Below are 58,857 nucleotides of genomic sequence, written 5' to 3'. Positions count from 1 at the left end.
GCTCGTGGTTTCGGCCATTCTACATTCCTACAACACCCAGCATGCATTGCACCCCTCCCTCCGAAAGGAACGGCCCAGCGAGAGACGCTGGAGTGAAATACTAGGGTTATGCTGCAGGCTCAGAGCGGGACAGAATCTGAAATACGAGGATAATATACCGCTGGTCTAAAAAATCTTCAGGTCTGCAGGTTACATTTCAAACCTGACGATTTAGAACGATACATGACATCAGAGGCAGGCGTCCTAGATTGAGGAAGTGTAGTTTAGCGAGCTCCCTGATGCGTTTAACGTCGTCTGGCGGAGGTTTCCCAGGGCCCATTGGAGAAGCAGATAGCGTCCTCCAAAGACACAGCCAAAGTGCATTTTATTTCTACCATAATGGCATAATAGGACTGAGGTTGAAAATTGGCAAACTGGCCCTTTTGAGAGTTAATTGTTAAATTATTTATAAAATGCTAAGAAATTAGTTATTTAAACTTAAAATATTATGAAAAGTTGTTAATTTACTTTTATAAAATGTTTCGATTTGCCTTTAAAGTTCTAAATGTGCTGGTTTACAGAACAAAGAAACATATTAATAAGAATGAAGAACAACAGTAACACTTTATTTACAAAGTAATTTTAAGTATAAATAAAAAGTTAAGTGGAGCGACAAAACAAAGCAGAGCCTGAACAAATACAGGACGGCACAAATTAAACAGTACATTAAACACATCTCAGGCTGTTGCATAACTACGCGCGATCGTTTGGAGGAATAAGAAACAGAAAGAGAAACGGAGAGAGAGAGCGATCCATAAACTGATCGTCTCAACAGCTGACAGATTCTTTTAACCCTGACCTGCTCCTCGTCACTTCCAGAGCCTCGTCCTCGGGGTTTCCCACACTTCTTCCACCCTGACCCCAGTAACATGCACGTTCCCCGCAGCCAGCTGTCATGCTGCTCGTGTGAAACAGTTGTGTGTGAGAGACTGGAAAAAGGGTGTGACGGACAGGAGACAATCACTGTTGGAGGGTCGACGTCCAATTTTAGACTCCAGTGACCCGCTTTCAGATTCCAGAGGAGCTGGGAGTGTTTCGACCGCGGCTGCAGGAAGGGCAGGACAACTGGGCCGCAACACGAAACTCCATCACAGAGCCTGAAATAAAATTTTCATCCCCTCGTAATGAAGGTGTTTTATGGAAAGGTTATAGAGGAAAGATGCCCCTGACTTCCTGTAATTGTCCGGCTCCTGTTACCATGACTGAGCAGAAATACAGCAACACTGAGAGCGATACGAGTTACTACTGCTGAAAACACGTTAACTAATGCTTAGAGTCGTACAGTCGTAAGTATGACCTTCCTATCCATAAGATGTCTGCCATCATTACAAAACAAACGGCTGTAGGAAAAGCGTCAATAGTTTGGTTTGTATTGGGTCGACTATTAGATCAAGAACCTTCAATATCTGTGCTTCTGTGCATGCCATTACACTACAGTATGTTCGGGAAAGTATGCATGCAGTGGCATTTAAACTACGGTAAATATACCCTTGATTTTGCCGTTAGAAACTACATTGCAGCTGGAAACTTGGAAAGCAGGTAGTCAGTGTGTTAATAAGCTTAACGGAGTCCCTTCTTTTCGAGAAAGTACGATTGAAATTCACCGTACCACTTTGCGTGACGAGGCAGTAACAGCAAGAAGAGAAAGCTAACTGAATAAGTTAATGAATGTCAGGTTCCCCATCGAACCCAAATCCATCCGTCCATCCATTTTCTTCCACTTATCCGGGGCCGGGTCACGGTGGCAGCAGGCTAAGCAAGGTGACCCAGACGTCCCTCTCCCTTGCAACGTTTTCCAGCTCCTCCTGGGGGATCCAGAGGCGTTCCCAGGCCAGACGTGATATATAATCCCTTCAACGAGCTCCAGGTCTACCCCGCGGTCTCCTTCCAGTTGGACGTGCATGGAAGATCTCTCCAACCACCTCAGCTGGCTCTTTTCGATGCGAAGGAGTAGCAGCTCTACTCCGAGCTCCCTCCGGATGTCTGAGCTCCTTACCCTTATCTCTGAGGCAGAGCCCAGACACCCTGCAGAGGTTCGCCGCTTGTATCCTCGACCTCATTGCTTCAGTCACTACCCAAAGCTCATGACCACAGGTGAGGGTTGGAACGTAGATCGACAGCTCCCTCTTCACTACGACGGTCCGGTACAACGTACATTACTGCTGAAGCTGCACCAACCTGTCTGTCAATCTCACGATCCATTTTACCCTCAATGTGAACAAGACCCAGATATACTTTAACTCCTTGCTCGGGGCAGTACCTTTCTCCCCACCCCCCAAATATCCTCTGCATTTAAGAATCTCTAGAACCTCCGGATTCTGATGTAGATGATACCAAGGATGACATCTAATACATCTTTAATACATGCTCTTGGTTCTGCAGTGATATTAGTCAACTGCTTCTGTTCTTTACCATTATCTGGTTCCCACTGGAGACCATATTATGTCGAGCTGTTTGGACCAGCAGCATTGTGAGAAAGTCTGACATAAGGATCAAAAGGAACAAACTGAGAAACCTCCCGGGTGACGTGGACAAAGCCCGTCTTTGAATTAGTTCAGGACTCCCACGATCTCCTAAAACATCCCGAATCAGATGTGGGAGGTCGAAGCAGCTGAAGCGTCCAGAGGTCAGGCTGTCTCTGCAAGTTCAAAACTAGCGTGCAGCCTTTGTTTGACAACGTTTTCTGCCCAAATCCTCACACGAGGATCCCTGTGTCTTCTATCTCCTGCTTCCACCTGATCGCAGGAAAACCACTGAAGCGTTCCACAGAGTGAGCCGGTCATTTAATCCACTTCAGCGTAACAGAATAGCAACCACAGAACCAAAGAACACATGCATTTTGTAGCTGGGTAACAAAGGGCATCTGAGGTTTTCAGCTTCTGCCGATGTGGGTCCAACCAAACCAAGATAAGGACTTCGAAGTTTAGATATGCAATGAATGCTTAGTAAATGATGGATGCATTGAACACCAATAACTGTGTCAACAACCTCCGGTTCATCACAGTCAACAAAAACTTTAATAAACACAAACAAGTCTAAGAAACTGTGAACAAACCAAACTACATGTACATTTCTTCCAATTTTCCAAAAGCGGTTTTCCCCAGATTCTGCCAGCTTGCAGTTTTCCCTCTGACTGAGCCTGAGGTAGAGTCCCAGTGTCACCGAGGAACTATCACGTTTCAGATAAGTAGAAGCCACAGAAGGAGATAGGATTTCCCATCAAAATAAAAGGCCTGAGCCGTTACGCTAAAAGCTTGACCCTGCTTCCGCTGTCAGAGCTGCTGATCACATGTAGACACGCCTGAGGAGGTTTGTGGGACACATGACGGAGCCGACCAACAGCTGTGTGTCGCGACCGCTGAAACTGCAGGCGCTAATATGTTCCTCTGGCTCTTAAGTCCTAAGAAAAGGGAGCAGGAGTCTAAAGGCTGGCCCACGCGAAAGACAGATGTGAGAGAGCCCACACATGTCAATATGTAATCATAGATTGAACAGTTCTGTTCCTGTATTGTCTGGAGAGCAACGACATGACCCAAACAGGACACCACACACTAACACACTCATTCACCAACAACCAGAGTCCAACTCTCACAGCTGGAAATCTCACTAAATCTCTCGCGGTCAAACGAGACTTTAGAGTAAACAAACATGGCGGACGACGAGCAGGACGGTTTGCTTCCTGATTGGCTATCGCTTGGTTCTACGTGATGATCCACAGAACACGTGCTCGGCTGTCCTCAGGGTCCCCCCCCACAACAGGATATCAGATAAATATTGATATTAATGATTTGAAATCGGAGCGGCCATGACGTTCTTCAAAGCAGATTGGGGGAAATAAAATCACATCCCTCACACCACAGGAACATCTGGAGAGATCATCTTTAGAACCATCAAAACATCAGGACTTTGCTTACTGCTTACTTCTGCTTGATTATCTTGTACGCAGCATTAAAAGTCACGTTGTCATTTGTATCTATGTATCATGTTTACAAATTATAGCATTTAGTCAGCAAGTGAGCTAAAGTTGTTGAAGCTGTGCAGGAAGTCCCCAAAGCCGACACTGAGTCCGAATGTGAAACTGCTGCATTCAGTGTTTTTACAAGTGTCATTACTGTTTTGGAGAAGTTTCCCTGTAAAAGCCTTTATTTCAACTTTCAGATTTAGTTGTAGATGATACTTTGTTCTGCTTCTTCTCCATTGCACGCCATGTTCAGAATATTTTACTTTCTTTCTATCTAAATTCCCGTCTCTGCAACTTTCAGGATGATCCCCTGTGAGCGGTGGTGTTCTGCTGTCATCCAGCTCCTCATCAGATTTCCTCTTTTAGTTCCTTACAGAAATGAGTCAGTCCAAGCAGCACATGTCGAGCGGTAATGCTGAGCCCTGGAGATCTAACTCTGCTGGTAGAATAAAAGGAGGACATGAGATATTGTGCATCAGGTCCTGAGTTTATGTGGTTCTGAAGTTTGTGTCCCAGGTGACCCGCTGATCTCAGGGATGAGTGGAAAAGTACAACCAGCTCGTGTCAAACTGCTCCGCGGCAGTCTGTTGGTTATTTCCATAAGCATGCTGAAACATCTTCCCGACAACAAAGGAACAATGAAATATAGTTTCTGGAAATTGCAGCATTGGAAAGATTTCCATAGAAGCATCTGTCACAGAGAAACCATTCAAACAAGGTGAAACATTCATCATGGCCATGACAGCATTGTGCCTGGATTTGCTAAGTAAGACTTTCTGACTTTTGGTCCAAACCATGTTTTTAGACTTTGGACAAACGTTTGTTGTTCCTAAATAACAATGTTGATCCTTTATGCTCCCATGATGTTGACAGTTTTGATCAAGGTAAGAGAATTCCTCTGCAGCATTAAGAACCCAAAATATTCATGTTTGGCTTTGATTTAGTTGTAACAAAATGATGCTGAAATAACGACATCATGATGCAGACTTGTAAGAAGTCTGAGGCTTTGTCGGGTCAGTCTGCAGGACAAGACGAGCAAACAACTTTAAATGCTTGTTTTTTAAATGGAGTTTGGTTTGAACATTTCTGATACATCCTCAGGACAATCTAAGTGTCGTGGTCTCGTGTATTTGTGTGATTCACAGCTCGTGATTTCAGCCACGAACACATTTTCCCCGATTTGGATCTCGACACACGTTTGGTCTTGTTAGAAATCTCCTCTTCCCCTGCAACCAACATCCCAACAAAAGCTGTTTTAAGCAACTTTCCTCCTTTGATGTCTCCATGTTGCTCTTTCAAAATAAAAGCACTGCAACATGTTATCGACACAACACCAGGCTGATCATTTTGGGACATTTAACAGATTATGTAATCTGGGGCCTTACAGAGCAGTGTGTCTCCCTGATGCGAGTGTGTGTGTGTCTCTCTCTGTGTGTGAAATCCACTCGGGAGGGGGAGCCGAGCTGAAGAAACAAACAGCTCTATTGATGATGGAATAAGAGGAGCTCTTTCCTCTCCTGCTTATCTCAGGATGCATCAGGCCTCTCCTAATACCTGCCATCCTGATTAGATGTGGAAAAAAAAGCTCTGTGCCATCCTTCCTCCTCTAATTGCATCATCTGGATTGATCGCCCCGAGATAAAATTAGATAGTGTTTAAATAGATCCATGTTTAGGTCAGTGGAATTTTTTAAGACGACAGACAGAAATTGTTGACTTTTTGCAGATGACAGATTTGCAGAATTATTAAAGATTATCCGCACAGGTCCTTGTGAAGGCGGTGAATTCACCGAGCTGTGTGGGCCTCAGGTTGATGCTTGGTGTTCAGATGTGTCTGGCAAGGTGTTTATCTGCAGGTTACCGGTGATCCCACAGAGAAAGAGATGCTGCTGCAACAAAGGTCTCCAGCTAGAATTGAACTTGGGTTGTTACCATAGTTACGACTGTATGTGTTCCCTGCACTGTTTGTCCCTTTTCCCCTTCTGTTGTGCCTTTCCAGCTAGTCCCAGGTGATTATGCAACAAGGTTCACCTGGTGTTAGATGCTTCAAAACCCAGCCATGAGATCTGAAGAGAGGCTTCTGGAGTGGGGACCGCTATGGTGATTAACGGTAATTACAGGAGCACACTTCCCAGATATCCAGACAGTGCTGCATGTGTGACGTCCACGGTTGGCTCCGGTTGTAACTCTTGATTTTCCTGGCTGACGGTCGCTTTCCTTTTCAGACTGTTTGCTTCATCTGAGCGTCGAGTTTGTTTCTTCTTCTTTGGATTTTCACTTCTTGTTGAAGTTGTATCTGTAGTCATCCATCTTTTCTTTGTTTGTTCAGCCATAGTAGATTACTGTTTACTCGCAACACTTGCAGAGAGCGGAAAAGCAGCCGCTTAGCTCCGCCTACCCTCTCTGGCAGACCAACCACTGCTGGCTGATGGAAACGCGTCACTAACTGGGCGCTGCTTGGGATTTTTTTCCATGAAAGTCGCCACAGACACCCAGTCTGTAATACTGCCAATGCAAAGGCTTTCATCAGTGGGCCAAAGGCTCAGTCACCATTGTGTTACCTGGTTCGGTGACGGTGACTGAACAGACATTTATTTACATGAAAATCTTCGAGATTATTACTTTAATGATTTGACTGTTTGTGTGTCCTTTAAATAAAGTGTGTGAAGGTGTTTCACATGGTTATATCTTGGTCAGATTGTGGATAGTTGTTAGCACCATAAGGCCACCTTAGGGTGCTGCGTAACATCATTATATATTGTGGTTAATGCTAAACATTTAGCAGGATTTGAAACGAGCGAGGGATAACGACTCGGGGCTTCGGTGTGGCCTCCTGTTAGACATCCAGCAGAGGCTTCCTCAGTTTAGAGGCGACGTCTCTCTTTGAATCTTTTTTAAAGCTAAATTGTCTTTCCATTTTTCATCCACCATTTATTTTCTGGTTTGTGCAAATATTACAGCCTCAAGACACTTTAGTCCTGTTATAGCATTTTTGAGTTCAAGTACTCAGACTGACAGAGAATGAAAGGAGGTCATTAAGTCATTTTCTATATGAGCCTCCACTTACGTGTACCTAAGGTGTTTACTATCAGTCAAACCTCTGGGACACTGATGCACCTCCTACTCTAAAGGCCCCAAGGCCTTCAAAGGATTCCCTAGTTTCTCTTGGAGAAGACCTGCTCGTTACTTCAGGGACTGTCTGTGTGTGCTGGGAGTTTACATGACATCAAGTGTCCTCACTGATGTGGAGCGTTTACATCCAAACAAGAGGACTGTGCATACAAGCTGTTTCAGTTCATGAAAAACCGAATCAAACAAGCTTAAACAACAGTAACACTAGTTGATGTTGACATTCTGATATGATTTAATCAGCTCATATAACAGAGCATCAATTAAAGCAGAGATAATGTGGTTAAAATCTAACCGTCACACTGAAGAACTTCTAACCTGTGTTTACCTGACTGCTCACCCCCCTGGTTGTTATGGAGAGGCGAGAGCTGCAAAGTCTGTGACTAAGAACCGAGGCAGCAGCGACAGCAGGAGCATCAGGCCCGGTGACAGCGGCAAACAGACACAGATACACACTAACACACACACACGGCACCATTAGCACCCATAAAAAAGCCAGGGCCTGTCAGCATTAATCACCCCCGACCTGTTATTGTGAACTCTTTAGTGGAGGGGTACATAGACATCTAACAGCAGCTTTTTCCCATCATCCTGTGTGCACAAACCATGTGATCCAAAGGACAGCAGGGAGTCTGAAACCCAACCTGTGCTCCAACAGGGAGTTACCAAAGAATATGAAAAAGTCTGCGTTATTTAACAAATATCAGGTGGACGAACATTCATGCTAAAGGTGTACGAGGCCGACTCATTCATGACCTGTTCTGCAGCGCTTTATCTGACCTGCGTCAGTCAGGGTGTTTTTACTAGACTGCAAAGAACAGGTGGAGGGAGCCACTGTGACATCATCTATTGCTTTGTGGACGGCCATTTTGAAGCCATTCCATCCTTCTGTGAGCCAGAAGTGACCATATTTGGACAATAGGTTGATATTTGATTGGTGCGAAAGGCAAGCTAAATCATACAATATGCACAAGGCTAATAAAGTAGCTGGCTAATTAGATAGTGTGTGTGCATCCTGCAGAATGAGACTCTGTTTATGGAGGTAGCTGACCGGAGTTGAGATTAAAGAAGCTGTGAGAGTTTGTGGAAGGTAGCGGACTTGCTGCTTGCTTGAGGCAGGTGAAAGAAACGAACAAACTTCTTATGAAGCCAAATACAATCTTGACTCCCACAGGCTGCCACGAATATATCAGTGTATGAGAGACGAGACAATAAGCCAGATATGGTGAGCACAGAATCTGAAACCTGCTAACTAGAAGAAAAAGAAAGTTAGTACAAACATGCTACACACACACAGGCCCAAAATGCAGACCTGCACAAACAGGAACCAATGGACATGCAGTAATGGAGAAATGTCAGAGTGAGGGGGCTGCACGTGGACATGCGCCCTGATCAGTTTGGGGACTCTGTGTCCTTGTTCCCTTGCTCCTTGGCTCAGATAAGGAACTGGCACCTCTCCAGCTACCTGGTCCATACCTGGACTTGAACCGGCCATACTCCAGTTCCCAAGCCAGGTCCCTCCAGACTGAGCTTCTGTCTACCCCGTGCCAACATATCAATAAATAAAACTAGGATTTCGCTCACTGAAAAAGCTGGATTGTATTTTGGTTTCTCGGCGGGCACAGCGGTGTGACAGTGATGGACCTGCCAGCGTGCCCTGCTACCAGTTAAATAAACCGTTCAAAAAATCACTAATTATTAATTTTCCAATTTAATAAGTCAAGTTAATCATAGAGCTGAAATGATAAGCTAATTAACTAACAGGTATTAATACCTGTTAGTTAATTAGCTTATCAAAAGAACAAATAAACAGATGCTCAAACTTTAACCAATCAAATAAAGACCATAAAGTGATCACAATAATCAATAATATTCATGAGCTCTTGCACAGTTGCACAGTGTGAATCTGTTGGTTAGGCAGAATGGTGGTGACATAATGTGGTCTGGCAGGGAGCCAGTGCTGGCACAGCAGAGCAGCCAGCTCTACCAAACCCTGCAGGAGTTAAAGTTCACACAGCCCATTTGTTGACATGACTTTAAACTGTCATATATTAAAATCTCTGCACTAAAGTATTTTAATGTAGTAGTTGTTTTAGTGTGTGATTAAGAATCACGCTGCTCTTTGGCCTCTTGTAGGAGCTACATCTCTCCGGACAGCTGGACAGCCTCTCGACGTGAACCAGTCACAGCAGCAGGTATTATTGGCAGATCACTGATTTCATTCTGTTCCATTTTCACTGGTGTACCTGTATGCTACCTGTTCGTGCGGCTCTCTCAGGGGACTGTGCTCCCACAGCTGACGTGGTTGGTTGTTAGCGTCCTCCCACTCCAGGCTGTGTGCCCATAGCAACATCTGTGCAGATACAGAGCAGGCTGTGCTGCTGGGATCACAAGCTACTTTTATAACAACTTCAACAAACCTGAGACACGTTTTGGACTTTTGTTTTTAATCAGTGACAATGTTCTCAAAGATAAAGATTAAATACAGAAGAACACATTTTCTGCCTTAACCAACAAGTATGTAGACAGAGTTCGAGTTTTAGTTTCACAGTAGAGCTGAAGAGAATACTTTGACAGCATTATGACCCAGTTAATGCCGGTCACACAGGAGAGTTTGTGATAGAAGGATGCTGACATTGTGACCACGTTCGTGCTACAAGCAGGCATTGGTGGTGGCAAGCTAACCGCTAGCGTGCTTGTGCTTGCCAGCCAATATAGTTTGCTAGGCTAGAGGTCTTGCGCTCTGTTAGCATAGTCACTAAACAGACTGTAACAATAGATAAAAACCAAAATGATAACAGGAAATACAAATTACAAGCTGCCTTATTAGGACTTAAACACCAACATATAAAAGTACATTTTGCCTGGCCGAGGGGCCTTGACTGCAAAAGCGCGGTCACCTCTGAGTTTAAGATTTGAGGGAGGGACTGCCAGGAGGCCCGCGTCACATGATCAGTTATAAAAGAGGGGGCCAAGCCATTTAGGGCTTTAAAAACAGCGCACATTTTGGGGGGTAAAATGACAGTACCAGTACCAATTCCAGTTCCCAACAACTAACATATCAAGCAATGGATGCCAACAGAGTATTTCTTTTAATATCTTTGTTTTCTACTTCAAACAGCACCCATCATTTAAATAGAGCATTCAGCTGCGTGATTTTTGCACTCTTTTACATTTAAACGGCCTCCTCGGTCAAATTCAGGCGTGAGGGATGTCGCTGCTGCAGTCGGTGGCCAATGACACGTTGCATTAACTCACAGGACGCTATCAAAGAGGCTTGTTATTTAACGTATTTGGCATTTTCAATACTACAGGTAATATTCTTTTTTCCATCGAACACTGAATCCCAACCATTCCAACAAACAAAGCGTATATCTTTCTGCACTTGACCTTTCATTGTTTTTCCTTCAAAGGTCAGCGATGTCAACACTTCTTCAGTTGCACAAATGTGTGCGTTTAACAAAGTTATAACAGATGTGTCAGATGTTTTTCTAATTCCAAATTTTGTAATTTCAAGGTAACCGTGTGATTCATTCACTTTCCTGTCCACCAGATGGTGCGCCGCGGAGCGAGGATGGCTGGAAGCCATTTCATGAGAATTATGTGAATAAATGTGAGTTAAAAAAAATTAAGCTTCTTCATAAACTTGTTTGTTCGATTGAACTGAGTCACGGCCGATCGATTTCAGCAACGTCAGCTTTTTAAACTATGAAACAACAACTGCATGATCCCAAGCTGCTTCACGCAGTTATCAAACTGTCTTTTATTATGTTTTGATTGAAGCAGCAGAAATGACATACTTTGCATTTAAAATCAGCTCCTTTGACCTTTGACCTTTGACCTCCTGTGCTCCAGCTCCAGAGACTTGATACCCTCAAACTTTGGCGCATGAAACCAAATCCTTCTGCCTCGTTGCATACTACCAAAGTAAAGTATGAATACATCTTTTTATGATGTGGGTGAACTGCCCCTTTAAAGCGACACTTTGTTTGGCTGCTGACGGTCGTGTTTTGGGGTCAGGCGGCGTTGGACTCGTGTATCCAGGATGCGGCGGCTCTCGGAGAAGGTGAGAGATGTGAAGTGGTTGCCAGACTTCTGCCAGCTCGCGTCTCACTCTGTAAAACAATCCCATCCTGTCCTCAGCTGTTGTTTTCTCTCCTGCCTGCCCCAGTCCCCCGATATACCACACTGACCAGAGAATCACCCCCCTCCCTCCCCATCTCTCCCCCCTCACTGTGAATAGTTAATCCCTCTCTGTTTGTCAGTACATATCTGGCACACACAGCAAAGCAGCCTTATCCCCAGCTCCTGTGCTGTCCATTTAATCATTGACAGTGTCTTTGTACATCTCGCATCCTGTGCGATAAAATCAGCCTGCGAACAAAGCCGTGAGCCTCCTGACAGAACCGTAATGAATGGAACTGTACATGGAGATGTGCGCTCACTGTTTTCAGTGACACTGTGTGCTCACTGTAGGGCACAATGTACTCAAACATGTCATGCATGATTTTCTGTTACAGTGAAGCTCAACTGTAATGAAGCAGTTTGTCATGCGGTCCATACTTCATCATAATCAGTTGTATGATTTCACACGTTACTGAAACTTTAATGTGAAGCTCAGGCGTCCATCAGTCACTGAACTCAACCTGCCAATATTTGTGACAATCCTTTCCTTCATTTCCTTTCAGACAAGACTTGCAAGGCAAAGATGGATCAAAGTCTTTTATTTTTAAATGTATTTATTTATTTATTTTGGCCTTTTATGCCTTTAATCTGAGGGGGAGAGGACAGTGGATAGTGTCGGAAACGGGAGGAGAGAGTGGGGATGGCAGGCGGTGGAGGGCGAACCCGGGGCCGCCGCATCGAGGACTGTAGCGTCTGTAGATGTGCGATTTAACAGCTGGGCTTAACCACCGCTGCAATCCTTTACTTTAAACCATCATGAAAATTGTACATAAAGTAAAATATTGAACAACACATCAATTAGGAATCACTAATTCTGACCTTAATGCAGAAAGAGAGATGGAGAGAGACACATATCGAAATATGACCTCCTGATTTCCCTGCAGACCAGACATGTAGGCCCATTCAGCTGTCTGATAACAGTATATATGTATATGTTACAGAAAAATACGTTGGTTATTGGAGTTATATTAATCTTAATTTTATCTTGTAAGCCTCTTTGGTATCAGAGGGTAAATGTTTTTCTGCTGCTTCTCCTGATTTCTGGTCCTACTTTCTCTCTGCGCTGCCAATCAGCCATTGAGACGTGTGTCGACTGTCCAGCTATCTGATGTAAATAAATCCAACATGTGAAGATGCAGTCAACAGGACTTGACCTATCCATGTTACAATAAAGGATTTTTATTTTACACCAAAGTGCCTCGGATGCTTGTTGACTGCCTCTCCAAACCTTGGCTTTATTTACCTGCCCTATCCTTGAAGAGCACCTGGTCCTTTACCTTATTTTTCACTACAAGATCATCAACACCAGTTTTTTTTGACCCAGTGCAGCACTCCCTTAATTTTTTCTTTTTCAAAACTATAAAGTTATTTGCTGTAGTGGCCACCGAATAGACAAATAATTTATACCAGCTTCTACTTAAGACAGGCTTACATTTTTCAAAACGTGCAGTCATCTGTCGAGTGAAAAAGATTCAATGAAGTTCAGTCAGAAAACTCACGTTTGTGATAGTCTGAAATGTTTATCGCAGCCGTAGAGCAGCTTGTGTTTGCTGTCTCTGCTCCGCCCTCATCTCTCCTCACAGATTTATTTTACATGCAGAAATATGAGGAGTGATGAGATAACGTCTTAAACCCTCCTAGTTGGAGCCTGCAGGTGGATGCTGGTGTGGTGGTGTGGCTGAAAGTATGAGCACAGTACAGGCACGACAGAGCAGAGGGAGAGAGCAGAAAAAGCAGCTGAAAACACTTTTAACTTTACTACTACCTGTCAAAAGACTTGAACAACTTATAAACTACCAAAATCCAATACTGACTAATCCAGTGAAATCTATCCTGCACAATTCAGTCTTTCTCTGCCCCTTTTCCTGTTTTGGGCGCTGAAGTCTTCACATTCTGCCAGGCAACAGCAGTAATAGTTCTTCCTTTAATACTCAGTCTGTCAAACACGTCCTGACTTTGACTTCACAGGGATTTGTGATGATGATGGTTTGTTGTCAGAGAAGATGACTGCAGACATAAAAGCCTTTTCAGTGAGGAGCTGACGGCAACACAAGCTCTCTGAAAAGCTCTGGGATGAAGAGCCCAGGAGCTCATAACATATTTGTTCCTGTAATAGACCCTCCTGGTTCAGGCGTAAACCCATAAGAACAAGGTGAGCAGACCTCCTAACCCACATCTTCAACAAAACATTCATAGCTCCCAAAGGATCGAACAATCTTACTCACTGTGACGTTAACTGGACACCGAGAAGCATCTGTTCATGTCTCAGATAGATCCTCTGTGCAACCTCTCACCCGGCTGAAGAGGAAGAGTCACATATCAGCTGTAAACCTCGAGCAAACAGTCATTAGATTCTGAGGATATCAGAGTAATCCCACTTATTACTGGAGCCGGAATCGCTGACACCTCCCTGCTGAGAAGGGTCTGGTGTGAGAGTGTGAATCAGGATGATAAAGGTCAAACAACACGGTAACCTGTGCACGAGACGGCAGGCGGGCACGTGACCGGCAGACATGAGTCACATTGTGGAGTTTAAGCCTGTTAGGATCATCAACAGAATTAAATCTGTGAAAGCTGCCAAATAAAGCTCTGATGTCCATCCCACCAAAAAGACAGTGACTTGACTTGACAAAAAATAAATGACTTGAGACTCGACTTGGACTTGCAAGTTAATGACTTGCGACTTGACTTGACTTGAGGCATGATGACTCAAATCAAGTTTGAATGTTAGCTGTTAAATATAAAATGATAAAACTGTCAAGTTTCTGTGTAACTATCAAGTCTGTACGCAGCGTAAACTGGGAATCATTATGGGACGACTCAAAAAGCTCCCCGGTGTGTGATTGTCATTATTGGATGACTGTCTGTCAGTCAAACTCCTCGCTATGACAACACGCAACATCAAAGCCCCCAAAGAGAAGCCTCATCAGTCGTACTCGTTACTCCTCAACACGGTCTCAGAGCAGACCATCATCATGGCTGCGTCTGTGCCAAGATAACACAGATACAATTCACTGTCAGACTTTGTGAACAGGTTATATAAACTGGTCAATAATATCATTATTAGACGGGCTGCTAACACCTTGTGTTTTCTCTTTATAAAGACCGGATACTACAGGTCAGAGTGCTGGATCTTGGGTGGAAAAAAAGTGACTAGACTTGCCTTAACTAAGGACTCGACTTGACTTGCCCAAGAATAAATGACTCGAGACTTGCTTGGGACTTGAGCAAAGATGACTTGGTCACAACACTGGTAAACAAGCAATTTAACTGGATTAGTGTCCAATTTAAAGAGGTTAAAACAGACAATGGTTGTTAAGCTGAAGCAGGGTCTTGGTGTGTAATATGTGATAGATGTTTACAGGCATTCTGGGTTAGCTGTTTACTGTTTGCCTTCCTTTTCTCCTACAAATAAGTTTGGCTAACCGGTAAGCTAGCTTACAACCAGTTAGCTTCTCCTGCTCTTTTTTCATTTCATTTTTACAGATCTCAGTAATTGTTTAGAGCACATGGCCAACAACAAAACATCAGACTTATAACTCATTCTCAACTTTCACTGCAACAGGCGAACTTGTCTGCCAGCAGAACATCAGCAACGAGCAGCAGGTTGTTGTTTTCAGCTTCTGTGTTTGACGTCATCGGCCAAAATATGATCAGCGGCTACGTTCCAGCGGGTGCTACTGCTGCAGCAGTGCCAAGGCCGCTCCCAACTCCTCATTTCAGTCGATTTCCAGCCATCAAACATTATACAACATGATTTAGCCGGCGGGCAGCTGCCACGCAGGATACAAACTGTCAGTGCAGATTTAACAGGCGCAAAGAGCAAAGGCAATGAATGTGGTTTTACACGTCCCGGTACATCAGACCTTAAATATTCTTCATGTCGGAGTGTCATTGATACGTCTTTGTCATTGCAGAGGTTTTGGTAGGATTCAGGCCGACATTTAGCTTCACATTCACTCCTTCATTCTCTTCTCTCCTCCAGCAGACCTGTGAGAGGGACCGGCTCTGATCCGATTTGTTGCTGTTTGTGGTGTTTGTGTTTGTGTCCTGCTCTATAAAAAGAACAAGTGAGGCCAGATTAAATTGTCTAAATGATTCAGCCTCGTAATGATGATGATGATGATGATGGGAGCGCTTCCTAATTGGCTGTTACTGTGTTTGTGCATGTGCTTATCAGAGGATGAGGCAGCAGGGATCTCTGATGTACCATAACGTGTACTTTTCACCCTCTGTGAAACATTGTCACCCTGTTGTGGTCGGCCACTAAAGTCCAAATGACCCCGGTGTTACGCGGCTGCATCGCATCGCTCGCATTCTTTGGCTTTTTTGCCAACCTGACATTCTGGTGGGGGTTTGATAGGCGGATAATAGGAGGATCAGAGCTGGAATTTGTTGAACAAACTGTGGTGCTTTGACTCGGAAACCTTTATTGTTGCTCCACAGAGTCCATTAGCTGCATTCTTCACTCAGGTGAAGCAAAAAGCATGTTTTTTTAAACCATTTTTCTACTCATATGATGTGGTGTTGGATTGTTAAAGTAAAAGAAAGGACAGAAATCACTGTCTGAAAGCACCCTTTAGCACCCTTTAGCACCCTGTTAGCCGAGAGGTTAAAGGCACCAACGAGGAAACACACCTGTCCTTAGTCTCAGTCTGGTTTTGGAAGTTTGTTCCTTATCTTTCCCCGTCACTGTCAATTTCTTTCTTCTTTAATTTCTATCAGAAGGCATTAAATGGCCAAAAAACACAAAACAGAATTTTAAGCAAGAAGCAAGGAGGAAAATCTCTGGCTGCCCACGATCAGTCAGCAGTTTGGATCCAGAGGCAGTCCACTCACGTTGGTCTCTTCAGGTTTTCAGCAGCGTTGTTGTGCAGAGAGCACTGCACGAGCAACCGGATGGTTTCCAGAGGATTATATTGGGAGACAAATTATCTGCAGTGCCAGAAATTAACACCAGAAAAAACACGGTATAAGTAAGTTTTACTTTAAAATCAGTGTGTCTTTGACCCTCTGCAGGTTCACAGGATGTCAGGTGAGGGGGCTGCTAGCTGAGCTGCTGTTAGCTTGTTTGTAGTTAAGCATTTCAGAGTGATTTTGCGATCGCAAATGTGTTTTATGGCCAAACTATCCGCAGATATACACATAAAGACAAAGGCATAATATGTACAAATACATCAAGTGACCGCAGGAGTCTACCATCACCCCGGACTAGTTAAACTGGAAACTAATCATCAGCCAGGTCATCATGAGCATTTACAGTTTAGTGGCCTAACAAATAAAGATTGAATCAACCTGTTCAGCCATTGTTCGTAAAGAATGTCGAGACAGCAAAGTCATAATTTAGTTTCAGATGGTAAGAATGGATCTGGTGGTTTGCAGGAAGAATGGTGGACAATAAACATCAGGATTTAATGAGTTATTAAATTAATTGTTTTGTGTTAAAAGCTATATTCTACACACTCACTGAAACACTGTCAGTTTCCTATCTTGATTTCTACATGTGTTTGACCCGCTCATCACAGTCCTTCCTCCCTTGGCCATGTGTGTCTGACATGTTCAGTATCAGGTTTGGACACATGCATCACGTCTCCTCCCTGCTCCTTGTCTCTGTGTCTTATAGGACTCATCATAAATCGCGGCTGACTGGCAGCTTTGTATCCCGACATGTTTCTGACATTCACCTCGCCTGTCAGCGAGCATGCAGAGGATCATCTCTGAGCTAAATATGAGGAGAACCCCATCTGTCACACTGCAAAGCCCCCCTGCCAGGCTCAGGTTGCTTCACCTGACCCCCCCCTCAGTGTCCCGATAACCTCAGCTTCCCCCACCACCGGGAAGGTCAAGGTTAGCCTGCATGTGCCGGGTTAAAAGTGGGTCTAATCCTGTCTCTGTTTGCAAAACAGACACAACCTCAGGGGGAGCCTCTGGCCCAAATTACCACCAAACTATGCCGGGCATGCTTCAGGTTATATCTGACTTTAAGCAGAATGTAGTTCATTAGGTCCCCGGGGGCTTTATTTTAAAGACTAATAGTAAATAATTTAGCCCCTCCAGGATTTTGCAGCATTTTCTGAGGTTGCTGCGGCCAAAAATGTCTGATTTCACAGCAACTTGTTTGAAAAGTTGCAGTGCAGGTTGCAGTGTTTTGAGGCTTGTTTTTTCTGTGTAACATAAAAACACATCCACTGTTAGCGAGTGGGACAAACGCTTCTATAAAACCATCTATTGGCTGAATGAGCTGTTTGTCTTCTGACATCACTTCCTGTCGATTTCTGTAACAAGATGCCAAATAAAATGTGTAAAAACTGAAGGACACTAAAAGTAAAAAGCCATGAAGTGCTCATTTCTCACAGCACGTGCACATGGAGCGCTCTCCATATGCACAAGGGAGAGTCTACACCTCATCAATTGTTTTAAAGTGCCGCAGCCGCCGAGTACAGGGGGATAACTATCTCACTGTTTGACTAAAATCAGCGCTGACACAAACATCAGTTACAAGTAAGTGCTACAGTAAAAGATGCCCTCTGATGTTTAAACAACCTGCAGATATTTTTTAATACCAAAGACTTTGGTGTCTTAAATGAGTTCACGCACTCGGGGATATTGGACTGTTGGTCAAATTTGCGGGACAGTTGCAGCCATTGGCTAAAATTGCAAGGTCGAGAAAAACTTGGTAATTGGTTGAATTTGCGTGAACGCAACTTTGCAACTTCCTGAAGGGACTGGTGATCATGTGGATTAGTTGACTTTAGGAAGAATTTTCAAACAAGCAGTAGAAAATGAAAGTCAAAGTCGAGGATCGTTTCATTTCTGATAACCAGAACACTACGTCACTGCTGTGAGGACACTAAAGTCAGGGGCGAAGGAGGAAGTACACTGTATGAATCTCTGACTTTTTAAGGAAGTTCTTTACATTCTGAAACAGGACGTTTTGCTGATCTTTAACTTTCAAGGAAACGATCTTGTAGGTCTCATTTCTGAAATATTTCAGTAACCACTGAGACTTTAGACAAACTTTCATCAGACAGAGCTGCAAAACGAACCGCGTCAGACGACTGAGGAGCTCTTTTTGAACCAACTTCTCACTTTTATTTTACTATTAGCAATAACACATGCCACCATGTCGAGATATTACATTTCACGATAACTTTTTCATCATTATAAAAATGCAGGAGCTCAGGGGAGTGGTAGCAGTTCTGTACCCTAACCACCGTCCTAACCGATAAGTTTGGTAGAATCAGTTTGTAGACCAGCTCTGTGTCCAGTGTGAAGCAACCTACGCTAATATTTTGACTTTTTTTCTCAGCTCAACTCTTAAAGATACAAACAGACTAGCTGCTGATATCTTCTCTCAGAACATTGTTCCTGTTTTGCTTCTCTCTCTGAACTGTTTCCATGAATGACTACCTGTGTAATACTCGGCTGTCTGGTTGTGTTTGTGGCCTTGCTGCCAGCGAGCAGATGCAGGAAATGGAGACACCTCTTTGGGGATATGATTCATCTGGTCAGCAGCACAACAGATCTAATTGTGCCTTCAAAGAGGACAACACAGGAGGAAGACAAGCACCAGGAAGGCTGGTTAATTATTTAAGATGTGACATAACAGCAACATATTGTTTTACAAACTTCTGTTTAGCCTATTTAAAAGTAGAACTCTGCATCACATGCTGCACATGCTGCTGCTGCAAGACGTGCGCACGTCCTGAGCCTCTGCGAGTTTGTTAAATGATACTTTAAGACTTTTAGTGCAACAACTCTTGTTCCACACGCTGTGAGCTTCCTTTGACATTGCCTGTGACCTGTTTGTTGACAACACTAACCAGAGATGTAACAAAGCACCCTTCTGTCAACCCCACTGTTCCAGTTTCTGCCATATAATGCCACCAATGTGAGCGGACCTCTGCAGCATGTCAGCTACCCAAAACTCGCGCAGCAGGATCTGACAGAGGCTGACCAAAAATTTCATCAATGAGAGGAAAAATTTCAATGGATGCAAAAGAGGTTTGGGTTCAGCAGAAATCGATTATCTGATGACAGGGGTTTGGTCTGCAGCGGTGACAGTGTTTGGCTTCGCTTCAAAGACGGGTGGCCAGCAGCTGGCTGAGCTTCAAAGTGCAGCTCCGGCGAGAGGCAGTGAGGCGTTTGAAGTCCTCTGGATGATCAGGTCCTCGGAAAATTCCACCGTCTCTCTGCAGGCCTGTGTGGCTGAGGAACACATTATTATATTATCATGATTATTATTATTGTTGAAATGACTACAAGTGCTCCTGGCCCCGAGAATCACTGTCAGCCCTGCATCAGATATTTGTGGTGGTTTTAATATTAGTTATTGGCAAAGATGAGACATGTTCATATTTATTCAAGCGCACACACACGTCTGCTCGGCCAGTGAAGTCTCTAAATGACTCATTTTGGTGAAAGAAAATGTTCAGTTTAATCTGAATCTGCATCTAAATACCTGCTGGAAATCACAGGCCCAACCATTCATAAGGTAGTTGACAGAAAATGTATTTGTCATTGTTGGTTATTTGTTTCATTTGTTCAAAAGCACTTCTGTTTCTCGCTTTTAAAACTGACTTCATATTACATTGGAGGATGTAAAATATATTTTTTTCCACTGTTTTCAATAACCTGCACAGAAACATATTATAGCACATATCATGCTAAAGATGTAAAATAATTAAAAAGTAGAAGCAAACTGAACCACAAACAAGACTTCCTTTGGTCACTAATACAAAACATATCTGCGGCAGTTCTTCAATCATTATGAATTATTAGTTTGAGCGAACCAATGACTTCTTTTGTGATATGAAATTCAACATATTCTTGTGCAAAGAGTATTCACACGTACCTGTGACACGACATTTTGGATATGGACGCTCTAAGGCTGGTTAAGGAAGGAAGGAAGGAAGGAAGGAAGGAAGTTTCTTGTAGTCATATTCGCTCGCAGAATTTTCACAAGACTGGCCGGATGCTTAGACTAAATGTGTCGCTTCTCATCGTTGCTGATGTGACTGACCTCGTCTTTTCAGACCCTGCAGCACAATTTGCATAAAATGGAAAATTTGCCGTTGGAAGCTGTCGTGATTTGTTCATAAAACGCCTTCAAATGTTCATTCAACGGCTTCAGCAGCAGTGCTGTGACCAAGTCATCTTTGCTCAAGTCCCAAGTAAGTCTCGAGACATGCTTGAGATTTGAACCTAATGACTTGAGTCATTTCTACTTGGGCAAGTCAAGTCACGACAAGTCACAGGTTATGTCAAGTCGAGTCCTAAGTTAAGGCAAGTCAAGTCCCGAGTCAAGTCACTTTTTTTCCACCCAAGATCCAGCACTCTGACCTGTAGTATCCGGTCTTTATAAAGAGAAAACACAAGGTGTTAGCAGCTCGTCTAATAATGATATTATTGACCAGTTTATATAACCTGTTCAAAAAGTCTGACAGTGAATTGTATCTGTGTTATCTTGGCACAGACGCAGCCATGATGATGGTCTGCTCTGAGACCGTGTTGAGGAGTAACGAGTACGACTGATGAGGCTTCTCTTTGGGGGCTTTGATGTTGCATGTTGTCATAGCGAGGAGTTTGCCTGACAGACAGTCATCCAATCATGACAGCCACATACCGGGAGCTTTTTGAGTCGTCCAATCATGATTCCCAGTTTGTGCTGCGTACAGACTTGATAGTTACACAGAAACTTGACAACATTAAATTTTATCATTTTATATTTAACAGCTAACATTCAAACTTATGAACACACGCAAGTCACCCGAGTCATCATGCCTCAAGTCAAGTCAAGTCTCAAGTCATTTATTTTTTGACAAGTCAAGTCACAAGTCATCAAAACAGTGTACTGGTAGCTGCACTGTGCGAATTGCTAGCAGCATTCGCCATGACAGATGCATGCAGATGTAAAACCGTAAAGTAAAACACATCGCTCGGCAACGCTCTGTACCTCTCGGAACATGAGCGGCTGTTCACTGTCTCCAGAGCGAACTACGCTCACGCTCTCGTTCATGAGCTGCAAACCGATTCGTTCAGTTCACCATTCACCAAAAGTATGAGCATGTCAGGCACAACACTGTCATCAGACGGATGTGTCGTAATGAGGTGGTGCTCCGCTCGTAGTGAACAGTAGTTTTTCTCTGAACAGAGTGCTTCCAGAGAAGTGAGAGTGAAGCAAAGCAGGACATTTATAAACCAAACAATGAGCTGAAAGTGTCTGTAAAGCTCCCTGAAGCTGCAGTTGTGGTCACTGCTCGTTCATTGACTCCTTTAATGAATTGTTTTCAAACTGAGACTAGAAGCAATATTATTTCACAAACACTTCTTGCAGCCACTTTCAGTTTTTCTCCAGCAGCTGAATTAACACTCACATCACTCAGCAGTCTGGGGCTTGTTCGTATTATTGCCTGACACTGACAATAACTGAAGCCTGCGTGCATTCATTCATCACCAGGTGCTAATAGTGCTGCTTTGTTTCTTTGACCCCACATTATTCCAGATATTATCTGTGTTCCCGTTATTAACGTCCTTTTGTTGTGGAAAGTGTTTCAAACACAGGCGGAAAGTGATTTTTCAAACTGACGCATGAAGTCACTGAAAATGTCGTCATGAGCATTATGATATTACATTAGGAAGTCAGAATTTCCACTTGGTCCAGATGGGTAATAACTCATGTTAAAGTGGGCCAAGGCTTCATCGTTTGTTTGATTCCTGTATTCACGACTGTGTGGAAGCATCTGAGCAGCTCCGGTGGTTTTGTCTGGCTGAGCGGGGGTCCGTGTGAAGCAGGAAGACTCGGCTTCAGCCAAAGACAAAACACTCAGAGGATCACAGGTCTGGACCAGAGCTGGGTCTGTTTGAACGTCAGGTTCCCAGAAGCTCTCGATAAAAGCCAGCGGTTCCGGTTATAGTTCAGGAGCACAGATTGTGTTTGTGTTGCAGGTCCAAGCTTTTTTACTCCTGCATTGTTGTTTCCAGATTACAGTTGTAGCTCTGAGAGTCTGAGCTGGGCTCAATCAGCTGTGCAGCGTGATGTAGCAAACACAAATAAATAGTGATAAAAAGTAAACAGTTTGGATATGATATCTCAGGGGTTTACACTGGAATAATGGAAGTTGGCCTAACATTTACCTTTGGATGTTTACTCCGCTCATACACAGAGTTATTGTTTTCATAAACAGAGCTGCACAATAGAAACACACACGTTCACCTACAGCAGCAAAGCTGCCACGCTGTTACACGGCTTAACAATGTGCCACTATTCTTCCTCTCGGACAGGAAGTAACCTCAATGTGCCTTTTCCTGCTCGCAACTTTAAATTAATAATTCAATAAATAAATGCAATATTAAATGGTGTGACCGGAAAGTAACTCCGTACTTTCCCACAAGTGTCGCCCTTCAGGGACTAACCGGTGCCACCTTCTGTGTTCGGACAAACGCTTTTGTTTGCTCGAAAATAAATAAAGAGGTGGATTTGTGCTGTGCCACCCATATTGTTCCTGTATTTCTTAGATGCCTGTTTGTCTGCATTTGTCTGTTGTGATTTCAAATTATGTCTCATAGAGGAAATATGAAACACAGATCCTGATTATAATGAGCAACTGAAACAACTCTGACTCATTTTCTCTTTCTTCCACTTTCAAAATGATCGAGATTCATCAGATACCGTAACTGCTTTATGTGAGATGAATGGACACACACACACACACACACACACACACAGGGAGAAACACAGAGAAGCTTCATGTTCAAAGCTCAAACTCTGACTGGAGTTCTGACATCAGAAGTTGACATTAGTGTCACTCTTCCTTAATGGTAAACCGAGGAATTTTCCATTCTCTTGGTTTCATGTCCAGTTTTTTCTTTCTGTGCTGCTGAAGAGAAGAAATAGAGCTGTGGAAGTCAAAACGTTACCACTATGAGAAAAAATGTTTCCTCTTTCTCTGCTTTTCAGAACAGATACTTCACAACGAATGACATAAACTCCTTTTGTCTATCATTCATTTACTATCGGTTTATTCATCACAAGAAGCGTCCTGGTTGAAGTCTGTGTTTTGACACCACACTGATAATTAAAGGGATATTTCACATGTATTATAGCAGAGCTTGCCTCTTGGTAGGTGATCTCTTAAAAACAAGCACTGTCCTCTTCTAACCCCTCTTTACTTGTGGCATTTTTTAAGTCAAAGAATGAAATCAGATTGACTGAAATTGATCACTTCTGACCTAAGAGGTCAAACGATCCCGACTAAAGAAAGAGATAAGAGGTGGTGAACATTGAGTGAGCCTTTCTTTGCTTTTTTTGGCTTAAAACAACAAATAGCTTTGGATAGAGCGCTGAGACTGAACCAAAACAGTTCAACTTCAGCCGCGTTAGCAGCTCTGGGAGAGTACACTTAGACACAGCTTGTCTTTGAGCTAAATGCTATCATTAGCATGCTAACAAGGCCACAGTGACAATGTTAAAAAGCTAATGTTTAGCACTTTTGAAGTTAACCATGATCCCCTTATTAGTTTAGCATGTTAGCATGCTGCACAAGATTTTAGGGCAAACCATTTGACAGCCTTCAGTGGAAACCCTAAAAGTCAGCCTCATGGTGGCGCTAGAGGAAAAGTCAGAGGATCATCAAATTCATCAGGATTCATCCTCTGGGAACAATCAATGGCTCTACCAATTTACACAGCAGCCCGTTGTACAGCTGTTGAAATATCTCAACTCAGACTTGCAAGTGACTGACCAAGATTGCAGAGCTTTGGCTAGCAAAGCTAACTTCTCAATTACTATAAAAACCATTGATTAGTGGAGCTTGTTACCGTTGTAGTGCCATACAAATATGAATAATAAGTTGATTTCTTAGTTTATTTTATATGAGTGACTTTACAGTTACTGATTTTATATTTTACACGAGTTTGCTGGTAGAAACACGAGAAATTAACAGTCTATAAAAACATACTTTTCACCTGCAAGCTCATATATTCCTCACAATTAATACTTTAACTTTTATACAATATGCTTCTATTTAAATACAGCTTTGCTATGCTGAGTCAAGGCTTATCATTGTTAAACTAATAGAGCTGGAAGAGGTATTGAGATCAAAAATTTTGTTATCAATACCAAACTCAAAATACTTCATTACAGCTAAAAGGCTTGCATTCATAATTAAAAAGTAAAAGTACACATGAGGTGGAAGTAAAGCACCTGTTGGTGGTAGATAAGGAGGAGGTTTGGGTGCAGCTGAAGTGGATATTATTTCTCTTGTTAATTACATTTGCATATCAAATTTTAAGTAAACTTAATAGTAAAAACTGTATCAAATCAATTTTTAGTTTTATGTCAAAGAAAATTTCAGTTTTTTTAAAAACTTGCAAACATGGCTAAACTTCCTCAAAGCTGTCTTTCATGAGAGACCACACCGCAGGATTCTGATAGTCCACTGACATTTTATTGAAAAAGGAACAATATAATATCATGTACAATATTAATAATAATAATATTAATACAAAAATCTGTACATTCCATTGTTTTGCAGTACATCTGGAAGACTGATACGAAATAACTGCAACAGGGGAGGGAGGTATTTACACATGTAGAAACTGTGGAGCCAGGAGGCCTTTAGTCACTGCTGTTCTTTACAAAAAGATATACATTTGTATTGATGCAAACTCTTGTGCAGTACACCTTCATATGCCGGGGTTACAGTACATTTGGCATAGAACTACCTCTTTTCAAATCTTACATTCTCAAGTGAAACAAAAGCATTACCACAGAGAATGAAAACTCAAGTAGTGTTGATGATGAAGTAGAGTGATCTGTAGTCTGGATGCAGCTAAGAGGGAAAGTGGCATTCAGAGTGTTTAACTTGGAGATGTGATATTTTCAATGTCCAACCGTAACACGGCGTCAGATTCAACATCAGAATGGAGGTGTAGTTCTTTTTGCAAGAGTTCATTCAGGAAACAGACCACTTCAGGTTTGGCCTCCAAACTTTTTTGGCTCAATTTGACTCCGAAAAATTCTTCAAATCTCAACAGGAAACAAATCTTTGTTATAGTTCAGGAAACGCTACAGAACTCTTCTTTATTCTCTTATACAGTAAAGCCTTTGCCACTATGGATGATTTATACATCTTCACTTCACTTGACTTTCCAGATTAAGGCTTGATGAAGTGGCTCAAGATAAGGATGTAAAAAATTATAAACTGTACACACATTCTTGAAAAACAAACCTTATTAAACTCCCTAAAGTTTCTACTTCTCTGTACCAAATCTAGACAGGTGTGTTTTTTAGAAACGCATAACTATGATAATAATACTCTTTGGCATTTTTTATCAACCGTAAAACAAAAGAAGCAACATCATAGCAGCACTTTTAAGAACATTCAGATTCTCATGTGACCCCGGTCTCAGTTTAAATTAATGTTTTTTCTGTCAGTTTGATGCCGTTAATACTACCCTGCTCTATCTCTTGACATAAGCAGGCATGTTTCTATCAGTCTAACCAGCAATGACAAGTCTCTCAGATCAATAACTGCAAAGGATAAAGCAAAAGGTCAGAAATCAGTGCTGTCATGTCGGAGGAGATCGTAGAGGAAAAGTATCTTAACCTTTTGTTGCATACAGAAAGTTAAGTTTCTGTGATGTCTGCTATGAGACCAGCTCATGAACAAATACTCTACTTGTACCTTCTTTGTTCCAGACATCTAAACTTTAGTGTACTCTTTGGTTCTACAAGAAAGCACATTTTTTAACTGTTTTCTAGCAGCACTTGATAACATATTCTATCTACAAAAACAACTCCTTTCTGAAAGCATCATGTTCATGCCGGGAAGAGAAACTGAGACACGCCTGCAAGTCATCCAAACAACCTTCCTCTCTGTCGTCTTGCAGTCACCAGACACTGAGCACACATTCGTGGGGACTTCATTGAGAATTCTTCCTGCAATATGCACTTGGTTCATCATAGTGCTATGTTTTGTCATACTGTATGTAGTCAAAGTTCACACTGACTCCTACATACAAAGTCCTAAACCTTGCCGCTTCCAACAGCAGTACCATTCGGCTCGTCCTCTATCCAAGGCCCAGCTCGGCTCGCTGACTCTCTTGGATCAGAGAGGTGATTTTAGTGAATCCCTCACAAGAGGTCTGAGGTCTGAATAGTCATATTTCTGATTCTCGTCTCAGAGGCCGAGGCTCTAGCGGCACTGTGGCTTGGCTGTGTTCGTTCTCTGAGATATTGTCTGTCTGGGTGCCGTCTGGCCCAACGCTGCCCCCGTTACCCTCGTCAGTATCCTCTTTGTTCTCCAGTGCCATCTCATTTTCGTAACAGAAGGAGTTGGAGTTTGAGAGAATGTATTTTTTCTCTGCTAGGTCTCTGGCGCTGCACAGCGGGGTGCTTGGCACCTCGTATGTCTTATGGAAGCGGGAATAGTCCACCTTGTAGTAGTTCTTTTCCTCAAAGAGTACAGGCTCAAACCGATGACCCCAGAGGATCTCGCTTGCAACGTAGGAGCTGCGGCACTGCGTGGTCATGGCGGTCGCCTCCACCATGCCCTCTAGGATGACCACGATTTCAAAGTCAGAGGTTTCGAGGTCCTGTTTGCTCATGTCGTAGAAGGGACTATCCTCATCGATCTCGTGAACAATGGTGATTGGGGAGACCAAGAAGATGCGGTCGACTCCACTGTCAAAGCCAACATCTATGTCCATCTGGTCGAGGGGTATGTACTCCCCCTCCGCCGTCGTTCTGGATTTCAGAAGTTGTGCCCGCACATGCGCCTCGACAAGGTGGCTCTTCCTTAAGTTGCCCACACGCCACATCAGGCAGAGCTTGTTGTCCCTCATGGCCACTGTGGCGTTGTGGCTAAAAACCAACGTTTCATTCCTCTTTTTGGGCTTTGCCATCTTTGCCATGACAGCGCCAATGATGAAGGCGTCAATGATGCATCCCACAATGCTTTGGAAAACCACCATGAAGACAGCAATAGGGCACTCGTCTGTCACGTATCTGTAGCCATAGCCAATAGTAGTTTGAGTCTCAATGGAGAACAGGAAGGCAGCAGTGAAGCTGCTGACATTGGAGACGCACTTCTGGGTATTATTATTATTTTCTAAGTCCCCGTGGAAGATGGCAACCAGCCAGAAGACGCAGCCAAAGAACAGCCACGACAGGAGAAAGGCCAGGCAGAAGATGATGAACATCCACCTCCAGCGGATATCCACGCACGTAGTGAAGATGTCAGCCAGGTACCGCTGACCTTTCTCGCTCACATTGATGAACTGCACGTTGCAGTGACCGTCTTTCTTTACAAATCTGCTTTGCGGTTGGTGCCTCGTGTGCACCTTGCTCTTGCCGTTCCCGTAGCCATTGGGCACTGCCATAGTGGCAAGCTTCATGCCGTCCTCCTCTGATGACACAATGCTGTAGCGGCTGGCTCGCACGCTTCCCATCACCTCAGTCTGGGAGGGCTGTGCTGCTTCTGCTTTGGAAAACAGTCTGAGTTTCTGGAAAAAGCGTTGGAGAAACAGTTTTGAAACGCTAAGGGGGGACCGACTCGGAGAGGAAATGGTGACAAAGTGAGGCGGGCTGAAGGGACGCCTCTTCAGCCTCACTGGCCCCTAGATGGTGTGCAACAGGAGGAGGATGAAGTGGTCACTCCTCTTTCATCAGCTGACTGGACCTCATCAAGTTCATCTGCAAGAAAACAGAGACAGAAGATGTCTGTTAGTCAAACCAGTCCCAGGTAGATCAGATTCACTTCTTTATAAAAATCATGTTCAGGACATTCAGTGGCGACACTGTAAATGTAAAAGTTCAACCTCCAAGTAACTTCATGTTGAATTCACTCGTCTTTGACTTACATCACCGTACAGTCAGATTTGCATGCAGCCTGAGAAAAACCATCAAAACTTTATACCCCGGGTCAGCAGAGCTCGCCCGACTGTGCCAACAATATTTCATCCAGTTATGACGAACAAAAACAGTCATATTTAACCCCGATGTAACATTTCAACTTTCACTGAGAGAGGCCACCCTGTAATTGCGCTCAGGTCCCGTTATTGGTCATTTACAAAGTCGACTTGTTTTTCTTGGCTGCCCTGCACTGACTGATCGTTTCTTTGCTGGATTGTGGGTTACAGCATTTCTGCAGGATCCCATGGACTGATGGTTCCAGTTAAAAACTTAAACTGACACAACTTAGCTATGAAGATCATTTCTCTTGTCATCGTTTGAATTATTTCCTGCAAGAGACTAAAAAAGTACTGCAAGTTATATAAATTGAACCAAAGAAACCAGAAGTCTGGATTCACATTATGTCTGCAGTTTTGCTTCATGGTGCATTCTTAATAAATATTTTCACATGCCTTCTTAAAATCAAAAAAAGATGGAAGATGGTTTGCATGTAAAGCTTAACTTTGAAGCAGCTCTGTTGTCGTCAGAAAAGTCAGTATTTAAAGTTCGTATTGATCAGTGGTATTAATGACATCATGTCAGCCTCACATGTTTAGTGTAACAGGTCTGTTCTGTAAAGAAGCTCGAAGGGAAAGTGTAAGCTTTGTCTTTGTCTGTGCAGACGAGATGCACAGCTTGTTGACTCTCAGAGTGTCAGTTGGGATTTCTCCTCTCATGCTGCAATAATAGCCGTCCTGTGAGGATTCTCCTGGCACAACTAAAACACCACTCATTAGTTTTGGCTGTCCTAGCAACAGAGACTAAATCGACCTGCTGCTGCACTCTCTCTGTGTTCTCTCTTTTTGTTGGTTTGGACTTTTCTTAAAGGCATGAGGGTTAAAAATGGAGACGCTCAGTGAATAGTGAAAATGCTAAAGCATGAACACAGACTATGTGATACGACCACAGCTGCAGGTTACTGACTCATACTGTAGTTTCATATCTGCAAGCAAAACTGGCTGATGCAACTTGTCTTCGAGGTTTTTACATTCGGTCCACGTGTAATTGCACATTGCAGGTTCCACAACAACTACTCGAGCAAGTAGCATCTAATTCATGCACAACTGCTCTTAATGCTTGATGATGCTGTATTGCTGAGCAATGTGAAGTCTGTCTCAGATGATCTAAGCAGCTGGTTTCCTTCCTTTTTTCAAAGATTAATTTTATGCAGCTATAAATCGATACTCTGTTTTTAAAACGAGCAGTCCTCCGAGGGCTTGTAGTAAATTTGACAGAAGAAAACATTGAACAGTACGTGAGTGTGAGGAGACAGAGCTGCCCTCAGAATGCACCAAATGCCAGCGACAAATGTTAACAGGTGCGAGGGGGAAAAAAGGAGCAGACTTCTGATGCAATCATTCACACACACCCTTCAGACTGAGACACACAGGCACGTTTCAGTCCAAACTCACGCCACCAGAAATAAGAACGTGTGTCGAAATTGTAAAATAAGAGGAGAGACCGGATAAAGTGAAACTTTTGGCGGGCCATCTGACAGTAGTTGCAGCAGATGTCGTGCGTAAAAGGCAGGAAGTTGGCGCGTCATGGAGAATTGAGTAAAGCAACACTTAACTTAATAAGAGCGGTTTGCCAAACGAAAACAGTTCTGACATGCGCAAAGCACTTTAAGGGCATCAAACTCTTATCAAAGCTTAGGAGGATTAAAAGAAATGGCTCAAACGGTTTCCTCTACCTGTTGCTCATTTGTGGACCGGTTGGATGCAGCTTGCTGAAATATAATCCAGACGTAATCTCCGCGTCGTTTCCGCGCGCTTGTTATTTGTTTTGGCTGAAAAAGTTTAAGTGTGAAACTCCCCTCACATCTCTGGAGGACCGGTCTCAGTAATGTGCCTCGCGATGAGTTTCCCCAAAGCATTTTAAACGACACACACCGGCACGTCCCGCCCCCATGGCTGCGCGAGCGGCCAATGGAGAGAGGAGGGGAGCGCACACTGAGACAACAGGCGCAATTATTCTGTGTTTTTGTGTAATTCTGTGCGTTTGATCAATACGGCTGATGGGAACAGAACGCGCCATGGAAGTAATGCGAGGCAATGTGACACTCATTGAGCGATGATACGTTAAATCTCAACACGGGGTTTGATAGAGACAGCAGGAGGGAGGTCAAAGGGTTCAAAAACTCAAATATAAACCAAAATACATCTTACAAGAAGCATTAATAAAGTTAAATATAAGAAATACTAGTACTACTTAATAGATTTATAACAACATACTGGTTAAATTGTGTATAAAGGGGGTCCAGCTGTGCAAAAAAAAGTTAAAATTACTATAAAACTTTTCCAAAATAAACACAAGCTACAACTTTTAACATGAATGAGCAGACTAAATTAAAACAAAACAGGATTTTTCCCAGAGATCACTGCCAAAATCTTTTCTTCTAAAATTAAAAACGTTCACAAAAAGTTTGCTTCTGTGCTTTTCCCCACCTGCTGCTGAACGTGTGCAGACCACACCTCCCATCGGCCTCTTTTTACTGATATCCATTGTTTTTATAGATCTTATTTTTTTAATGTGGGTATGGAAAATGTGTTCTGTCGGAAAGAATGACTCACTCAATAAAGGCCTACATGCCTGTATTATGATATGACTGTCTTTCTCCACTGAGCTATCAAGTTGCTCTGATGTTTAGACTATGCATCTGTTGCCCTATAATTTTGGGTCAGGCTGAAGCTGTGTTGTCGTAAAGCCGTTGACTAAATCATTCTTCCTGCTCACTAATTCATCCTAAACATGAATCAACTGCTACACGTTTTCCTAAATGGACTTTTGAACTGCCGGTTTTCCCCCCATGCGAGCTTTATTTTTAGTTGTGGTTATTTATAGCAGCACGTATATTTAGCCCTAACCACCTGTGTCAGTGAACTGTGCGCGTTGTGTGTGTTTGCTTTCCATGCCCAATTTCCAGCAATAAAGAGAGCGATGCATGCAGGAGCCAGTGCTGCGTGTGGACCACAAGGTGGAGAGCTGGAGACTGGAATTAAACACTGATAACCACACACACACACACACACACACACACACACACACACACACACACACACACACGGCTCTGTGAGCAGGAAGCCGACAGAGGAGGAGGAGGGGGCACTCAATCTGAACTCATGCAGTTTATGTCACTGCAGAATCTGGAGGTTTAACATGAAATATGTAAACATGGAGGGACATTGATGTTCATACCAGATAAATTAGCATCATTTATTTGCAATAGGAGTTTTTTCCTACATTTGAGTGCAGATGAGCTTTTAATTAGGCTTTAAGATTAATTTCAAACCCATTTTTGCTCTTCAAAACTCGACACGCAGCATCCGTTTGCACGAGTCCTCCGAGTTAAACGACAATCATGTTCTTCTTTTTACGTTTTGATGAGCACGAGGACGGACCGACGTGTGCTAAAGGCTGTATTGAGAATAAATGTGACTGTACTGCCGGTGGTCAACTGTGTCTCGTTAACAAACTGTTCATGTGGGCAACAGTGATTGAACACGCACTGATTGGCTGTTTGAAGCAGATCTCAGGTGACCAGCAGGAGCTCGAGGACGTTATTGTTGCTTATACTTTGGCTTTTGCCTGCACCGAACAAACACGACATATTAGACAAAACACAAGTAAGGTACCACCAGTGCCGTATTTCTAGTAGATACAAGATTTAAAGTTTTTCAAACTTTATTGATCTCCAAGATGTAAAGCTGGTGTTTAAATGTTTAAACTGGCTCATACGCCTCTCTGTGAAAACATCAACAGATTACAGACTTTCAGCAGATCCACCAGCGCAGCTTCACGGTGCCATTCTGCAGAACATCTTTTGCTCAGACAGCTTTTTGTGGTGAAAGGAACAAAGTCTTGGAACTTGCGTCCTGATCATTTGAAATTGCTGCAAACTTTTAAGAGAGAGACAAACCTGCACTCACTTTAAATGTAATGATTTTAATTTGTGCTTAATTATATCTTGTTGTATTTAATGTATTTTGTCCCCATCAAATAAACCATAAATAAATAAATACTGTGTCAGTCAGAGAATTGTAGAGGAGCTGGTACATGGGTTTTGTTACTGTCGATAGGAGCCAGGCTGCACGGTGGTACAGTGGTTAGCGCTCTTGCCTCACAGCTAGAAGGTTCCAGGTTTGAATCCTGGTTCGGATGTAGTGGGCCTTTCTGTGTGTAGTTTGCATGTCCTCCCCGTGCATCTAAAGACATGCTTGTTAGATTCTAGGTGTGAATTTGAGGGTGAAAGGTTGTCGGTCTCTGTGTGTCAGCTTTTTCCATCAGATGTACCCTCTTGCCTCTCCAGTCACAGCCGTGCGTGCCGGGTCAGAAGCCGTCCACAGTTGATCCACAGTGTCACGGTCTTGAGCCTGTCAGGTGCCTGAATAACGTCATGAGCTTTGATTGATCTATTCTGGATGGATGAGACAAAGAGTACATGTTTGTGATTGGATTAAAAAGTGATGCAAACAGAAGCAGCACGTTACAAAGAAGCATCTGGTTACTTTAGTCTGTCTGGTTAGTTGACATCAAAGTGACCTTCCCGCTCTGAGCTTTTTGTTCTTGGACAGGAACCAGGATTCGTCAGGAGTCGAGAAATACAGGATTAAAAGAGGGAGTGAGGAAACAAACAAGGCGCTTACACGTCACTTTATTGAAATGAAGACACTGTTATTGACCATGAAAGCCACAATGTTTAATATTTTATAAAAAATCCTATGACATATAGACGATATCAGGTTTGATGACCCGGCTCTGAAAGGCTCGACTTTCTGCTAGTTACTGAACAAATGTGATTCCACCACCACAAACAAAGAAAACCTTTTTACATGTTTTTCATTCAAACTCTGCAGACTTTACTCACAACAGGGGACATTTGTGTTGTTTACTATAAGCTTTGTCCCGCCCTTCATCTTAGAAATATGTCTGAGTGAGACAAAGTCATGTAAAACAAAAGGTAGGGGTTTTGTGTTTAACTAGGTAACATTCTAAAGTTTTGGTTTCTTCTGGCATCCCCAGTTTCTTCACTAAATCTTTACACTTTTAAAAGAATATAAAAACAGTTGAAGAAACAACCTCTCCCTCGAGATTGAAATTGACCTTTTGACCTTTAGACAGCAGTTTACATTTCAAAGTATAAAAACAATTTTCCACCTACTTAAACATCTCGTCTTTCATTGTTTTCACTCAAGTCTACGATAACTTTAATCTGAGTATTACAATTTTATTTCAAATTAAACCCCACTGTACACTATTGGTTTAGTATTCTATTTATTCTATAGCTTTTAATCATCAAAGTGACACTTTCCCCGGGTGTGAATAGTTCATGTATACACTAATCCAGGGAATTACCGGCAGTTAACAAGCCGCCATTACTGTGGTGGCGTCTCCCTACAACAAGCTGTCCTCAGAAGTGAACAATTTCCTACATTCACCGTCACTTCTGGGCCTCTCTACATGTGTGTTGGTGAGTGTGTCCAGACCCTTGTGAGATGCTTCCCTCTGCATCTACTCTGTTGTTTTGCTCTGCACTGGGCCCCATTCAGACCGGCAAACATGGCGAAAGACCTGCTGTTGGACAGGTAGGTGCCTCAAACCGGGTAGGACAAGCTAACCGGCGGTTAGCATGCTAGCACAAAGGTAACCGTGATGCTGTCGGTGTTAGCTTGGCGAGCCCAGGAGGAGGGGCCCAGTTTGAATGTGCAGGAAAAATCCGACTTATTATACCTTTTAAAGGTAGCTGTAAAAAGTTCCGATTACATTAGTGAGAAGTGAAAAAACAAAGGAAAGCGTATCGAAACATGAATAGAATCTTCTAAATCTACGCCTGCTTTATAACTACACGTCTGCTCTGTCCGTTCATGCTTCGTTCCAAACACTCTTGTTGTCGTTTACAGTTTGGGTCCGCTCTGGTGTCCTAGAGGTTTAGGCGACTTCATTTGCAGTCATCGTCGGAGCAGCCCACACAGTGGAGTTGCACAGCTGTGCCCCCCATCAGTTTTTTTGGTCCGTTTTTATTTTACAAAACACCTAAAAATAAAAAAAAAAGACAAACAAGCGCCAACCCCTCCTCCACAATGATATCACATCCAGAGCAGTGTTTCATTCAGGTCATAGTCATATGCCCATTCGTCACACACCTCCTAAACTCAGTTCATAAGCAAATGTCAAAATGCTACCACACTGAACTTAAGCCGGAGATATACAGCTAATAAAGCAAGTATATCTCCGGCCTTAAATGGTGAGTAGGGTAAACGTTATGTGTGCTACACATCAGAATGTTGGTATTATCATGTAGAGTGTGCTAGCATCCTGACATCAACATAAAGCTGAAAGCACAGCTCTTCCCAAGTAGCCAGTGGCGCAGCGCTGCCGTCTTTAAATGAGAAGGTGGAGCCCTTTGATGTAGCCTCGGAATAGACTCAAGCTGCTTTTATATTTCTGAACTTGTAATGTCATTTGGCAAAGTCAAAGTGTTTTGATGCCCACCGTCTGCTTTAGATGTTGAAACTGTCGGTTCAGGGCGACTGTCATTCACAAGTTCCACAGTTACCTTTGGGGGTTTCAGAAGTTTTTCTTCGTGATTTTGCCGGTGTAACCTCGGAGAGGGACGTGGGGAAGATCTGGGTGAAATACGAGGGGAATGTCGAGGGGAATGACGAGGAGAGGGCCTCAGCTGCTTCTTATGTTCGTACTCCTCAGCGCTGACCTCAGGCACCAGAACCTTAGCCGTGTGATTGAACAAGGTGTAATCCACCCTGTAGTTCCTCCTGCTGACTCTGATCATCTCCTGGAAGAGCTGACCCCAGAGGATTTCAGCTGGAGTGTATGAGGTTCGGGTCTGATGCAGCATACCTGTGGAGTCGTCCGTGTAGGTAAAAGACACCACCAGCTCAAAGTCCGATTTCCGTAGATCTGCCAGACTCATCTTGAACAGAGGGCTGCCGGGTTCGATCCTGTGGGAGATGGTGGTAGGAGTTACCAGGGTGATGTCCCTCTGCTGGATGAGCAGATCTTCGTAGGTCACATCCAGTTTCCCTGTGGCATGCACCGTTGAGCGGACAATCTGAGCAAGAGCAGTCCCCTCCACGAGGTGATGCCTGCGGAAGTCCCCGACTCTCCAGGAAAGACACAAGTAACCATCCCGGAGATTGATGACAGCACTGTTACTGAAGCCCACCGTCTGTGCCCTCTTTCTGGCGGAGGCCATTTTTGCAACAACAATTCCAATGACAAACGTGTCGATGAAGCAGCTGATGACATCTTGTATAGTGACGACGATGATGGCAATCATGCAGTTCTCAGACATTCCTCTGAAACCGTAGCCTATGGTGGTTTGGGTTTCAAGGGAGAAGAGGAAAGCAGCTGTAAAGCTGCGCACCTGGTACATGCAGGGCTCATTTGTGTGGTTTTGGATATCACCGTGAGCGAGAGCGATGACCCAATACTGGATGCCGAAGAAGAGCCAGGAAAGGATGTAAGACAAGGCAAAGATCAGGAACATCACCCTCCATCTGATCTCCACCAAGGTGGTGAAGATGTCGGTCACAAAGAGCAGCCACTCCTCGGGAACGTGGCGGAAAACGACATTACAGCTGCCCTCTTTACGTATGTATCGACGTTTCTTTGGTTGAGGGCCATTCTCAGTCTTCACACTGACGTCCTCAGTAGGACTCACTGATGTATACTGTTTGTGCATCTTTAAGAGTCTGTGGAGGAAAAGAAACAACATTAAGCAGTTTTATCCAACATCATTCACTTAAATATCAGGCATCATAAACAGAGCGTGAGAGTGTTTATGCTCAACACTCGTATCTGCTGCAACGTTTTTTTACTACTGGTGGGCACCAAGTCAGAAATGCTTTTATGTTCGGTACATCAGACATGGTTCCAAAGTTCCTTGGTTGGAGTCTTAGCTTTGGTGCTATCACTTGCAATTATTTACCCTGCAACCCGTGTGTAACTCGAACCCCGATCAGCGTCCCAAATCTGTCCCAAATGTTTTGTCATTGTAAACTAGGAGACATGTAGTATCTTGTTCTGTTGTTCAGCCGACCCAAAACATTGAGAGGAGGTCGATCGAGTAATGCAGGTCATGACAACAGCAGCAGACAGACGGGGCCGAACAGAGAGCTGTCTGATCTCTGACCCACATGTGGAGCTCCACGTTTGCTTCACAAATCTGACACAGAAATGCACATTTTCTTCTTCTTTCTTTAGCTTCTGCACCAACATACATTTATTTATAGCTAATATCTCTTTTAGAGCAAATGGAGCCAAAGACCGTAGATGTGCTGTAGTGTTGCATACATGTAAAGAAATAAGTAGTTTCAGAACAGCTCAGTTATCGACTCTGCAGCCAGTTTGTGAGCTACAGCTCAATTTGATTAATTCTACTACTGATTGACATCTTACATTTGTGTGTTTCCACAGCTGGAAAAGGAAATGACTAAAACAACCGGGTCAACAAAAGAGTGCTCTCGGAGGGCTCTTACTAAACGGGTCTTGCCCATTTTCCGACTCTTTCTTCCCGCTGGTATTATTAGAGGAAACAATTTCAGCAGTCTTCATGTATCAGAACTTTGGCTGAACACTGAAAATCTCCGACCTCTTCCTCTCTCTCCTGCAGCATCTCATATAAATGCACAATAAGCAGCACTTTGTTAACAAGAGCAGTCGGACGAGTCGAGGGAATAAAGGTTATAATTTCATTCACGTTCCCCCCATATTTTATTTTTTTTTATCTGTGGTTGGATTGCTCTCGAGGTGTATTTTTAAGATAGCAATCCAGGAATGTTTAGCGTACATTATTTTATTTATTTTGCGTCTTTGCGCTGTGTCGATACGTGATCGTAATGGGGATGCTGCCTGGAGATACGAAACCTGCCTTCTTGCTTGAGCTGCTTTTTAATGAATCTTTTCTCCTTGTATACCAAACCAAGTTCACCTAAGATGTAACACATACATGTACTCTAAGAATTGTTAGCATAATAATCAAACTCAAACGTTTTGGCCACAGAACTGTGTAGAAGGATTTCTTTTGCTGCAGTAACATTAAGCTATCAATCATGATGTTTCCATTCAAAGGTTTCTGTTGTGATGGCCCAGGACCTTTTTTTCTGGTTGGAGGTTAAAGAGCTGTCAGAGGGCCAATAAAGGAAGCGCCACAGCGCTGAACTGGTCTAAGTTAGCAGAGGAAAAATGAATGTGGAAACTGGAATAGTGTCACGGTGCGATCACGGGCAGAGGAAGGATCAATCACAGCCAAACCACTGAGAGCATCCTCTACGCCCAAAACAAATGGGGTTTGAATCACCGCTATCTGACTGAGTGAACTGGGCTCCACTCAGACTCCACTTTCTCCTGGCTACAGCCGGCGTCCACGCTGCCAGACTGTGGAGCTCGCTCCATGAGCTCATAGAAACAACGTCCTGTTAGCTTCCCATAATCCCTCCTAAATGCCCTGGTATAGAGGAAGGGAGAAAAATGCAGCATCCGACTGGAAAACCAAAGGATGCAAGTGACTGCGGCACGCATTGTTAGCAGTTTGAAAACAAGCCTCTCTCTGCCACACAGAATAAGACGTGTGTGGAAATGCAGCTTACTGTACTTCCTCGTACCAAAGAGTTGTTGTTGCTGCAGTTATTAGTCAACAGTCAAAGGATTGTTATTATGGCGTCACCTATCAACAAAGTTATTTTTGGCTCTATAGATTGCAAAGAGCGCAGTCTGACAGGGCCCTCGGCCCTTTGCCCTTTGTCATCCCCACTCGCTCTCTTCCCCTGTTTCGCTCGAATAATAAGATCCCATAACTTGTTATTAAGCACTATAATAATATCAAATCCTTTTTCGGTTGCCAAAATAGCTGCAAAATAAATGACAGTCCCTTTCAGCCTCAGCTGCTGTCACTTATCTTCTTGCACAGTCTAACTCTGCAGACTAAAGAGGGATGCACAGGCCGCCCTGCAGACGTACTTACTCTGACAAAGAAGGTGAATTAATTAATAAAGTTTGAGCCCTTCAGGGATCTTAAAGGGCCAGTTCACCGATTTCAACCTCAGTCCTACCATGCTCTGTTGGGGAGCTAATGCCATTATGCAACTATTATTCTCTGAGCCTTTAGAGGACGCTATCCGCTTCTCCAATGAGCCCTGGAAAACCTCCGTCAGACGAGTTAAACGCGTCATCTGGCGGAGGTCAGGGAGCTCGCTAAACTACACTTCCTCAATCTAGGACGCCGCCTCCGATGTCATGTCTCGTTCAAAATTCATTCGTCAGGTTTGAAATGTCGACTGCAGACCTGAAGATGTTTTAGACGATCCACCGGTATATTCTCGTCGTATTTTGGATTCTGTCCCGCTCTGAGTCATTGCCCGCAGTCGTATTTCACTCCAGCGTCTCTCGCTGGGCCGTTCCTTTCAGAGGGAGGGGCGCAATGCATGCTGGGTGTTGTAGGAATGTAGAATGTGCGAAACCACGAGCTGTTTGTACGACTTTCTCCACAGCTATGGCGCCAACTTCAAATATCATTGCTATACATATAAAAATAATTTACAATACTTTAAGAATATTCTATTATTATTGTCAACTCTTCAATAAATACACATTCTCCTTTTTTAACTTGATTTACAAGCTATCAGAGTGATTTTGAAAAGAGCTTCTGGGCCATGAGAAGACACTTTGATCCACACTGAATGTTTCTTAAATGATTCAAGATACTGAGGAGGAATTTTTCACCCTTTGTCGTCTGTTTGATAAACTGTATGAAGAGCAATCTAAGTGTAAAATATCCTGCGTATTTAAAGGCTTTGCTCGTTAAGTCATTGTGGTTTAACACACTGCGCGGCCCTGCTCGTCCCCTGTGTTGTGTTGACCCACTAGGTTGAGCTGTTTTCTCCACATCCACTCTCCCCCTCTGAGGAGCTTATGACCTGAAACAAGCAGCTCTGTGTACAAAACAAGACATCACACAGAACAGCCTCTTACAACCAAAACACATCCTGACCTTTGGCACAAAGTTTGCGCTGCACTTTCTGTGAACAAAGCTGCGATACTTTATATTCCTGAGGTTTGAGTCGTCGTGTTTCTCTCAGAGTGTCCCTTTGTGCTGAGGGTCCGTCACCCACTGCTGACAAGAGGATGAACTCTGGAAACAACTTAGGCAATTGGCTTGTTTCCCCTCCTGCTCGGGGCACTTACAACTCCATTACATGCTCACTTACTGCAAATGACATTGTGCCACCCATCTGTGGTTCACTGGAACAGAACTGTGTACATGAGTGGCTCGTTTTAAATCCGCCCCGGAGCCTTCTGCCACCTCTAATGACCTTCAAAACCTCCACGCTGCAGAATATTTCCATCTTAACAAGTCACTGAACCTCTCACTCACTTGTTAAATGAACTGTTTGCAGCAGCAGTAAGATGACTTTAAATGTCAAACCTGTTGACATTGATCTGCACTGGATGTCCAGAGGTTTGTTTAAAGTGCAGGCTAAAGGCCGGAGTCTTATATTTTCCGTCCTGCAGGTTAATATTTTATCCGAGCTTCAAAGGGCCAATCGGACCGGAACACGTTTGGTTTGGTTTTGCTTCATCAGAAAAATCTGAATGCTGCTTTTAAAGAGGAAACAATGAGACGCTCTTAAACGCGACCTTAGATTTCATGTCTATCAGCGTCTTCAGCTCTCTTTCTGTCCGCACCGGGCTTTTGTTTGACTTTAGATCGTCTGATTTCCTGAATGATTCCTCCTGAAGATCAGTGTGACCCTCAGAGTTACCAGTCCTGCATGCATCACTGTTTAAAAGATCAATAGTCTCATATTTATGAAACAGAGTCAGTCCTGTTGTGTCAGCAGTGATGCTGCCTCACACGTTCACATATTATTCTCCTTTACACATTTCACCTGTTTTTAAACAAAGTATAGAAAGCTATCTGCCTGGTCCCTCCGCAGGTGTCCAAAGAGTCTCAAAAATATGAAAACAAATCTCTTTTTTTCCTGTTGTGCAGCGTCAATTTCCAAATGTTGCATTTCACTTGAAGGTTTGTTTTTGCACCTGCAGGATTAAAGTCTTTACAAGGGCGAGAGATGTAGTATGTCGTTGTAGTATGTGGGCCACAGTTTGAGTCCTGGGCGAGACCAAGAGTCAGATTTAAATTATTTTACTTTTAATTATTACTTTTATAGTTCACTTGGTCTATTGTATTTAAACCAAAACCAGGACCATTTTTTCTTGCCCTAACTTAGTAGTTTTGTTGAATAATATTAAAAAAATGTGTTTTTGTTAAATTTTTGCACCAAAACGACTCGATTAGATTTAGGAAAACATGGGGCGCTGGTTTAGCTCAGTTGTTAGAGCAGGCGCCCGTCATACAGAGGCTGCAGTTATCATCGCACTGATCGCAGGCTCGACTCCTGGTCTGCCGATCATTCGGTGCATGTCGTCCCCCACTCTCTCCTCCCTCTCATCAATTAAAGAAGAATTTAAAAAAAAATAAAGATCTAGGAAAAGATGAAGGTTCGGGGTAAAAATTATACTGGTTTATAAATCTGTTTCACACGGTACAGGAACAGCAAGCTCCTTTCTGAAGTTATTAGAGCCACCAACATGTAATGCAGTCGTTCTTACTGACATGTAAAAGCTGTCCTGTGGGCGCATGAAGTTTATAGCAAAAGGGAAAACGTGTCCGTATTTCTGCAGCTGGCATCAGACCACATTATTAAAGAAGTGCACGGTAATAAAAGCTGCATTGTTTTGTTGTCTCCTCAGATTTGTTTGTGAAACATGATCACAAACATCACCTATCTCCTTGACCACATTGTGTTGAGTTGTTTTAACCATTCAGGCATTGTGTTACTGCAGCTCAGATTACTGATTGTTCTGCTCAACACAAACTCTACTTACTGGTTGCTTCAGATTTGTATCAGCGTAACAACCGGTGACCTCTTATTTCATATTCAGTTAACATTTGTTTTAGTGGCAGAGGAAGTTATTCATTAGCCCGTGTTTGACGAATAAGCCTTTATAAGAACATTGCAGTTAATATTTTCCAGAGTCAAAAGTAAAATCAGGACAATTTTTAGTATCTAAAAGTCCACTAAAGTCCACAGTCTGATGAGAATACTATACTATATACAAACATGATACGTTGTTTGTATCCCTGTTTAGGTTTCTTACAGATGTCATTAAATTCCTGATCTGCACAGGTGTAACAGAAAAACAGATTTCACAGACCCCTACCTTTCAGAAGAGCTGAAGCGTCCGCAGGAGTGCGTGTGCCTGAGGTGAAAGCTCTCTGCGCGGCTGTTACAGTATCTCAGCGGTCACCTGCTGGAATGAACCAGCCCACACGTCAAAGCAAAAACTAAAGATTAACACCTCCCTGCAGCATCACATGGTGTCACACGGACAGGTGAGTGTTTGTGTTTCTCACTGTTAGTCTGCAGGGTGATGTGAATATGCATGAGTGTGTGGTGGGGGTGAGATTGTGTGCACATGCAGATGTTTATTGGGCTTAAATACAAGTCAAATTCTTTTATCTAGATGTTGATGAAATGGGTTTCTGATTTTGACGTAACAGCTGCAGTCGTCTAAACCATGCACAGTTTCTGTTGTGTTTCCTGTCCTACTGGAGGTCCTGGTTTAAAACTATTGTGTTGAGTAGCTTGAGATATTGTCAAGATAAACACTGATCAGCCATAACATCATGACCACCTGCCTCATATTGTGTAGGCCACCAAAACAGGCCTGACCCGTCGAGGCATGGACTCCACCAGACCTGTGAAGGTGTGCTGAGGTATCTGGCACCAAGCAGTCGATGCTGTACGTTCTGTAAGTTGCGAGGTGGGGCCTCCGTGGATCGGACTTGTTTGTCCAGCACATCCCACAGACGCTCGATTGGACTGAGATCTGGGGAATCTGGAGGCCAAGTCAACACCTTGAACTCGTTGTTCCTCAAACCATTCCTGAACCATGTCTGCAGTGTAGCAGGGCGCGTTATCCTCCATGAAGGGGTGGACTTGGTGGTACGTGTCAAAGTAACATCCAAGGTTTGCCAGCAGAACATTGCTCAAAGCCTCACACTGCCTCCGCCGGCTCGCCTTCCCCCCATAGTGCATCCTGGTGCCATGTCTTCCCCAGGTAAGTGGCGCACACGCACCCCGCCATCCTCACGATATAAAAGAAAACGTGATTCATCAGACGTCATATGTGTTCAGACACTTGTCTATCAGAACCAGCATGAACTTTTCTCTGTGTAATGTGAAATATACTGAATATCTGTTGGGAACACTAAACAAAACAAGAGACGTCTGCTTGAGCTCTGAGAAGTTGTGAGGGACCCACAAGGTCACTGACAGATTGTTTATCATTTATGTTACTCTTCATTTAATCCCATCAGATGTATACAACGAGGTTTCTGGACTTTAAAGTAAAGAAGAAGTAGAAGGGCAGCCCTCCGCCGAGGCCAACAGTCCAGTACGATACGCAAATCTGCAAGTGCAACCACCATGTCTGGATATAATAGTCCGATCCGCTATTACTGCTTGTTTGTGAGTCAGATCAGGATCTTGTCCACAAGTTAATGGTTCTTCCCTGGCCAGTGCTACACCCTTCCATCATGAAAGGAAGGGTTCATGGAAATCGTGCCAGTTTTTCTGCAGTTCTGCTGACGGACGAGCAAACAGAACCAAAAACACATCCTGCTCGGTGGAGGAAAATAAAAACAGATCAGACCTGATACTGAACGATATCCTGAGTTTGAGGTTTCAGTTTCTGCAGGAAAGTTAATTGATAATGTGTCAGCGTGACTTCATGTTAAGCTTAGTTTCTGTACCTGTCCACAACCACACACTGAAACATGTTTATTGGTATAAAGATTTGACCTCCTCCGTGCAGCTTCAGCTCGTACTCCAACAGTTTGTAGCCTGTTGTTGTGAATGAAGACCTCTTTCCTTTGTGTCTCACTTTCTCAAAGACTTAAGATCCCTTATTCCCAGCCTGAAACTCCTTAGAGAGCTTAACTCGAATGTCTCTTCCTCTTAATAACTGCTCTGCAACCGAACTCTCTGCATTGTCCAGAGCAAAAGGCTTAACTCGGGTTTCAAACATGGAAGTCTATTGACTGTCAGCCTGAGCTCAGCGTGGAGAAAAGGTTTGCAGCTCTGACATATTGTGATAACACTGACCGTCTTTCTTATGTACCCACAAACAGATCTGGGCCGATGGAAACGGGAGACTGCAGTCAGGTCAACGTGACTCTTCCCTCATGGTGGTGTTGGTGTTTATTGTATGAATAGTGTGTCGATGACAGAGGGAAAGGCTACTAAACAGTGTTGTGTGAGGGTACCTGTCATTGAAGGTTTTTTTCTGCTTCAGAAGACTGTGATTGGATCAGTAAAGCAGGTGACAGGTACGCATTTACATAAACATATTGTGTTGCTTTGTTTCTGCAAATGTCTGAAAATTAGTTTCTTAAATCCAAAGATTTCTGTACGAATCTTTGAGTCCAGATAATTGGACTAATGAGGCAAAACAAAGGCAAAAACTGGAGCAGCCAGATGCTAACACGCTCCCACTGATCACAACAGTATTGCAAAGATTTGATCCTGTGGGGACCATGAAGGCCTTCACCAAATGTTACTGAGAGCCGTCCAACTGTGGTCGAAACAAACTTCCAACCTGCTGGTGATACCAAGGGAACACTCCGGGAATCACCACAGTTATTTGGATAAATCCAGTTGTGTTCACGAGAATTTAATGGGAATCCATGAAGCGTTTGTTGAGTCATTTCAGTGTTATTCTCTATAATCGTATCTGCATGTGAATAGACAATCTGTAGGCAAGGGACAAGCCTTTGGATCTGAAGTCCTCTGGTTTTGTTTGTGGTCTAAGTAGAACCAACCACTGTTGCATGCAGGAAACCAACCAGCGGAAAGACAAGAAATTCATCAGCCAAAATACAATCCAAAACCCATCGGCTCTTTGTATGACGATGATGTGGCTTTTTATTATTCTATAAATCCATTCTCACGTCTTAAGTTGTTATTGGACTGAATCAATGACCAGTGAAAAGGAAGTTTTGGCCCAGGTATCAGGGTCTATGCCCATTCATACACCAAAGGTGGTACACTTCGATATGTTCGACAGGGATCGAACCCCGAACCTTCTGATTTAGAGACGACTGACTGAGCCACAGCCGCCCCGACAACAATCTGTAAACACCAACTCCTTTCTAAAGTCTGTACTGGGTGTTCCTCCAGAGGCTGCCATAACCAGAACATCCTCAGAACTCCGTCAGACGCTGGAGATTGTTTCTGTGTTGACCAAAGTGACGGACCAACTCATGCGATCCCCAGAGCATCACAGTTCCCTTCCACTGCTGTGGCAACATTTAAAAGGTTTGTTTTCTGTGTGGAAGGTGTTTTAGGACATTTCAGACTCTGCGTGTTGGGCTCAGCTCCGCACTGTCAGATATCCACCATCTCTCATTAGTCTACTGTGGTTCCCAACCTTTTTTCCTTGGAGCCCCCCCCCTGCTTGTATCTAAGAAAGGCTGAGCCCCCCCCCCACACACACACACACGTACACCAAAACAATAAATCAGCAATCAGCCGATCGTTCGCAGAGGCGTGGACCACAAAGTAGCTTCTATATTTGAATGAGGACCAAAAATATATATTTTTTAATAGTTGAACAAACTTTTGATTATTAAGTAAGTGTTTTTTTTAATGATTTATTGATTTATTGATTTATTAATGATTTATTGAACATGTGCAAATCTAATCTTGACAATCTCAGTGCAGACAAAGCCTCGTGCACCTCCAGTGATCTTTAGCGCCCCCTAAGGGGGGCCTGGACCCCAGGTTGGGAACCACTGGTCTAAGCTAAGTTCTTCACCCCACTTCGTTCGTCGTTATCAGCCCTCCCTCCCTCAGCTCCTGCTTTTAAAAGAAACTAGAAACACAGAAGTCAAATAACACTCTGAAGGCTCTTTAAATTAAACTCCAACATTAGCACGTTGGCTGGTGGGAGTTCTGAGACGTATCCTGTCATGGACTGAAGTGTTGGACGAGGGAAGGGCAATGATAACGCAAGATACATTTGATTTAATCAGAAGTCATAAAGCTGAAGCCTCTGGGGACCAAATCTTACATCTGTAGAGATCTTAATTTGTAGCAAACTGTTGGACTGAGCATCAACCCGAACCGAGCTCGCAGCCTCCTGTAGTCATATCACACGGCGTGTTCTTACAGCATAAATCACCAGGTGTGTTTGAAGGTTTCAGATTTTGTGGGTCATTCAGTCATGAGACTAATCCTTCCAGTGATTCGCAGAGACAGCACTAAAGGCTCGTAGCTGTTTGACACCTCTGTAAAATGTGCAGCGTAAGAGGGCAAAGCCTATGAAATGACTCAGTGGTTTTATTTTTCTAGTTGGGGCTCAGTGGGGGGTCCTCAGTAAATTCCTCTGGGTGTCTAAGAGTAAGTCTGAGAGCTCGCGCCAGCTTTTATGTTTATGAACCTGACTGCATATTTTTAAAGTGAACAAATCTCTGTGTGTCCATGTTGCTGCGAGTGTCTATGTGTTACATGTGCACACAGTCGGGGGGTTAACGGGGGTCTCAGTTAAAAAGTGGACCCATAACAAATCCGTTCATTTCCAGGAAAAAGAAATAATTTGTTCCCAATAAAAATGATCCACAAAAATGCATGAGCTGAATTTGGTGCACAGATCTCAGATTAAACAACAGAACACAAAGCCAAGGCACAAAATTAAAGAGGCCAGAAAGACTTCAGAGTGTGAAACTGAGACACTGGCTGCGTTCTGAGCGGAGAAGCTTCCAGAACTCCGAGAAAACAGGAAGATTTTAACAAAGATCTGTCCGGATGTTTCGGCTGTTCGGCTTTTAATGGACAGAGAAGCTAAACCGAGAAGAAAGGGGGAACTGGGGAAGTGATCACTTTCAGTCTGAGTGTATTTTCAGTTAGAAAAATCATTTTTTGTCTCAGATTAGGGATTAGAAAATGTATTCTTTGTAGTTTCAGTATTTAACTACATAAAAAGAGCAGAGGATGAACTTTAACTACTTGCACCTTTTGCAAATATGAACTACCAGCAAGCTACTGCACGTGTAGTTACACTGCTAGTTAAATAACATGTAGATGACTGCTCCCCAACACTGGTAAAAAGACTGTAAAATTGTTCTGTGGTGCCATTTTTACCCACATCTGTCCATAGCTACATCTCCTTCATCTATTTTTAGCCCTCTCTTTTCTTTGGGGACGGGCCAGGACCCACTGCCATGCCGGGCCCCTGGGTGTCCTCTCAGGAAGCCCTGTTAGGAAATCGAGCCATGCTGCGATCCCACATTTGTTTCCTGTGTGTGCGTGAGCTTGTATGTGTTTGCGTGTATCCATCTCTTGGACATCTGTGCAGCGCGTGTGTGTGTGCGAGAGAGAGAGGTATTGCATGCATCAAGTGTGTATTCCTGCATTAGCTGGTTTGTGTGGTTGGCATGAAATGACACAGGGTGTATCTTCTCTTCTAAAAGGCCGAACAGGCAAACAAACAGCTCGGCAGTAGGAAGCTCGCCGGCTGTTTAGCAGCTGCTCAGGTTCGGTTCACTGCAGCGACTCTAACAGAGCAGGGACACTGTACATCTGGCCTCTGTGCACCAACCTGCCTTTCATGTTCACGACACAGGACACACTTCAGGCCTGGCTAACGATGCTCGGCACAAACAGCTGGTTAAAAGAGCTCAAAGGAATCTGAATGAGAAGATCCGAAAGTCAACTTTATAAGATATTAGAAAGCAGCGACATGTATTGAAGCAATTAGGCTCAATCAGGGCTTTTTTCAGCCTTGTTTATTTTGAAGGGGGCCCACATCATTTACATGTGTGGTATGTTTTCTTTGTTTATTTCTCGTGATTCATTTAGGAATAAGTCTGTTTCATTTTAAAGCAGAGTAAGGCGAGTATCTCAGCAGGTCCATGCTCACAGAGCTGGCCTTTTTATGCCTTTTATTCAGACAGATAGGACAGTGGAGAGCGCCGGAAACAGGGGAAGAGAGAGCGGGGACGACACGCGGCAAAGGGCCGGGGGCGGGAGCGGGAGCGGAACCCAGGGCCGCTGCACCGAGGCCTGCAGCCCCTGCACAGGGACGCGCGACTCAACCGCCGAGCCAAACCAGCGGCCCGTAAACTGTACAATTTAAATTTCATATTTCATTCATATTTTCACCTTGAAGTCAGTTTGAATTCACTTAAATCCAGAGTTATTTCTTTTTTATGGTGTTGCTGCTAAGTGTCCCTGTAAAATCCAAGGTCCTTCTGCCTACGGGACCGACAGTCGTCAGTGAACAGTATATTTTACTGCTAATACCTGCCTTCTTTATATAAATAAAACGTGTATCACGGGCCAAAGTTCTTCTAACAGATTTATCTGAAGGATATGAGGAGTTATCATCTCTGTAGTTGCAGCATATATATTGTCAACTTGTCTTTGTTCCCTGTGTTGATCTCTTTTCTTCACTTATCTACACATCACTTCTCGTGAGTGTTTAAGCCGTCTTTGGACGACTGAACATTTAGGTTAGCCCTTGTTACTGGATTGTATAGGAAACAGCTGAAATTTCAAAGTGCTTTTGTTTAAGTCTCAGTGCACTTAAATAATAGACATCACACACACACACACACACACACAAACTAACACACACACAAACATATGTACAGACGAAAAAAGCGATATGTCACTCAGGAGGGAATTTGAGTCTCTCTGCACTGTCCTGGGATCTTTCATGTTGCAGTTATTTCTCTATGTCTCTTGTTTCATTCAGAAATAACTGCTGTGTGTGTGTGTGTGTGTGTGTGTGTGAGTTTCATAAGCATTCTTATGTCACAGCTCATGAGGCTGACATTAATCTAGCTCAGCACCATCAGGAGGAACGGCTTCATCTTACTGGCTCTCAATCACAGAGGAGTGTCTGAAAAGCGCTGCAGGTTTCCATCTTCACTCTTTTATCTTCTCTCACAAGTATTTATGTCTCATGTCTCTTCAGTGTTGCTTCATTCATACAAAGAAAGACATAAAACAATAGGATAATAAGAGGGTTTGGTTGAGCTTTACAAAAAGAGACATGGCATCGGCAGCTCTGGTTAGCCAGGTAGTGTGCGTAAGAGAGACCTCAGTATGTGTTAGAAGACTTTAAATAAATTGGTTTCAGTGTCTTTGGAAGTTGGGTTGATCGGGTGTTGCTGTTCTGGATGTCTGACTTGACGCTGGACGAGGACGGGGAGTAGCTCGGCCTTCCTCCTGGCCTTCATACACTCATCATGCTGCACTTAGTGCTGTTGTCGATGTCGAGCCGCTTCAGGGGACCGGCTCTTCATCTTCTGTTCCAGACAGAAGATGTCTCTGTTGTTTACTCTTCCACGCTCAACTGCCGCTGCAAGGTCGGTTCATGACATGACATGCCAGCTCCCCCAAAAGTCAGGCTCAAACCTCTCCATCGCCCCCTAGGGGAGGGGCTGTTAGTTTAGGGTGCGCTTGATTTGATATGCAGCAGAGTTTTCTACAGGCGGAGCTTTTTAAACGTCAATATCAGTGTCAATCATGTTTATGTAATCGCAGGAAGACAAAATCATGATTTATATTTGATTAATTGTGCAGCCCGAGTTGGAGGGATGTGTTCACAAGGTACAGTTTTATAATCAAGCCAAGAAGATGCAAACTGAGGCTGAATAACTCCTCAAGTCTCAAAAAGCCACGCATCAAAGAGACGGAGTTTTGTTTGGAGACTAAATTAGCTTAACCACAAAAAGTGAATGTCTACTGTTCCTTGTTATATCATACTATTTGTTCTGCAGCACTCATTGGATGTACAGTCTTAAACTCTGCAGTCATCACAGAACATGCAGCCTTAGCCTCGTCGTACGGCTATTATTGCTTTAAGACATTAATTTAATCAACCAGACTCATAAAAGATTAAATTCTCTTTTAACCCATTAGGTTTTAATCACAGATTTAATGGTTTGTAAACCCTGTTTATGGTGCCATGCTTCGAGTTTGGATCTATAAAATCAAGATGTCTGAAACGTACCGACACAAAACAATTTCCTTCGTCTCTTTGTGCTGTTTACTGGCTGTTATACAGGCAGTGTAAACAGCCTTTTAGGTAGCTCAATAAAAACAGGCCTGCATTTACTTAGCTCCAAATGTATCGTCAAAGAGGGCTACGTTTGGAAGCAGGAGCGATTACTACATTGTGTTATGTCTCTGCTGCTGACTCTGGGCTTTCTTTGCCGTGTTATCTCTTCCCTCTCTTGCACAATTATGTCATTTCTCTTTAAGTTCAAGAAACACAATCAGCGCTCTAACATCCAGTGTCGACGCTGCCAAGCTTCATGTCTTTGATTGTGCTGGACAAACTGATTCAACCTCTTAGAAGCTCTTGGAAGTATTTTTGTTTAAACAATCTTCATTCCAGATGCACTAAAAATATCATCGACTTCAAGCGTCGTCTTGCGGTCCAGTTCGGTTTGAACATCAGCTTCAAAGTTTCCAATCAGACTGACAGCACTCTGCAGGGCAAGTGTTCAGATCGTAGCATGAGGTCGTAATTCAATGATTTGACTACAGCTCGCTTATTTAGCCCCAAATTCAGCCACAATATCCATCAAGAAAGTGTTGGCTTCATCTGACTTTAAACTGGAGAGTGTAGTCAGGAGAACTGTGCTGTTTAGAAAGCTTAATGAGAACTGATGCTTATTCACAAAGTCGACTGATGCTGAGAGGGAAAAACGGTTCACCACAAGTACGTCCTTATCTTTTAGAGACGCACAGTTTTACAATAACGTGAGCGATAATCACTTACTTTGAGAGGTGTGAAAACAGTCACCGAGGCGAACAGTCGCTTTGCTGGTTTGTCCTCAAATTTTACTGCTAATACTTAAAAAAGTTGTGCTCCTTGCTCTGAGTGAATCACGACTGTGAGTCTTCTAAAAATATACAGTATGAGTCAGGACCCGCTCATTGTACATTAAACTCCACTTCAGAAATGACTGACCCATGCAGGGCCAAAGTCCCGTCAGACCACAGAGCGCTGAATGAACAGTTATCATTTGAGTGTTGCTCAAAGATCTCATAGAAAGGGCTCCATAAAAGGAAACATCAAATATTTCTCATTAATATTGTGATGTAACCAACAGTCTATTAAACATGATTTGATTGCCCCTCTTGTGGTGTTCACAACAAGTATTATGACCAGTGTTTGTTAACGTTACTTTTGAAAGTAACGCCTCGATCCCTCAGGATCTGTGTCCGGCACGTTGCATCTGCGCTGTGGTTCTGGTCCCTCGGACTGCGCGCAGCCTCACCCACAGGAAGCGTGTCTGATCCGCCGCGGAGCACCGGCCCGAGCAGCTGGATTTGTGAGGTCACAAGATTGCGGGAGAACTACATTATCGGGCGAGAATTGGGAAATCACACGATAACTTCAACGTTAAAACACACAAACAACAGCACAGATGCTCTATTCTGTTTTCTGTCTGACTTCCTGTTTGGAACGATCTGCTCTTGACGCCTGCTTGAAGCGAACTCCGTCAAAAATAGACTCTGTGCATATCTTTAGCGGAGCAGAGCGAAGAGACGCTTCTGAGACATGCCGGATCACGGCGCGTGCTGTGGAATCATGAGCATTTACTTGAATGGGCGTGATCAACTCCGGAGGTCACGGTGCACACGCAATGTGCGGGAGACGGATCCTGTGGAATTTAAGGGTCACTCGTTACGTGCCTGCACTACCTCCAGAGAAAAGTAACACGTTAGATTACTTTTACATTACCAAAAATGAACCCCCCTTTGTGACTCATTACACATGTGGGCTATATCATCAGGACGGAGTGTAGCCTGCTGTACGTCTACCTTTGAATGTATCGACTCTTCCGTCATTGCATCGCCTCGTTTACGGCCCATAATCTGTAACTAAGACACAGTATAACCTTTAGAGCTCTTTATGATGCTAACACTCTGACAGTGAACTGGGCAGAGGCATACAGTATTAGGCACAGCTGTTTCCATGACAACAACACAACACAGGCTCTTAGTCCCACCAGTGTTGTGGAGTTGTGTTTAGCTGCAGCTGCTTCTTCACGTTTGAGGTCGAGCTCTTCACAGCTGACGAGCACTTCTCCTCCAGACACAGCTTACATTTCACCGTCATGTTGTTCTCGTCCCTTTCTCCGAAACATTCAGAATAATGTGAATATTTCCACAAAGTAAACCCTGTCCTCTCTGACAGCTCGCTAGCTGAATTAGCTAGCAACACATGCGACTGACACAGCTGTGTTTACCTTCTGCTGGTACGCAGCGACCTGCCAAGAAGGAGGAGAGAAACAGAAACAGAGCTTCAGGGAGTTTCTGTTTAAGAAGTTATCCGAGTACTCCAAAGGATTATCTTGTAACACGTTACTCCCAACACTGTTTGTGACACAGGTTTTAAAAATGTCTTTCCAAATTTAAATGACATTTTGAACCTTTTTATAAAACTTTTTTTTTTAGTTTTTTGGGCCTTTTTGCTGTGGCCCATAAACTTCTGCGCTGATCACAGCAGCTATCCAAGGGGAGGTAGTTCATAGTGTGAATATAAATGCACATAGCATGAGAAAGGACAATTAATGGTCACTTTTCCTTTCCCTTCCAATCTCCTTCTCCTTTCACTTCCACACAGCTTTGGAAAATTCTCTGGAGTTTATTTGTAGATTGAAACAGTGGAAGAGAATGGCTTCTAAGTGTTTCCAGCCACTTGGGTTTTTCCACGGCTTCCACTCTCTTTTTTGTTTCAGTCAGCACCTTAAGAGCATATACCTTTTTTGGTTGTAACTGCAGATCCGTGCACATGCAGGCTTTCCATTTTCAGATTGTACAAATTGCAACCACCATTCCCTATAACTGCTTGTTGCTCCTCTCAGATGGCCGCAGCGATGACAAAGAGACCGGGATAAGAAACAGATAATGGTTATTTTGTTCTGGTCAATGAGCTGCACTACATCAAAAGCAGGATTAAGAATTGGTTACGAGAGGATCTGACAAGAAGCTCAGTAAGATGAGAGGTATTGTGGGACTTGAAGCATTAGTCAGCTGGATGACAAACAAGAGAAACTCTGTGAACCCGGACACTCGAGAGTCCCAGTCAAGTTAAAAACTGAAATAAAGGGGATATGTCTCCTTATTCTGCAACCGCTGGAGTGGGTGATGAGTCATTTGAGTGAAGAGAGGATGAGGAAATGTAGAGAAACGGTGCCTGTGTGAATATACGTCTCTGAAGGGGGAAGTAATAAAGACTTTGTTGAAAGGATTTTAGATTTATGGGGCCGATCTGCACCGAGATGCTCAGCTGTAGGAAAGAGGAGAACGAGAAGTGGAAACTAGCCTGTTGCAGCCACTGTCCCAGAGGATAAAACCACTGCAAAGTCCATTGCCAGTGTGTGTCGGTCTGGCAAGAGTCTGCGGCACTTGACCCAGGGCAAACCACGAATGGCCACCAGAGAGGGTCACAGTGGGAAAAGCAGGGCAGCTGTTAGGCCAGAACAGAACAGTCGACCACAGCAAAGACAAGCTGTTTTACAGTCGCTTCCTCTGTGTGTCAAACTTGAACTCTGGTTCGTTGCAGTTCCCTTTTCATAATCTTCTTTCCTTTTCTGGTTCAAAGCTGCACTCTGCTTCACCAAATGGCAGCAAGAGAACCGCAAGTGTTATGAGGCTTTTTATATAATCAGGAAGGTTTGGTACTTGATATTTTTTAAGATCACAGTCCTTTCAGCCACATGGTGACTAAGGGGTCAGAGCTGAACCAGCACTGCTGAGTTCTCTGCGCTGTCACAGGCATTCGGGATTGATGATTCATGATTCTTTTCAGGATCAAGTACTCTATTGATCTGATTTGTGGCTCTAGGGATGGCAGTGTGGGTCGATCAGACAGATATAACTGAAAATCTGTGTCAGGGAATTACATAGAATTTCGTTCAGACGTCCATGCGATGAATCCCTGTGACTTTTCCTTCAGCGCCGCCATGAATCTTCACGTAATTTGGATATATTCAGTAATGATCTTTGACTTTATCTCGAGCCCAAAGTTGAATTTATTCAGTGAAATATCTTCTATTGTTGATTCTTGGTGATTAATCCTAATAACAACAAATTGAAATTGTTGCTGGTGATTGAAATGGCACCAATTCAATGTGTGGTTGTGAAATTTGGGAAAACCATTCGTGCTCCCAGAAGAACTTTGAACGTCTGATTACAAAACATAGTTGGACAAATTAAAATGGGCTGCTGATGGCCTCAGAGGACACAGTTGTACTTTCTGTTCAGGTATAATTAGCATGTATTAGCATGCTAAACAGTGCACTATGTGGTAGATATGCTAGGATCGTCATTGTTCAGATGTTGACTCTAAAGCCTTCCTTTATGCATGCACGAAATACCCTGAGTTTGTCGGGACATTACTCGGAGGATCTAAATGTGACGACACAAACGTCCAAATCAGTTAAACCGGATTCTCTGGAAATGGTCCAGAATATGTGAGGAAACGGTGACGGATGTCTTTTCAAAACTACCCCAAGGTAACACCTTCCACCTTCCAAAGGTATATTATTTACAATGATTCTAAAACAGACACAAAGCAAGTGATCCCATTTGACTTGGACTAACTCATATTTGGCATTATTTCTTGATTAATTACTGAAATCATTAAAATGTTATTAACATTTCCATCCAATCGTCCCAACAATGATCTAAACCAGTGAGCTCTAATGCAACCAAATGGTCAGACCTGGTGTTTCAACTCGTTGCCATTTCTGACAGTTTTTAATATTCTGCTCCAAAATGTACGTAATTTGGTTTGGGCAAAATATTAAAGAGACACTTTTGAGAAGCTGTGTGGGCTTACCTCATGATTTAGTTGCTCAGTTTATGTTCACAGGAGAGGTGTTGGAAGTGTTGCGTGTTTTACAGAGGGTACGGTTAACCTATTTTTAACTAGCTGCTGGAAAGTAGGGCAATCAGTTGTTATTAAAATGCATAACAGTTAAGGCCTTATTTTTTCAGTGAGGAGTCACTGTACTGTAGTCACATGTCAAAATGTCCACCAGATCATGGAGAGGGCCCTCAGGCATGGCCTGGATGGGGCTTCATTCTGAACACTGCTGGTTCCTCCAGCTGGGCCTACAACCTCCACGGCATCACACACTCTGCCCCACCTGTGACAATAAACAGCTTTATTACCTCCTCCCGTCCATTGACGCCATTTAATGCTTTCTCAGGGATCATCCTGGGGACAGATCCAACCACAAACACTCTCATGCATTCACACTAAACAGCCCAAAGCTGGCCCTGTGTAGAAAGTGTCATACATTTAAGGTCATAGATAATTTTAGCAATGTTGTCTCCTCCGTTCATTGTGTCATCAGAACACAGAAGGCTTTCATTGTTCAACACATTTGATGTTTTAATTTGATTACATTTTCTGTCACTTAAAGTTACAGGACACCTGAAGTAGACTCATGGAGAGCGCTGAATGGTCCAGATATCTATGATACTTACAAGCGTACATATCTTAGTCTGTGTCACTCCTGCTTGTCTGTGACTTGGATCCGGTCCAAACTTGGTAGGTTCTTCCTTGGCCCATCCTACACACTTCCACAAAAGTTCATAACATTTGGGCTGGTCGTTTTTCCGTAATCATGCAGAAAAACAGAAACAAATGCCAGCAGTGGCAAAACCTCCTTTGAGGAGAGAATAATTTAAACTGACCCTGGAAACACGTCGATTCTCAACAGTAATGGCAGCTGTGAAAAAGCTGCTGCTTCTTCTAGCTGGTACAGTTACAGATCAAAGTTAACAACAGTTTTACTCCAATTTGTCAGTTCACTACAATAAATGGCAAAATTTCTCCTCTGTCAGCTTTGCATGTGTTGCTGTCTTGAGAGACTCTTGCAATGAGAACTCTATTTTTGGGGTCTCTGCTTGGACAACTTCGTAGAAGGTCTCCATGATGCTTCTGTCTCCGGGCCCCAGTGGATCTGATGCATTACACTCAGAGAACCTGAGGACATTTACACCAGGGGTCTCCAACAGGCCTGGATTTTAGTAGCTCGCCAAGAGGTTCACATACAATAATGCACCTTGAAAGCCTCTTCCCACTTCAGTCAAATACACGGATGTCCCACCCCCTCCAAAACAAAATAATAGGATAGATCGATCAGCTGTCAATAAAAAACAGTGATGCTCCTGGCAAGTTTGTCAACGTCTGAACCAATCACAGCAATGTTGCAGCAACCTCCATCGACAGGTCGGGTCAGTTATCCTGCATGCTAGTTGAGCTAAAGTGAGGAGTTCAGTGCTGTTAGCCTGTTTAGCCAGATTTATAATGGACAGTGAAGGTGGCCACGCCAAGAAAAAGCAGAATACATACTATTTCCACGGGGAGTGAGAAAGCAAGTTTTAAGTGTGTATGCCTCGTCTGTGGCACCAACGTTTCAGTCGACACAAGAATAAACATGAAACACCACCAGCAGTTACAGGGATGTGATGCAAGTAGCTCTTGGCCACTTTCATTTTTTCAAAGTTGCTCTCAGATGAACAAAGGTTGGAGACCCCTGATTTAAATTGTTGCTTTTCAAGTGTTCGTTCTTACATGTTGATGGACCATCCATTTCTCGGGGGCTGGAGCCGATCCCAGGCGTCCGTGGGCGGGAGGCGGGGTGCACCCCGGACAGTTCTCCAGTCAATCACAGGGTTTGTAACCACTGAGGTGGAAGTCTGAAACTAAAGAATTGAGATCAATAGTTTGTCTTTGTATGTTTCTTTAATAAGGCCTTTGCAAAGGGATCAGTGCCATGCAGAGTCACAGGGAATGTGAAAGAGACTGAGAGAGAATTTAGGTGTAGCAGCAGTTTCATGTCCGTTTTAAGCCCACGCCTCTGGTTGTCGAGAAAAACAATTGCAGTACCTTTGTGCTACAGAGACTTCTTCTTTCGAGTACTTATATGAGCATAACATGAGTATATTGTATTTTTCCATTACACTATTCACGCACGGGGAGAACATGCAGACTCCACGCAGAAAGGCCGAACCGGGCTTCGAACCTTCTTAGTGAGGTGTCCGGGCTAACCACTGCACCACTGTGACGGTATACAGATGTCTCTTTCATAAAGTAATTAAATGGGAGAAAGTCTTTTTGGGGCCAGATCGCATTGCGTTCTAGGTTTCAGTTGCAAGATTTCACCACTATGTGAAATTTTTCAGGGCTTGGTTCTGGTGGAAATGTTAATGTAGACTTAAGCTTCTTCATTATGTAAGAGCCTGTACGTGTGTTTGGCATACATCAGGTCCTCCATACATACACACAGGCAGCTGGTCATGCACAGTGCAGAAGCTCAGAACTAATTCAACCTTCTCGTTCATTGAGAAGTAAATGAATGGTCAGACGGATTAATTGGTCTCAGATGTGTGAATGGTTCCAGTCCTGGTGAGAAAGTAACTTCTTGCTCTCTCTTTTACAACCTCTGGCATATTCCTACATTTATATATTTGTGTTTTTTGTAGGACCACATTCTGCCCAGTCCTCGTAACTCCTCTAAGTCACACAGGCTCATTAAAGTGATTGATTGGCTGCTTGGGGCTTTGCTTTTTCCACTAATTTATTTACCTGTTTTGTAGCGCATTCGAGTTTGCACTAGCTTAAAGTAACACGACCTCTTTTTTTCCCATTGAAGAATGTACATGACATGTGTCACTGTGTGCCATAGTTGGAGTTACATGTTCTGATTGCCCACCAGCCCTTTTCCGGGGCAGCGTAAAAGACGTCTCTGTAGGTTAAGAAGTGTTAAAGAGCCACACACATGGTTTTCCTGAGCTGTAAATTTTATGGATAATTTCTGATGTGGTTACAGATTTATACCTCTTCAACAAAGAACAGCAGCTGCAGGTGATTACTCACTCAGCCGCCTTGTTCTACCTCGACTTCACTCTCTCTGTGTCTCTTCCACTTTGTCTCTCTCTTACTCTGTCCACTGGGGCCTCTGATTCATTCAGACAGTGTAGTGAGATAATAAACTGACACACATTCATCTACTGACATAGAAGCCTTCTGTGTCAAATCTTAAAGAGGCTTTAGTGGATATTTTGGTTTTTCTTTTTAGCTTGTTTTTTGTGCTACTGGATGTGTTCTATATTTTGCCCCTAAAAAGGCTCCTTAATCTGCTGATCTTTAAAATTTCGGTATAATTCTCTTGGGCACCATGTAATGGTCATATACAGTACTTATATTAACCAGACATCCATGGAGGGCTCCCTTTGTCACGGTTGTAACTCTTGATTTTCCTGGCTGACGGTCGCTTTCCTTTTCAGACTGTTTGCTTCATCTGAGCGTCGAGTTTGTTTCTTCTTCTTTGGATTTTCACTTCTTGTTGAAGTTGTATCTGTAGTCATCCATCTTTTCTTTGTTTGTTCAGCCATAGTAGATTACTGTTTACTCGCAACACTTGCAGAGGGCGGAAAAGCAGCCACTTAGCTCCGCCTACCCTCTCTGGCAGACCAACCACTGCTGGCTGATGGAAGACGCGTCACTAACTGGGCGCCGCTTGTGATTTTTTCCACTAAAGTCGCCACAGACACCCAGTCTGTAATAATACTATATACTGCAAATGCAAAGGCTTTCATCAGCGGGCCATAGGCTCAGTCACCATTGTGTTACCTCATTCGGCGATAGCTAGAGACTTAACAGACATTTATTTACATGAAAATCTTCGAGATTGTCACCGTAAGCAGGGAGGCTTTTTTAGGGTTCACTATCTTTATACATAAAACACACAGACAAAACTGTACACATCAAATTCAAATGATCGAAAGGCTCAAACAGATGTTTGTCGTAAGTAGCTCTTGAAAATGAAGAAATTGGAATGATTTGGGCCCCTATAGCGATCCGCTGAGTGTTTGCATTGGAATGTTTCCATACGTCAGGTTATAAATGGATTTAATATAAACAACAAGGAGAGGAATCAGTGCTAAAGTTAGCAAGCTCGCTAAGTTCCATTTTCCAAGCAAAGGAAATCATCGCGCATTCTCCCAGTTGTTGGATGTTGTAAAGAGATAGAAAGTTCTCAGGGATACAGTTAATGGCTAACAATATGTGGACTCGTGGAAGATGAGAGCATGTCAGCCCTAAGAGAGGCTTATAGTTTTAGTTAGAAAAATAGATAAGATAAGTACTTTATTGATGCCCAGAGGGGAAATTCGGCAAGAAGCAAGAAGGCAAGTACAAATAGAAATAGAAATAGATACAAATTAAATTAAATTAAATAAGAGGTACAAAAAACTGGTACACAAAAGTGACAATCTAAAGTGACTAAAGTTTCAAAAACATAATAAATAAATAAGCACTAATCTGTTAGTTGATATTTGTTTTCACAGTAACTGACGAGAATTCAAATTTCAGTTCGACTTGAAGCTTATGAATATTTCCTGCTAACTTCCTGTGGCCAGGTCATGGCATCCGTCTACAAACCCCGTGTCACCTCTGTCTCATCA

The 58,857-nt window shown here is 43.3% G+C and overlaps 2 protein-coding genes across 2 annotated transcripts; both read right to left on the bottom strand.

The window, feature by feature from the left end:
- Positions 1-24,815: 24,815 nt before the first annotated feature.
- On the bottom strand, positions 24,816-30,078 carry kcnj2a (potassium inwardly rectifying channel subfamily J member 2a). The gene is made up of 3 exons (XM_069664498.1): positions 29,961-30,078; positions 27,870-28,009; positions 24,816-27,794 (listed from the first exon to the last, which is right to left on the bottom strand). The coding sequence occupies exon 3, from the start codon at positions 27,763-27,765 to the stop codon at positions 26,476-26,478; it is 1,290 nt and encodes a 429-aa protein (XP_069520599.1). The 5' UTR covers positions 27,766-27,794; positions 27,870-28,009; positions 29,961-30,078; the 3' UTR covers positions 24,816-26,475.
- A 2,851-nt stretch (positions 30,079-32,929) lies between these two features.
- Positions 32,930-41,590, bottom strand: kcnj16a (potassium inwardly rectifying channel subfamily J member 16a). Its single transcript, XM_069664639.1, has 2 exons — positions 41,510-41,590; positions 32,930-35,979 (listed from the first exon to the last, which is right to left on the bottom strand). The coding sequence occupies exon 2, from the start codon at positions 35,967-35,969 to the stop codon at positions 34,704-34,706; it is 1,266 nt and encodes a 421-aa protein (XP_069520740.1). The 5' UTR covers positions 35,970-35,979; positions 41,510-41,590; the 3' UTR covers positions 32,930-34,703.
- Between the last annotated feature and the right edge of the window lie 17,267 nt (positions 41,591-58,857).

Source organism: Semicossyphus pulcher, unplaced genomic scaffold, assembly GCF_022749685.1.
Source record: "Semicossyphus pulcher isolate SPU_LCO1_2020_fin unplaced genomic scaffold, fSemPul1.0.p SCAF_16, whole genome shotgun sequence".
Classification (NCBI taxonomy): Eukaryota; Metazoa; Chordata; class Actinopteri; order Labriformes; family Labridae; genus Semicossyphus; species Semicossyphus pulcher.
The sequence above is the reverse complement of the archived record's forward strand: the minus strand, read 5'-3'. Positions and strand labels throughout refer to the sequence as shown.

What these genes read in the sequence shown, in the direction of transcription:
- kcnj2a (XM_069664498.1), bottom strand. Translation starts at nt 27,765, where the DNA reads ATGGGAAGCGTGCGAGCCAGCCGCTACAGCATTGTGTCATCAGAGGAG.
- kcnj16a (XM_069664639.1), bottom strand. Translation starts at nt 35,969, where the DNA reads ATGCACAAACAGTATACATCAGTGAGTCCTACTGAGGACGTCAGTGTG.